At 39.0% G+C, this 72,089-nt stretch overlaps 2 non-coding genes across 2 annotated transcripts; one reads left to right on the top strand and one right to left on the bottom strand.

The window, feature by feature from the left end:
* The first annotated feature begins 42,607 nt into the window (after nt 1-42,607).
* LOC130942710 (small nucleolar RNA R71) lies at nt 42,608-42,711 on the top strand. The gene has a single exon (XR_009071270.1). It is a non-coding gene; the product is annotated as a small nucleolar RNA R71 (small nucleolar RNA).
* Nucleotides 42,712-58,099: 15,388 nt separating this feature from the next.
* On the bottom strand, nt 58,100-58,208 carry LOC130942786 (small nucleolar RNA R71). The gene has a single exon (XR_009071337.1). It is a non-coding gene; the product is annotated as a small nucleolar RNA R71 (small nucleolar RNA).
* Nucleotides 58,209-72,089: the final 13,881 nt, after the last annotated feature.

Raw genomic sequence — 72,089 nt, 5'->3', positions numbered from 1 at the left:
AGAGCAGCATGGTCAGTGTACACAATCACTTTGGATCCTACTAGGTAGGATCTAAACTTGTCAATGGCATAAACCACTGCAAGTAATTCTTTTTCTGTGGTTGTGTAATTCTTCTGTGCATCATTTAGAACACGGCTGGCATAATAAATAACATGCAGAAGTTTATTATGCCTCTGTCCCAACACTGCACCAATGGCATGATCACTGGCATCACACATTAATTCAAATGGTAATGCCCAATCTGGTGCAGAGATAACTGGTGCTGTGACCAGCTTAGCTTTCAGGGTCTCAAATGCCTGCAGACACTCATTATCAAAGATAAATGGAGTGCCAGCAGCTAGCAGATTACTCAGAGGTTTGGCAATTTTCGAAAAATCCTTGATAAACCTTCTGTAAAATCCTGCATGTCCCAGAAAGCTTCTGATTGCCTTAACATTGGCAGGTGGTGGTAATTTTTCAATCACCTCTACCTTTGCCTTATCCACCTCTATTCCCCTGCTTGAAATTTTGTGCCCAAGGACAATTCCTTCAGTCACCATAAAGTGACATTTCTCCCAGTTTAAAACCAGGTTAGTCTCTTGGCATCTTTTCAGGACAAGTGATAGGTGGTTAAGACAGGAGCTAAATGAGTCTCCATATACTGAGAAGTCATCCATGAAGACTTCCAGAAATTTCTCTACCATATCTGAGAAGATAGAGAGCATGCACCTTTGGAAGGTTGCAGGTGCATTGCACAGACCAAAAGGCATTCTCCTATAGGCAAACACGCCTGAAGGGCAGGTGAATGCTGTTTTCTCTTGGTCCTGAGGGTCTACTGCAATTTGGTTGTAGCCTGAATAGCCATCCAAAAAGCAGTAATAATCATGGCCAGCTAGTCTTTCTAGCATTTGGTCTATGAATGGTAAAGGAAAATGATCCTTTCTGGTGGCTGTATTGAGCCTTCTGTAGTCAATACACATGCGCCACCCTGTGACTGTCCTTGTGGGAACCAGTTCATTTTTTCATTATGAACCACTGTCATGCCTCCCTTTTTGGGAACAACTTGGACAGGGCTCACCCAGGGGCTATCAGAAATAGGATAAATGATCCCAGCCTCTAGTAATTTAGTGACCTCTTTCTGCACCACCTCCTTCATGGCTGGATTTAGCCTCCTCTGTGGTTGAACCACTGGTTTGGCATTATCCTCCAACAGGATCTTGTGCATGCATCTAGCTGGGCTAATGCCCTTAAGATCACTTATGGACCACCCAAGAGCTGTCTTGTGTGTCCTTAGCACTTGAATCAGTGCTTCCTCTTCCTGTGAATTTAAAGCAGAGCTTATAATCACTGGAAAAGTGTCACCCTCTCCCAGAAATGCATATTTCAAGGATGATGGTAATGGTTTGAGTTCAGGCTTGGGAGGCTTATCCTCCTCCTGAGGAATTTTCGAAAATTCCTTTACTTCCTCTAGTTCTTCTTGATCAGGTTGAGCATCTTTGAAGATGTCCTCAAGCTCTGATTCTAGGCTTTCAGCCATATTGATCTCTTCTACCAGAGAATCAATAATGTCAACGTCCATGCAGTCTTCTGGTGTGTCTGGATGCTGCATAGCTTTCACAGCATTCAACTTGAACTCATCCTCATTGACTCTCAGGGTTACTTCCCCTTTATGTACATCAATGAGAGTTCGTCCAGTTGCTAGGAAAGGTCTTCCTAGAATGAGAGTTGCACTTTTGTGCTCCTCCATTTCCAGCACCACAAAGTCAGTTGGAAAGGCAAATGGCCCAACCTTGACAATCATGTCCTCTATTATGCCTGATGGGTGTTTAATGGAACCATCAGCAAGTTGGAGGCATATCCTGGTTGGTTTGACTTCTCCAGTCAACCCAAGCTTTCTGATAGTGGATGCAGGTATTAGATTGATGCTTGCTCCAAGATCACATAGGGCTATCTTGGTGCAGGCGCCTTCTAATGTGCAGGGTATCATAAAGCTTCCAGGATCTTGAAGCTTTTCTGGTAAGCTTTTCAAAATGACTGCACTGCATTCTTCAGTGAGAAACACTTTTTCAGTTTCTCTCCAATTCTTCTTATGGCTTAAGATCTCTTTCATGAACTTAGCATAAGAGGGTATTTGCTCAAGTGCCTCTGCAAATGGAATCTTTATTTCAAGAGTCCTTAGATAGTCTGCAAAGCGGGCAAATTGCTTATCCTGTTCCGCTTTGCGGAGTTTCTGAGGATAAGGCATCTTGGCTTGATATTCTTCAACCTTAGATGCTGCAGGTTTATTCCTTACAGAAATGGTTGAAGAGGCCTTGTTAGGGGGATAATCATCAGAACTCTCAGGTGCCTGATTCTCCTTGGGCGTTTGAACGCCAGGAGTGGATGAAGTTTGGGCGTTAAACGCCAACTTCTCCCCCTTTTCTGGCGTTTGAACGCCAGAACTGGGCAGGGAATGGGCGTTTAACGCCAGCTTTCCTCCCTGTTCTGGCGTTTGAACGCCAGTATTGGGCAAGGAATGGGCGTTTAACGCCAACTTTCCTTCCCTTTCTGGCGTTTGAACGCCAATAATATTCCTCTCTGAGCTCTTACTGTCCTCAGAGGGATTTTGAACAGTGGCTTGGTTATCCTCTGTCAACTGTTCCTTAATTGACTTCTTGCTCTTTTGAGCAGTGGCATTCAGTGTTTTCCCACTCCTCAGTTGAACTGCTTGACATTCTTCTGTTATTTGTTTAGATATTTGCTGTTTTGCTTGATTCAACTGCAGTTCTATGTTCTTGTTAGCAACCTTAGTATCATGGAGCATTTCTTTAAATTCTGCTAACTGTTCTGTCATCAGGAGCAATTGTTGATTAAGCTTATTCATCTGTTCTTGAGGATCAGGATCATTGACTGCTGCCATGACCTCTTCTTGTGGAACGAATTCCTTGCTAGAATATAAGTATTGGTTTCTAGCAACAATGTCTATAAGCTCTTGAGCTTCTTCAATTGTCTTTCTCATGTGTATAGATCCACCAGCTGAGTGGTCTAAAGACATCTGAGCTTTTTCTGTAAGCCCATAGTAGAAGATGTCTAACTGTACCCACTCTGAAAACATTTCAGAGGGGCATTTTCTGAGCATACCTCTATACCTCTCCCAGGCATCATAAAGGGATTCATTATCCTCTTGTTTAAAGCCTTGGATGTCCAGCCTTAGCTGTGTCATCCTTTTTGGAGGGTAAAAATGATTCAGGAATTTTTCTGATAACTGTTTCCATGTCTTTATGCTTGCTGTAGGTTGGTTATTCAACCACCTTTTTGCTTGATCTTTTACAGCAAATGGAAACAGTAACAGTCTGTAGACATCCTGATCTACCTCTTTATCATGTATTGTGTCAGCAATTTGTAAGAACTGTGCCAGAAACTCAGTAGGTTCTTCCTCTGGAAGACCGGAATACTGGCAATTTTGCTGCACTATGATAATGAGTTGAGGGTTTAGCTCAAAGCTGCTTGCTTTGATGGGAGGTACACAAATGCTACTTCCATATGCAGCTGTACTGGGGTTGGCATAGGACCCCAGAGTCCTTCTGGACTGATTAATTCCACTTAAGTCCATAATGGACAAAAGGGAAATGATAATAATTGCAAAGAGATAAATTTTGTTTGTTTTTTTTTTTTTTGAAATAACCGAAAAATAAAAATAAAAACAAAAAGGAAATTTAAAATAAAAATTCGAAAATCAAAAGGAAAATAAAATAAGATTTCGAAAATTAGAAAGAAAATAAGATCAAAGCAAATTGAGAACTGAATCAATTAGCTAATTAGAAAGATTTTGAAAACAGCAATTAAGAAGATGTGATTGAAAAGTTTTTATGAAAAAGATTTGATTTTTAAAAAGAGGAAAGAGAAAAACACAAAATGACACCAAACTTAAAATTTTAGAAAATCAAACACTATTTTTTTTCGAAAATTTTAAAGGAAGAACACAAAGAGGACACTGACATGCGAAATTGTGAACTATACTTTTTCACAACTCTCATAATCCCTGGTAATGGCTCCAAAAACTTGGTGCGCCTAATACCATGGCATTACACAACTTCGCACGACTAACCAGCAAGTGCACTGGGTCGTCCAAGTAATAAACCTTACGTGAGTAAGGGTCGATCCCACGGAGATTGTTAGTATTGAAGCAAGCTATGGTCATCTTGTAAATCTTAGTCAGGCAAGCTCAAATGTATATGATGATGAACGAAAATAACATAAAGATAAGGATAGTGATACTTATGTATATCATTGGTGTAAGAGCTTCAGACAAGTGTATGAAGATGCCTTCCCTTCCGTCTCTCTGCTTTCCTACTGTCTTCATCCAACCCTTCTTACTCCTTTCCATGGCAAGCTCGTATAGGGTCTCACTGTTGTCAGCAGCTACCTCCCATCCTCGCAGTGAAAGCTAATGCTCAATACTCTGTCACAGTATGGCCAATCACCGGTTCGGTTCCCTCCCCTACCGGAATAGAATAACTCTTTTGCGTCTGTCACTAACGCCCAGTAGGTTACAGGTTTGAAGCACGTCACAGTCATTCAGTCATTGAATCCTACTCAGAATACCACAGACAAGGTTAGACCTTCCGGATTCTCTTGAATGCTGCCATCAGTTCTTGCCTATACCACGAAGACTCTGATCTCACGGAATGGCTGGCTCGTTTGTCAGGCGAGCACTCGGTTGTCAGGCGATCAACCATGCATCATGCAATCAGAAATCCAAGAGATATTCACTAAGCTTCAGATGCTTGTAGAACAAGAATGGTTGTCAGTCACCTTGTTCATGGGTGAGAATGGTGATGGGCGTCAATCATCACCTTCATCATGTTGAAGAACAAGTGATATCTTGGTAAAAGAACAAGCGGAATTTGAATGAAAGAACAATAGTAATTGCATTAATACTCGAGGTACAGCAGAGCTCCACACCTTAATCTATGGTGTGTAGAAACTCCACCGTTGAAAATACATAAGAACAAGGTCTAGGCATGGCCGAATGGCCAGCCTCCCAAAGAGGGTTCAATCATAAAAACATGATCCAAAAGCTCTCTATACAATAGTAAAAGGTCCTACTTATAAGAAACTAGTAGCCTAGGGTGTACAGAAATGAGTAAATGACATAAAAATCCTTTTCCGGGCCCACTTGGTGTGTGCTTGGGCTGAGCATTGAAGCAATTTCGTGTAGAGACTCTTCTTGGAGTTAAACGCCAGCTTTGGTGCCAGTTTGGGCGTTTAACTCCCATTTGGGTGCCAGTTCCAGCGTTTAACGCTGGGATTTCTTGAGGTGACTTTGAACGCCGGTTTGGGCCATCAAATCTTGGGCAAAGTATGGACTATTATATATTGCTGGAAAGCCCAGGATGTCTACTTTCCAACGCCGTTGAGAGCGCGCCAATTGGGCTTCTGTAGCTCCAGAAAATCCACTTCGAGTGCAGGGAGGTCAGAATCCAACAGCATCTGCAGTCCTTTTGAGTCTCTGGATCAGATTTTTGCTCAGGTCCCTCAATTTCAGCCAGAAAATACCTGAAATCACAGAAAAACACACAAACTCATAGTAAAGTCCAGAAAAGTGAATTTTAATTAAAAACTAATAAAAATATACTAAAAACTAACTATATCATATCAAAAACATACTAAAAATAATGCCAAAAAGTATACAAATTATCCGCTCATCAGACACCAAACTTAGAACTTTTATGAATCAAAAAGGGACTAAGAACATGCAAAAATTGAAAATCAAAAAGAAAAACAAAAGCATGCAAATGACACCAAACTTAAAATATGAAACTAGACTCAACTAAAAGACTCTAAACCAACAAAAATAAAACAGTCCTAATCTAAGCAACAAGACAAACCGTCAGTTGTCCAAACTCGAACAATCCCCGGCAACGGCGCCAAAAACTTGGTGCACAAAATTGCAATAACACTTTTGCAATCCCGCACAACTAACCAGCAAGTGCACTGGGTCGTCCAAGTAATACCTTGCGTGAGCAAGGGTCGATCCCACGGAGATTGTCGGCTTGAATCAAGCTATGGTTATCTTGTAAATCTTAGTCAGGATATCAGAAATTATCAGGATTGATTGTGAAAAGCAAAATAACATGAAATGGTTACTTGTTTTGCAGTAATGGAGAATAGGTTGAGGTTTGGAGATGCTCCATCTTCTGAATCTCTGCTTTCCTACTGTCTTCTTCATCAAACACGCAAGTCTCCTTCCATGGCAAGCTGTGTGTAGGGTTTCACCGTTGTCAGTGGCTACCTCCCATCCTCTCATTGGAACGATTCCTAATGCCCTGTCACGGCACGGCATTCCATATGTCGGTTCTCAATCAGACCGGAGTAGAATCCAGTGATTCTTTTGGCGTCTGTCACTAACGCCCCGCCTTCAGGAGATTGAAGCACGTCACAGTCATTCAGTCATTGAATCCTACTCAGAATACCACAGACAAGGTTTAGACCTTCCGGATTCTCTTGAATGCCGCCATCAGTCTAGCTTATACCACGAAGATTCCGATTAAAGAATCCAAGAGATAACTACTTAATCTAAGGTAGAACAGAGGTGGTTGTCAAGCACATGTTCATAGTTGAGAATGATGATGATTGTCACTGATCATCACATTCATCCGGATTAAGAACAAGTATTATCTTAGAATGGAAGCAAGCATGATTGAATGAGAAACAGTAGTAATTGTATTAATCCATCATGACACAGCAGAGCTCCTCACCCCCAACCATGGGGTTTAGAGACTCATACTGTAGAAGAAAACGTGTACAATGTCATAAGGTCGCATTCGGTAGCATTCGGTACTGATTACAAAGTCAAAAGGTCCTATAAGTAGTAAACTAGTATCCTAAGGTTTACAGAAATGAGTAAATGACAGAAAAATCCACTTCCTGGCCCACTTGGTGTGTGCTTGGGCTGAGCATTGAAGCTTTTAAGTGTAGAGACGTTTTCTGGAGTTAAACGCCAGCTTTCATGCCAGTTTGGGCGTTTAACTCCAACTTTTATTCCAGTTCCGGCGTTTAACGCTGGAATTTCTGAGGCCGGATTGCTACGCGGGTTTGGGCCATCAAATCTTGGACAAAGTATGGACTATTATATATTGCTGGAAAGCCCTGGATGTCTACTTTCCAATGCCGTTGAGAGCGTGCCAATTGGGCTTCTGTAGCTCCAGAAAATCCACTTCGAGTGCAGGGAGGTCAGAATCCAACAGCATCTGCAGTCCTTTTCAGTCTCTGGATCAGATTTTTGCTCAGAACCTTCAATTTCAGTCAGAAAATACCTGAAATCACAAAAAAACACACAAACTCATAGTAAAGTCCAGAAAAGTGAATTTTAAATAAAAACTAATAAAAATATACTAAAAACTAACTAAAAGATACTAAAAACATACTAAAAACAATGCCAAAAAGTGTACAAATTATCCGCTCATCAGTTTCTTTGGGGTTTCCTACTTTATTTACATGTATATATTGCTATGCTCGGACCAGTTATCTTCGCAACCGGATGTTGAGTTTTGATATTCCTGTTTTTGACACTCCTTGTATATATACAATCTTGCGATAGTTCTTTCCTTCATTTGTTACGTTTTCGATCGGAGTGTTGCGCTTTCGAGTTACGATTTTGTTTTACCCCTTTTTCTTCAAAGGCTCCTAGTTATAATCATTTTTCACACTACTACATGTACTAAATTTTTATTTTTAGAGATCGTAATACCTTGCCATCTCTGAATTATGACTTAAGCATAAGACTCTGTATGGTAGGGTGTTACATATATGCTTATGACGGTCCACTTATTTTCCGTCCATCTATGATTGGGGCCTGGTACACAAGTTTTCCATGAAATGTCTATCGTAGAACTGCTCCAATCCACCCATGTAGCCACTAATTGGATCTCCATCAACATTAAAACTCAGTTGATAAGGCACTTCATGTAGGGTAATGGTCACCTCCCTATAGGGTAGGCAAAAAATGTGAGACTTTGGTCACCATCTCTCGACTAATGCGGAGACTAATGTCCAATGATGTCCCATTTAATCATGTAGGCCACATGTCAAAACTAAGACGTCTGCGATATGTCCTGATACGCTCGTTGGGACTCGTCAGTAAATTCTGTCGCCTCCATAAGACCCTATCAGGCTAAAAAAACTTATGTAAAACTGATGCTCAAAATAATACAAATTTTATATTCATTAAAGACATAACTTAAACGTTATACCAGTTGTCCAAGTCTTCCAACAATATGCTCTCCCTAGTCTAATCTATAAAAGGTGTTCTCATAGCCTAATAAATTTTGCTCCTTCAAAATAACTAAAATAAAATCTTTAAAAATTATTTTTAATAACTTTTAACTAAAATAAATATTTTAAAAATAACAATAATTAAAGTAAGGATTTTTTTTCAAAAAAATAATTTAAATATTTTATTTACAGATATAGGTAATTTGTAGCATATTTACTGATTTTCATTTCTATACATATCTCATTTACAGTGTAAACGAATTAAGATTGCTTATATCTTGTTTACGCTGTAAATAAGATAAGACATGTCACGGAGTCCATGTATCATGTTTGCACAGTGTTATGACACGTAGCTTATCTCGTTTATCATGTTTGCACGTGTTATGACACTGTAAATGATATAAGCAATCTTATTTCATTTACACTGTAAACAAGATAAAGCTTAGACGCCCCTATATAAGAAACTCGTTCACAACGCCTCAAGTGTCACTCTCATTGCCACTTAACCTTCATTTCTCCCTTTGTCAAACGTTTTCCTTGATATTCTTGAGATACACGGACATTATAGCGCGCGCAGATGCATGAGATGATGACATCAACCGCCTGAATGTGACTTGCCACATTGTGGGAGTGATCGACTTCCAGGTTAATGTTGCTGTTTTCCTCTTTTAAATAAATAAGCATATAATTATAGATATGATACTTTTATAGATTTAGTGTTGTTATACATTACTTGAATAGATTATGTTTTCGTAACATAAAATAGGTTAGTTAGCAGTTATTAGCATTTGTTAGGTGGTGGAATGTATTCTTAGTAAATGTTAATTAATTAATTTAATTTAACTTATTAGTTAATTTACTTTATTTATTAAATATTTATTACATTTTTTAATTTGAATTTTATATTTTCAATTTTAATTTTAAATATGCTAGATAACTTGTTTTACTGAATATTTATTGCAATGATGTTGGATAAATTTTTAAAATGCTTAATTTTTAAAGTTAATTATTCTGAAATGTGAAATAATAGTTTATTATAATTTTTATCTTTTTATTTTGAAATATAAATTTTTACGTTTGGAATAGATTTGCTATTGAAAGGTTTTATTTTTTAACAGAGGCCTCACCTACTACTCCTTAGGCGAGTGAGTCTACACTCTTGTACCACCAGACGCCATTCTCCCTTACTTGAGGGAGGTTGAGTTTGGCGACACGGTGCAATTCTAGGACTTTGTCTTTGACAACCCCTGTTTACTACATTCGTGGGACGTTAGCGTCCAGAAACCCACACTTTCCCCTATCTTGAGTGAGTGCACCATCACCCTGCAGGATGTTGCATATCACCTTAGGTTACTCACGCACGGAGAGCTAGTGGGTGGGTGGTTGCGTAACTTCTGGACATGGTACCAGCTCCCAACCTGAGAGTAGGTAGAGGAGCTCCTCGGTGCCAGGCATCCTCATACTTAGCAACAAGGGACGCAGAGAAAGGAGTCATTTTCCATCATGTTGACATGGCTGAGGGAACAAGTACGGCATATGCTAGCTATTGCAGATGCAGCCACCCTCTGACAGTACACAAGGTGTTACATCATGTTACTGATCAGGGGTTACCTGATGGCAGATAAGTCAAACAATCAGGTCTATATCATGTGGTTGCCATTATTAGAGGACTTCGAGAGGTGTCGCGACCTATCTTGGAGATGTACTGTGCTTGCATGGACGTACTACTCATTATGCTCTGCAGCACATTGAACTACCACTGATATTGCTGGATACACTCCCCTACTAGTCTCGTGGATATACCATAGATTTTGTAAATGGTGTCCACATAATAGATAGATTCTAACATGCCCCCTAGTCGTGAGGTAACTATTTTTGTATACGGTTTTTATCCTTTCTATTTATGTAATTCAACTATTTCTTGCATAAATTGAGACATTGTTATTGTTGTATATGTCCACAGGTTAGGTATGAGCAAGCAGAGTAGGGACCGGTTTGACTAGAGTCCTCCAATGGCGTCTTGCATTGGATTGGTTGCAATTATATAAGCTACGCGACGTTGTTTTATTTAGTTGTTTCTAAATAATTTGTTGTTCTTTGTAATGAGGTATATTACACTTTATTTTGCAATTCCTGTGGATGCTGTACGACGACCTAGTCTTGCAATCCATCAGCATGGACATGGATGACTATAGTTCCCCTTGTCTGTTTCAACATTGTTGAGTTTCACCATGTTGATCAGGTGAAATGCCAATTCGGTGGCCAACAGCCAGTGCCTGGAGACCTGGTCAATGTCGACCAGTTCCTCACCACCATAAGACAGGGAGAGGAAGTATGGTAGCCCACTTGTCATCAGGAGTGGTACAGATGGAGGGCTCGATTTGAGAGAGGTCATAGGATCTCCATCCAGCCATTCACATATTACCGGCCTACATAGGAGGATTGGGCTTGGTACTAGCATGCTTGTAGCTTAGACATCTGTCTGGCCAGGACGTGTTTGATGATCCTAGGTTGTTGACTCTTCCAGATGATGTGCAGTGCATCGCCAGTCAGCCTAGAGACATGCTTGACCTTCCCCAGGATGTCCCTGATCGTCGTAGGCTTGCCAAGTTGGTTCGACCAGACACGCGGAGGCTGACTAGGAGGGAGAGGGGTGCGAGGGACCGTGGAGGAGCTGCGAGGCCTTGGAGGGAGTGGGTCGGACCTCGTAAGGAGCGGTTAGATGTCGAGTCTGGGGAGGAGGCCAAGTATGGTTGGCAAGAGGAACACGGTGACATACCAGCCGATTGGGAGGACTCACCACCACTATCGCCACCTCCACTGCAACTGCCACCCCCCATTACTAGTCTCATAGACATAGTATATTCGGGGCGATCCTTTTACGGCCTCACCCGGCTGGGTGGATCTTGGTGCATCAACCAGTGGTCATGAGAGATCCATGTTAGATGAGATCCAATTTGAAGATGCATTTTATATTCATACCACTGACAAAAAGACCATGCATTGTCTTCTAGACTAATTATGCACGGGCAGAGAGCACAGTGTTGGACAGGGTCTTCATCATTCATCCGTTCTTGCATCTACCTCAGTGTGGGTTCCTTACTTGTCACCAAGGCCCAACACCTCGTACAGCATAGATGTCTGCCCTGGTTCTCAGTATGCGACACCCCTGTCAGTCGACTATGGGCAATTGATGGCTGCATCATAGCCGCTGCCTGCATGATGAGCGGATAATTTGTACGCTTTTTGGCATTGTTTTTAGTATGTTTTTAGTAGTTTTAGTTAGTTTTTAGTATATTTTTATTAGTTTTTAGTTAAAATTTACTTTTCAGGACTTTACTAGGAGTTTGTGTGTTTTTCTGTGATTTCAGGTATTTTCTGGCTGAAATTGAGGGACCTGAGCAAAAATCTGATTCAGAGACTGAAAAGGACTGCAGATGCTGTTGGATTCTGACCTTCCTGTACTCGAAGTGGATTTTCTGGAGCTACAGAAGCCCAATTGGCGCGCTCTCAACGGCGTTGGAAAGTAGACATCCTGGGCTTTCCAGCAATATATGATAGTCCATACTTTGCCCAAGATTAAAGAAGCGCTTGTTGGGAGGCAACCCAATGTTATATTTTATCTATTTTCCTTTGTTATTTTATGTTTTCTGTAGGTTGATGATCATGAGAAGTCACAAAATCAATTGAAAAAGCAAAAACAGAATGAAAAACAGGAAGAAAAATAGCACACCCTGGAGGAAGAACCTACTGGCGTTTAAACGCCAGTAAGGCTAGCAGATGGGCGTTTAACGCCAGAAAGGGGCACCAGACTGGCGTTAAACGCCAGGAAAGGGCAAGAACCTGGCGTTAAACGCCAGAAATGGGCACCAGCCCGGCGTTTAACGCCAGAATTGGCTAAAAACGCAATTTTGCATGCCATGTGGTGCAGGGATGACTTTTCCTTGACACCTCAGGATCTGTGGACCCCACAGGATCCCTACCAACCCTACCACCCTCTTTCTTCTTCACCCATTCACCAATCACCTCAATACCTCTTCCCCAAAAAACCCTTCACCTATCAAATCCCATCTTTCGCTTCACCACTCACATCCATCCTTCATAAAACCCCACCTACCTCACCCTTCAAATTCAAACCACTCTCCCTCCCAAACCCACCCATACATGACCGAACCATGAGCCCCTCTCTCCTATATAAACCCTTCTTCACTCCTTCATTTTCACACAACCTTAACACCACTTCTCCCCCTCTTTGGCCGAACACAAAGCCATTCCCTTTTTCCTCATTTCTTCTTCTTCTACTCTCTTCTTTCTTCTTTTGCTCGAGGACGAGCAAACCTTTTAAGTTTGGTGTGGTAAAAGCATTGCTTTTTGTTTTTCCATAACCATTTATGGCATCCAAGGCCGGAGAAACCTCTAGAAAGAGGAAAGGGAAGGCAAAAGCTTCCACCTCCGAGTCATGAAAGATAGAGAGATTCATCTCAAGGGTGCATCAAAACCACTTCTATGAAGTTGTGGCCTTGAAGAAGGTGATCCCCGAGGTCCCTTTTTCACTCAAAAAGAGTGAATATTCGGAGATCCGATATGAGATCCGAAGAAGAGGTTGGGAAGTTCTTACCAACCCAATTCAACAAGTCGGAATCTTAATGGTTCAAGAGTTCTATGCCAATGCATGGATCACCAAGAACCATGATCAAAGTGTGAACCCGGATCCAAAGAATTGGCTTACTATGGTTCGGGGGAAATACTTGGATTTTAGTCCGGAAAATGCGAGGTTGGCATTCAACTTGCCCATGATGCAAGGAGATGAACATCCTTACATTAGAAGGGTCAACTTTGATCAAAAGGTTGGACCAAGTCCTCACAGTCATATGTGAAGAGGGCGCCCAATGGAAGAGAGATTCAAGAGGGAAGCCGGTTCAATTGAGAAGGCATGACCTCAAGCCCGTGGCTAGAGGATGGTTGGAGTTTATCCAACGCTCAATCATTCCCACTAGCAACCGGTCCGAAGTTACTCTAGACCGGGCCATCATGATTCATAGCATCATGATTGGAGAAGAAGTAGAAGTTCATGAGGTTATAGCCCAAGAACTCTATAAGGTGGCGGACAAGTCCTCTACCTTGGCAAGGTTAGCCTTTCCTCATCTCATTTGTCACCTCTGTTATTCAGTAGAAGTTGACATAGAAGGAGACATCCTCATTGATGAGGACAAGCCCATCACTAAGAAAAGGATGGAGCAAACAAGAGACCCCTCTCATCATGAGATCCCTGAGATACCTTAAGGGATGCACTTTCCTCCACAAGACTATTGGGAGCAAATTAACACCTCCCTAGGAGAATTGAGTTCCAATATGGGACAACTTAGGGTGGAGCACCAAGAACATTCCATCCTCCTCCATGAAATTAGAGAAGATCAAAGAATCATGAGAGAGGAGCAACAAAGACAAGGAAGAGACATTGAGGAGCTCAAACACTCCATAAAACCTTCAAGAGGAAGAACAAGCCGCCATCACTGAGGTGGACCCGTTCTTTAATCTCCTTGTTCTTTATTTTACTGTTTTTCGAAATTTTCATGCTTATGTTTGTTTATGTTTGTGTCTTATGATCATTAGTGTCTTAGTGTCTATGCCTTAAAGTTATGAATGTCCTATGAATCCATCACCTTCCTTAAATGAAAACTGTTTTTATCACAAAAGAACAAGAAGTACAGGATTTCGAATTCATCTCTAAAACTAGCTTAATTAGTTTGATGTGGTGACAATACTTTTTGTTCTCTGAATGTATGCTTAAACAGTGCATATGTCTTTTGAATTTGTTGTTCATGAATGTTAAAATTGTTGGCTCTTGAAAGAATGATGAAAAAGGAGACATGTTACTGAGGATCTGAAAAATCATAAAAATGATTCTTGAAGCAAGAAAAAGCAGTGAATACAAAAAAAAAAGAAGGAGAAAAACGAAAAAAAAGGGGAGAAAGAGAAAAAGAAAGAAAAAGAAAGAATTAAAGTTGTGATCCAAGGCAAAAAGAGTGTGCTTAAGAACCCTGGACACCTCTAATTGGGGACTCTAGCAAAGCTGAGTCACAATCTGAAAAGGTTCACCCAATTATGTGTCTGTGGCATGTATGTATCCGGTGGTAATACTGGAAAACAGAGTGCTTTGGGCCACGGCCAAGACTCAATAAGTAGCTGTGTTCAAGAATCATCATACTTAACTAGGAGAATCAATAACACTATCTGGATTCTGAGTTCCTAAAGAAGCCAATCATTCTGAATTTCAAAGGATAAAGTGAGATGCCAAAACTGTTCGGAGGCAAAAAGCTACTAGTCCCGCTCATCTAATTTGGAGCTAAGTTTCATTGATAATTTAGAGTCTATAGTATATTCTCTTCTTTTTATCTTATTTGATTTTCAGTTGCTTGAGGACAAGCAACAATTTAAGTTTGGTGTTGTGATGAGCGGATAATTTGTACGCTTTTTGGCATTGTTTTTAGTATGTTTTTAGTAGTTTTAGTTAGTTTTTAGTATATTTTTATTATTTTTTAGTTAAAATTCACTTTTCTGGACTTTACTAGGAGTTTGTGTGTTTTTCTATGATTTCAGGTATTTTCTGGCTGAAATTGAGGGACCTGAGCAAAAATATGATTCAGAGACTGAAAAGGACTGCAGATGCTGTTGGATTCTGACCTCCCTGCACTCGAAGTGGATTTTATGGAGCTACAGAAGCCCAATTGGCGCGCTCTCAACGGCGTTGGAAAGTAGACATCCTGGGCTTTCCAGCAATATATGATAATCCATACTTTGCCCAAGATTTGATGGCCCAAACCGGCGTTCAAAGTCACCTTCAGAATTCCCAGCGTTAAACGCCGGAACTGGCATCAAAGTGGGAGTTAAACGCCCAAACTGGCACAAAAGCTGGCGTTTAACTCCAAGAAGAGTCTCTACACGAAAATGCTTCAATGCTCAGCCCAAGCACACACCAAGTGGGCCCGGAAGTGGATTTTTATGTCATTTACTCATCTTTGTACACCTTAGGCTACTAGTTCTCTATATATATGACCTTTTACTATTGTATTTTCATCTTCTGATCTTTGGAATCTTTTGATCTTTAGATCTTTTGATCACTTTGGGAGGCTGGCCATTCGGCCATGCCTAGACCTTGTTCTTATGTATTTTCAACGGTGGAGTTTCTACACACCATAGATTAAGGTGTGGGGCTCTGCTGTACCTCGAGTATTAATGCAATTACTATTGTTCTTCTATTCAATTCCGCTTGTTCTTGTTCCAAGATATCACTTGTTCTTCAACTTGATGAATGTGATGATCCGTGACACTCATCATCATTCTCACCTATGAATGTGTGACTGACAACCACCTCCGTTCTACCTTAGATTGGGTGAATATCTCTTGGATTCCTGATACACGATGCATGGTTGATCGCCTGACAACCGAGTGCTCGCCTGACAAACGAGCCAGCCATTCCGTGAGATCAGAGTCTTCGTGGTATAGGCAAGAACTGATGGCGGCATTCAAGAGAATCCGGAAGGTCTAACCTTGTCTGTGGTATTCTGAGTAGGATTCAATGATTGAATGACTGTGACGTGCTTCAAACTCCTGAGGGCGGGGCGTTAGTGACAGACGCAAAAGAATCACTGGATTCTATTCCGGCTTGATCGAGAACCGACAGATGGATAGCCGTGCCGTGACAGGGTGCGTTGAACATTTCCACTGAGAGGATGGGAGGTAGCCACTGACAACGGTGAAACCCTTGCATAAGCTTGCCATGGAAAGGAGTAAGAATGATTGGATGAAGACAGTAGGAAAGCAGAGAGACGGAAGGGACCAAGCATCTCCATTCGCTTATCTGAAATTCCTACCAATGAATTACATAAGTATCTCTATCTTTATCTTTATGTTTCATTCATCATCTATACCCATTTGAGTCTGCCTGACTAAGATTTACAAGGTGACCATAGCTTGCTTCATACCAACAATCTCCGTGGGATCGACCCTTACTCGCGTAAGGTTTATTACTTGGACGACCCAGTGCACTTGCTGGTTAGTTGTGCGAAGTTGTAGTGAACACAATTTCGTGCACCACTGCACTACCACATTATTCATCTGTACAGCCTTATTACCAGGCACAGCCATATAGTCATGTGTAGTACCATGAGACTTAGATGTACCTACATCCTCCACGCCTTCACTGCCTCCACTATCGCACGTACAGGTTTCTCTAGCTCCATGACCAAGCAGATCATCTCGGCAGACACAGCCTCAATTTTGTGGCATTGGGCATCGCTTGCATTATGCACCTGACCAGCATCGATGATGTATTTTACATGCTTTTTGTATTATTTATATTATATTCTGTACTTTATTTAGTTTGTGTTTTGTACTTTATTTAGTTTATGTATGGACACTTGAATTAGCTTATTGGAAGTTGAATTTATCTATCATCATCTATTATCCATCCTATGTTAGTTTAGTAACTATTTTCAAGTATACTTGAATAAAGAACATCAATTTTTAATTCAAATTTTGCATTCGATTTGTAATAAACAAGTCACAACTAGAACGGGTTAATACTCAAAATGGCCCCTCAAATTTGTCCTCGACCTCAATTTGGCCCCCAAAATTTCAATTGACTCAAATTGAACCCCCAAATTTCAAAAGTATATTCACGTTAGCCCTTTTGCTTATCTCCATTAATGGCATGCCTAGCTGGAACGTTAAGTGACACGTTGGATGACAGATGGCTTGCTAACACTTATCTGACATGGCCAAAATTGTGATAGGCTTAATTTAGCCCCCTTTTAATGAACTTAAAACCCTAACAATGAGAGCCAAATTCTCAAATTGAGATAATTGTTTGGGTGCTAGTGAAGATGCTCGCGAGTACTAACCAAGGTTCTTGGAAGTTGCAGCAGGTCTCGTTTACATGGAAGTGTGGCAAGGAACCCAAGTCGAGCTAGAACTGAAAAGGTTCTACACTAGTGCAGTTGTGGGATGCATCCCAATCTTCCCTGGTAAAGAACAGAAGTAAATCTAGAGACCCTTTTTTGGATGCCCAAACTATAATGTAAGCTCTTGAACTGCTTCCTTCTGGAATTTACCTCTTTCTTTTTATAATGCATGCTCAATTTATTTTTGTGGTTCTTGCAATGATAGACCTTTGGAAAGATATGGAGTAGTTTTGTGTGGACAAATGGTGAGGATGGAGAAGTCATTAGTGGGAGAAATGAAGATGAAAATAGTGTTGAGCATTGGAAGAAGAATGTGGGTTGGAGGATTAGTACAATATGGGTTGGAGGATTAGTACAATAAAAGTATGGAATAGTACTTTGAGTTTTTCTGTTGTTTTGTTTGTGGTTATAGTTGGTGCACGAAATTGTGTATGCCAATATTAATGGACTATTTAACACAGCTTCGCACAACTAACCAGCAAGTGCACTGGGTCGTCCAAGTAATACCTTACGTGAGTAAGGGTCGAATCCCACGGAGATTGTTGGCTTGAAGCAAGCTATGGTTATTTTATTATTCTTAGTCAGGATACCAATAGGGTTCTTTAGTTTTGTATTAAGTAAAAAGGGCATAAAATAAATACTTATTGTGCAATAATGGAGAATATGTTGGAGTTTTAGAGATGCTTTGTCTGCTGAATTCCTGTAACATAATGCTTCCTCACTTTCAAAAGTGCAAAGTCCCTTCCATGGCAAGCTGTATGTAGGATGTCACCGTTGTCAATGGCTACTTCCCATCCTCTCAGTGAAAACGGTCCAAATGCTCTGTCACAGCACGGCTAATCATCTGTTGGTTCTCGATCATGTCGGAATAAGATTCATTGATCCTTTTGCGTCTGTCACTACGCCCAACACTCGCGAGTTTGAAGCCCATCAGAGCCATTCAATCCTTGAATCCTACTCGGAATACCACAGACAAGGTTTAGACTTTCCGGATTCTGATGAATGCCACCATCAATTCTAGCTTATACCACGAAGATTCTGATTAGGAAATCTAAGAGATACTCATTCAATCTGATGTAGAACGGAGGTGGTTGTCAGGCACACGTTCATGGATTGTGGAAGGTGATGAGTGTCACGGATCATTACCTTCTTCATATTGAAGCGCGAATGAACATCTTAGATAGGAACAAGCATGTTTGAATAGGAAATAGAAATAATTGCATTAATTCATCGAGACGCTGCAGAGCTCCTCACCCCAACAATGGAGTTTAGAGACTCATGCCGTCAAAGAGTATAAAATTCAGATCTGAAAAATGTCATGAGATACAAAATAAATCTCTAAAAGTTGTTTAAATACTAAACTAGTAACCTAGGTTTACAGAGAATGAGTAAACTAAGATAATTGGTGCAGAAATCCACTTCTGGGGCCCACTTGGTGTGTGCTGGGGCTGAGAATAAAGCTTCTCACGTGCCTGGGCTATTTCTGGAGTTGAACGCCAGGTTGTAACGTGTTTTTGGCGTTGAACTCCAACTTGTAACCTGTTTCTGGCGCTGGATGCCATACTGCAACATGGAACTGGCGTTGAATGCTAGTTTACGTCAATAATCTTCGCGCAAAGTATGGACTATTATATATTGCTGGAAATCCCTAGATGTCTACTTTCCAACCCAGTTGAGAGCGCGCCAATTGGACTTCTGTAGCTCCAAAAAATCCTTTCCGAGTGCAGGGAGGTCAGAATCCAACAACATCAGCAGTCCTTTTTTTCAGCCTAAATCAGATTTTTGCTCAGCTCCCTTAATTTCAGCCAGAAAATACCTGAAATCACAGAAAAATACACAAACTCATAGTAAAGTTCAGAAATGTGATTTTTGCTTAAAAACTAATAAAATTCTATTAAAAACTAATTAAAACATACTAAAATCTACATGAAATTACCCCCAAAAAGCGTATAAAATATCCGCTCATCACAACACCAAACTTAAACTGTTGCTTGTCCCCAAGCAACTAGATAAATAAAAGAGGATAAAAAGAAATCAAGAAGCAATAATATCTCAGAGTTTTAAGTGAAGCTCATATTCTAATTAGATGAGCGGGGCTAGTAGCTTTTTGCTTCCAAACAGTTTTGGCATCTCACTTTATCCTTTGAAATTCAGAATGATTGGCATCCATAGGAACTCATAATTTAGATAGTATTATTGATTGTCTTAGTTTAGTATGTTGATTCTTGAACACAGCTACTTTATGAGTCTTGGCCGTGGCCCTAAGCACTTTGTTTTCCAGTATTACTACCGGATACATAAATGCCACAGACACATAACTGGGTGAACCTTTTCAGATTGTGACTCAGCTTTACTAAAGTCCCCAGTTAGAGGTGTCCAGAGCTCTTAAGCACACTCTTTTTGCTTTGGATCACGACTTTAACCACTCAGTCTCAAGCTTTTCACTTGGACCTGCATGCCACAAGCACATGGTTAGGGACAGCTTGATTTAGCCGCTTAGGCCTGGATTTATTTCCTTGGGCCCTCCTATCCATTGATGCTCAAAGCCCTCATATAAAAAATATGCACTGTTCAAGCATTCATTCAGAAGACAAAAAGTATTGCCACCACATATAAATAATTAGAATTTTCCTTATTAAGAACTCGAAAAAAATATTGCCTCTTTATTCTAAAAATATACTATTTTATTCATGTTTGATGATGATGAGAAAAATAAATTATAACTTAATTGGAATTAAAATCAAAGTAGAGATACTAATTACTACTACTAATATATAACTTCTAAGGTAAATTCCTAATAAGAACAGTTATCACAGAGTTAAGGCAAAGATTAGAACTCAACGACCTTTATTTTAGGAAGTGGATGTTCCTTTAGTCTGTGGGGTGCTTGGTCCTTCAAGAGATAATTTCTGATGCTTCAGTTCCTTTAAGTCACATCCTTGCTCTTCCTGTTCCCTTAGGTGCCATGATCTTGATGAGTTTTTGCTCAGTGATCATGGCGAATCACACCAAACTTAGAGGTTTGCTTGTCCTCAAGCAAAAGAAAGGAAATGAGAGGAATAGTAGGAGAGGCAAATTCGAAATTCAAAAGATATGATGAGTAGATAAAGATATGAGAAGAAATTAAAAAAAATTGAAAAGAATTCAAAAAGATAGATGAGTTTTGAAAAAGATTTGAAAAGAAAAGAAAAATCAAGAAATATGTTTAGGATTAAATTTTTTTTTTTTGAAATTGAAGTTGAAAGATGAGAGTTTGTAACATGTTTATGCAAGAAATCATGATTGAAACGTGAAAATTGGAAAAAATTTGAATTGAAAACGAAATTACCTCCTCCCCACAATCCTGGCGTTAAACGCCCAAACGTTGCATGTTTTGGGCGTTTAACGCCCATCTGTAGCTTCTCCTGGGCGTTCAACGCCCAGCTGTTGCTTCTTTCTGGCGTTGAATGCCAGGAACTCCTTTGTCACTGGCCGTTTTTCTGAACGCCTAAGATGCTGTAAATCTGGCGTTAAACGCCCAGAATGTGCTTCTTTCTGGCGTTCAACGCCCAGAAGATGCTCCTTTCTGGCGTTTAACGCCCATATGTCTATCTTTACTGGCGTTGAACGCCCAGTGGATGCTTCTTTTGGCCGTTCAACGCCCAAAACATCTCTTACTGGCTTTTTCGCACCAGTGAGCTTCTTTTTGCTGTTTTATCCTCTGAATCCTTTTGTACTCTGTGAACTCATGCAATTGCCATTTTACCTTGAAGAAAATTGACATAAACCTGTAAAAATCAATTAATTAAACTTTGTAAATGGCTGGGTTGCCTCCCAGCAAGCGCTTCTTTATTGTCTTTAGCTGGACTATTACTGAGCTTTAATCAAGCCTCAGTTTTGAGCATTCTTGCTCAAAATTGCCTTCAAGATAATGTTTGACCCTCTGTCCATTAACAATGAACTTTTTATTAGAATCATTATCTTGAAGCTCTACATATCCATATGGTGACACACTTGTAATCACATATGGACCTCTCCACCGGGATTTTAATTTCCCGGGAAATAATCTGAGCCTAGAATTAAACAGCAGAACTTTCTGCCCTGGCTCAAAGACTCTGGATGACAGCTTCTTATCATCCCATCTTTTTGCTTTCTCTTTGTATATTTTTGCATTTTTGAAAGCATTGAGTCTAAATTCCTCTAGCTCATTTAACTAGAGCAATCGTTTTTCTCCAGCTAACTTGGCATCAAGGTTTAGGAATCTGGTTGCCCAGTAGGCCTTATGTTTCAGTTCCACTGGCAAGTGACAGGCTTTTCCATACACAAGCTGGTATGGAGAAGTTCCTATAGGAGTCTTGAATGCTGTTCTGTATGCCCATAGAGCATCATCCAAGCTTCTTGCCCAATCCCTTCTACAGTTAATGACAGTCCGTTCCAGGATTCTTTTAAGTTCTCTATTAGAGACTTCAGCTTGCCCATTTGTCTGTGGATGATATGGAGTGGCCACCCTGTGGCTAACTCCATATCGAACCAAAGCAGAGTAAAGCTGTTTATTGCAAAAATGAGTGCTCCCATCACTGATTAATACTCTAGGGGTACCAAATCTGCTGAAGATGTGCTTCTAGAGGAATTTTAGCACTATTTTAGTGTCATTAGTGGGTGTTACAATAGCTTCCACCCATTTGGATACGTAATCCACTGCCACCAGAATATAAGTGTTTGAGTATGATGGTGGGAAAGGCCCCATGAAGTCAATACCCCATACATCAAATAACTCAATCTCTAAGATCCCTTGTTGAAACATGGCATAACTGTGAGGCAGATTGCCAGATCTTTGGCAACTGTCACAATTAAGTACAAACACTCGGGAATCCTTATAGAGAGTAGGCTAGTAGAAGCCACATTGGAGAACTCTTGTGGCTGTTCGCTCACTTCCAAAATGTCCTCCATACAGTGATCCATGGCAGTGCCAGAGGATCTTCTGTGCTTCTTCTTTAGGCACACATCTACGGATTACTCCGTCTGCGCATCTCTTGAAGAGATATGGTTCATCCCAAAGGTAGTACTTTGCATCCGTGATCAATTTCTTTGTTTGCTGCCTACTGTACTCTTTGGGTATGAATCTCACTGCCTTGTAGTTTGCAATATCTGCAAACCATGGCACTTCCTGGATGGCAAAGAGTTGCTCATCTGGAAAGGTTTCAGAGATCACAATAAGAGGGAGGGACGGCCCTTCTACTGGTTCTATTCGGGACAGGTGATCTGCTACTTGGTTCACTGTCCCTTTTCTGTCTCTTATTTCTATATCAAACTCTTACAGAAGCAACACCCATCTGATGTGTCTGGGTTTTGAATCCTGCTTTATGAGTAGATATTTAAGAGAAGCATGGTCAGTGTACACAATTACTTTTGATCCTACTAAATAGGATCTGAACTTGTCAATGGCATAAACCACTGCAAGTAATTCTTTTTCTGTGGTTGTGTAGTTCTTCTGTGCGTCATTTAAAACACGGCTAGCATAATAAATGACGTGCAGAAGCTTGTCATGCCTTTGTCCCAACACTGCACCAATGGCATGATCACTGGCATCACACATCAATTCAAATGGTAATGTCCAGTCTGGTGCAGAGATGATTGGTGCTGTGACCAGCTTAGCTTTCAAGGTCTCAAATGCCTGCAGACACTCCTTATCAAAGATAAATGGCGTGTCAGCAGCTAGCAGATTACTCAGAGGTTTGGCAATTTTTGAAAAATCTTTTATAAACCTCCTATAGAATCCTACATGCCCCAGAAAGCTTCTGATTGCCTTAACGTTGGCAGGTGGTGGTAATTTTTCAATTACCTCTACCTTATCTTGATCTACCTCTATACCCTTGTTCGAAATTTTGTGCCCAAGGACAATTCCTTTAGTCACCATAAAGTGAGATTTTTCCCAGTTTAAAACCAAGTTGGTCTCTTGGCACCTCTTTAGAACAAGTGCCAGATGGTCAAGACAGGAGCTGAATGAGTCTCCAAATACTGAAAAGTCATCCATGAAGACTTCCAGAAATTTTTCCACCATATCAGAGAAAATAGAGAGCATGCACCTTTGAAAGGTTGCAGGTGCATTGTATAGACCAAATGGCATCCTTCTGTATGCAAATACTCCGGATGAACATGTGAATGCTGTTTTCTTTTGATCCTGGGGATCTACTGTAATTTGATTATAACCTGAGTATCCATCCAGGAAGCAGTAGTATTCATGACCTGCTAGTCTTTCTAGCATCTGGTCTATGAATGGTAAAGAAAAATGATCCTTTCTGGTGGCTGTATTGAGCCTTCTGTAATCAATACAAATACGCCACCCTGTAACTGTTCTTGTAGGAACCAGTTTATTTTTTTCATTATGGACCACTGTCATGCCACCTTTCTTAGGGATGACTTGGACAGGACTTACCCAGGGGCTATCAGAAATAGGATAAATAATCCCAACCTTTAGTAATTTAGTGACCTCTTTCTGCACCACCTCCTTCATGGCCGGATTCAGCCACCTTTGTGGTTGAACCACTGGCTTAGCGTCACCCTCCAATAGAATCTTGTGCATGCATCTGGCTGGGCTAATGCCCTTAAGATCACTGATGAACCACCCAAGAGCTGTCTTGTGTGTCCTTAGCACCTGAATTAGTGCTTCCTCTTCCTGTGGCTCTAAGGTAGAGCTTATAATTACAAGAAAGGTATCACCTTCTCTCAAAAATGCATATTTCAGGGATGGTGGTAATGGTTTGAGCTCGGGTTTGGGAGGTTTCTCCTCTTTCTGAGGGATTTTCAGAGGTTCTATTATTCTCTCTGGTTTCTCCAGATCAGGCTGAACATCTTTAAAGATACCCTCTAGCTCTGATTTGAGACTCTCAGCCATATTAACCTCTTTTACCAGAGAGTCAATAATATCAACACTCATGCAGTCATTTTGGGTGTCTAGATGCTGCATGGCTTTGACAACATTCAACTTGAACTCGTCCTCATTGACTCTCAGGGTTACTTCCCCTTTTTGAACATCAATGAGGGTTCGGCCAGTTGCTAGGAAAGGTCTTCCCAGAATGAGAGTTGCACTCTTGTGCTCCTCCATTTCCAGCACCACATAGTCAGTCGAAAAGGCAAATGGCCCAACCTTGACAATCATGTCTTCAATCACGCCTGATGGGTATTTAATGGAGCCATCAGCAAGTTGAAGACATATCTGGGTTGGTTTAACTTCATCAGTCAACCCAAGCTTTTTGATAGTAGCTGCAGGTATTAGATTAATACTTGCCCCATGATCACATAGAGCTTGCTTGGTACAAGTACCTTCTAATGTGCATGGTATCATAAAGCTTCCCGGATCTTTAAGCTTCTCAGGTAAGCTTTTCAGAATAACTGTACTGCATTCTTCAGTGAGGTAAACTTTCTCAGTTTCCCTCCAATCCTTCTTATGACTTAAGATCTCTTTCATGAACTTAGCATAAGAGGGTATTTTCTCAAGTGCCTCTGCAAATGGAATCTTTATTTCAAGAGTCCTGAGATAGTCTGTAAAGCGGGCAAATTGCTTATCCTGTTCCGCTTGGTGGAGTTTCTGAGGATAAGGCATTTTGGCTTTATATTCCTCAACCTTAGTTGATGTAGGTTTATTGCCTACAGATGTGGGTTGAGAAGCCTTTTTAGAGGGGTTGCTATCAACACTTGTATGTGTCTGATCTCCCACTGGTGTTTGAATGCCAGGGTGGAAGCTGGAGTGGCGTTAGACGCCAGCTCCTTGCCTGTTTCTGGCATCTGAACGCCAGAACTGTGCTTCCTTTGGGCGTTCAACGCCAATTCACTGCTTGTTTCTGGCGTTGAACGCCATGACTGAGCATGGTCTGGGCGTTCAACGCCAGCTTTCCACCCATTTTTTGGCGTTTGAGCGCCAGAGTTATTCCTCTCTGGGCTCTGACTATCCTCAGATGGATTTTGGGTGGTTTGCTTATTTCTTGGCTTCCTGCTACCTTGAAGTGAGGTATTTAATGTTTTTCCACTTCTTAATTGAACTGCTTGGCATTCTTCTGTTATTTGTTTTGATAACTGCTGTTCTGTTTGCTTCAACTATGCTTCCATATTCATATTAGCCATTCTTGTTTCTTGTAGTATCTCCTTGAATTCGGCTAACTATTTTGTTAGAAAATCTAATTGCTGATTGAATTCAGCAGCTTGATCTGTAGGACTGAGTTCAGTAGTTACTGTTTTAGCCTCTTTGTTGATGGAAGATTCACTGCTTAGGTACAGATGCTGATTTCTGGCAACTGTATCAATAAGCTCTTGAGTTTCTTCTATTGTCTTTCTCATGTGTATAGATCCACCAGCTGAGTGGTCTAGAGAAATCTAAGCTCTTTTTGTAAGCCCATAGTAGAAGATGTCTAACTGCACCCACTCTGAAAACATTTCAGAGGGGCATTTTCTTAGCATCTCTCTGTATCTCTCCCACGCATCATAAAAGGATTTATTATCTCCTTGTTTGAAGCCTTGGATGCTTAGCCTTAGCTGTGTCATCCATTTTGGAGGAAAATAGTGATTTAGAAATTTTTCTGACAGCTGTTTCCATGTCTTTATGCTGTCCTTAGGTTGGTTATTTAACCACCTCTTAGCTTGGTCTTTTACAGCAAATAGAAATAGTAATAATCTGTAGACATCTTGATCTACTTCCTTATCATGTACTGTGTCAGCAATTTGTAAAAATTGTGCCAGAAACTCTGTAGGTTCTTCCTGTGGAAGACCAGAATACTGGCAACTTTGCTGCACCATAATGATGAGCTGAGGATTCAACTCAAAACTACTGACTCCGATGGAGGGTATACAGATACTACTCCCATATGAAGCAGTAGTGGGGTTAGCATATGACCCCAGAGTCCTTCTGGACTGTTCATTTCCACTTAGTTCTATGATGGAGCAAGGGAGATGATATGGATGTTGATATTATTTATTTTATTAAATATAAAAATTTATTTTCAAAATAATAAAATAAGATAAGATAAAATAAAATGAAATAAAATAAATAATAAAAAAACGAAATAGAAATAAAAATAAAAATAAAAATAAAATTTGAAAATATTTTATGAAGATTTTCGAAAAAGATGAGGAGAGAGAAATTGGTTAGGATATTTTCGAAAATTTTGAGAAAAGATAAGATAGAAGATATGATTTGTAAAAGATAAATATGATAGGAAAAAGATGTAATTGAAAATTGAAAAGATATTTGAAAAAGATAAATTTGTTTTGAAAAAGATATTGTGAAGATTTGAAAAAGATATTTATGAGTTGAAAATATTTTAAGAAGGAAAAGATATAGATTTGTTTTGAAAAAGATAATTTTTTTTTAAATCTTAAAAGGATAAGATTTGAAAAATTTTGAAATTGAAATATGAATTTTTATAAAAAAAAATTTCGAAAAAGTAGCTTAAAAATAGTTAGAAAAGATATTTTTTTGAATTTTGAATTTTATGATGAAAGAGAAAAACACATAAAAGACACAAGACTTAAAATTTTTAGATCTAATGCTCCTTGTTTTCAAAAATTTTGGAGGAAAAATACCAAGGAACACCAAACTTAAAAATTTTAAGATCAAAACATAAAGAAGACTCAAGAACACTTTGAAGATTCACAAGAACACCAAGAACAAAAGAAAGAACACCAAACTTAAAATTTTTAGAAAACCAAAATAAATTTTCGAAAATTAAAGAAAAATTAACAAGAAAACACCAAACTTAAAGTTTGGCACAAGATTTAATCAAAGAAAAAAAATTATTTTTGAAAAAGTTTTAAAAAGAAAATACCCAATTGCCAAGAACATAAGCCAACGCTCTAGCCAACTGATTTATAAATGTAACGTGTTTTAAAGATGTATTATTTTTATAGATAAAAATAAATTTTTGAAAACTAATGTTTTGAAAAAGCACAAGAAAAACAAGAAAAGACACAGAACAAGACAAACCAAAGATCAAACAAAAAAAATTGACAAGAACAATTTGAAGATCAAGGAAAAACAAAGAACACTAATTCGAAAATTTAAAGGAAAATACAAGATGTGCAATTGACACCAAACTTAGAACAAGACACTAAACTCACGAAAAAAAATTAAAATTTGATAAAGAAAAATAATATTTTTGAAAAATTTTTGAAAAGGGAATAAAGGACTCAGAATTTAATGACTCTATAGCAACAAAAATAAATTATTCCTAATCTAAGCAACAAAATAAACCTTTAGTTGTTCAAACTCGAACAATCCCCGGCAACGGCGCCAAAAACTTGGTGCACGAAATTGTGTATGCCAATATTAATGGACTATTTAACACAGCTTCGCACAACTAACCAGCAAGTGCACTCGGTCGTCCAAGTAATACCTTACGTGAGTAAGGGTCGAATCCCACGGAGATTGTTGGCTTGAAGCAAGCTATGGTTATTTTATTATTCTTAGTTAGGATACCAATAGAGTTCTTTAGTTTCGTATTAAGTAAAAAGGGCATAAAATAAATACTTATTGTGCAATAATGGAGAATATGTTAGAGTTTTGGAGATGCTTTGTCTGCTGAATTCCTGTAACATAATGCTTCCTCACTTTCAAAAGTGCAAAGTCCCTTCCATGGCAAGCTGTATGTAGGGTGTCACTGTTGTCAATGGCTACTTCCCATCCTCTCAGTGAAAACGGTCCAAATGCTCTGTCACAGTACGACTAATCATCTGTTGGTTCTCGATCATGTCGGAATAAGATCCATTGATCCTTTTGCGTCTGTAAATACGCCCAACACTCGCGAGTTTAAAGCTCATCACAGCCATTCAATCCTTGAATTCTACTCGGAATACCACAGACAAGGTTTAGACTTTCCAGATTCTCATGAATGCCGCCATCAATTCTAGCTTATACCACGAAGATTCTGATTAGGAAATCTAAGAGATACTTATTCAATCTGATGTAGAACGGAGGTGGTTGTCAGGCACACGTTCATGGATTGAGGAAGGTGATGAGTGTCACGGATCATCACCTTCTTCATATTGAAGTGCGAATGAACATCTTAGATAGGAACAAGCATGTTTGAATGGGAAATAGAAATAATTGCATTAATTCATCGAGACGCTGCAGAGCTCCTCACCCCCAACAATGGAGTTTAGAGACTCATGCCGTCAAAGAGTATAAAATTCAGATCTGAAAAATGTCATGAGATATAAAATAAATCTCTAAAAGTTGTTTAAATACTAAACTAGTAACCTAGGTTTACGGAGAATGAGTAAACTAAGATAATTGGTGCAGAAATCTACTTCTGGGGCCCACTTGGTGTGTGCTGGGGCTGAGACTAAAGCTTCTCACGTGCCTGGGCTATTTCTGGAGTTGAACGCCAGGTTGTAACGTATTTTTGGCGTTGAACTCCAACTTGTAACTTGTTTCTGGCGCTGGATGCCAGACTGCAACATGGAACTGGCGTTGAACGCTAGTTTACGTCAATAATCTTCGCGCAAAGTATGAACTATTATATATTGCTAGAAAGCTCTGGATGTCTACTTTCCAACCCAGTTGAGAGCGCGCCAATTGGACTCCTGTAGCTCCAAAAAATCTATTCCGAGTGCAGGGAGGTCAGAATCCAACAGCATCAGCAGTTCTTTTTTTTCAGCCTAAATCAGATTTTTGCTCAGCTCCCTTAATTTCAGCCAGAAAATACCTGAAATCACAGAAAAATACAAAAACTCATAGTAAAGTCCAGAAATGTAATTTTTGCTTAAAAACTAATAAAATTCTATTAAAAACTAATTAAAACATACTAAAATCTACATGAAATTATCCCCAAAAAGCGTATAAAATATCCGCTCATCAATAGTCATTGGCTATGTCTTAGGTGTAGAAAAGTGATGAATAAAATTTAATTAATTATGTTACAAATCTATTTTTTCAATTATGTAATTTACAAATTAGAAATTCCAAATATGTTTTTTAACTATGATGTTTATGACAATGGAAGATATACGATAAACCACAATTTTATGGTTTATCTTGTATTGAATTTTGTGGATTTTATCAACTTTTTCCACATTTATTCAACGAAATAGCATAGTTTTGTGAATTCTTCCTAATTTGTGCTTAAGAATGAAAACATACTTTTTAGGTCTTTAATTTGCTAAATTTAATTCACTTTAATTCCACTCGATGCCTTGATGTGTTTGATGAAGTTATTTCAGGTTTAGAAGGTAAAGATTGGATTGAAGGAATGAAGAAAAAGCATGTAAAAGTGGAAAATTCATGAAGAAATGAAAGAATTGCTAAGTTGTCAATCCTGACCTATTAGTACTAAATCAATCATAACTTGAGCTACAAAGATTCAAATGAGGTGTTTTTAGTTGCGTTGGAAACCTAACATCCGAGGCTTCAAAATGATATGCAATTTTCTATAGTTGACACCATTTAGGCGATGCGTATGCGTGCCCCATGCGTACGCATGACAGGATCAGCGTGCTTCACTTAAGGTAACACGTGACTAGCGATTTCTGAAGCATTTTGGGCCCAATCCAACCCATTTCTGATGTTATTGAACCAGGGATTGAAGGGAGAATGAACCAAGTAGTCATAATGAAGTTTTAGCCATGTTTTAGGTTAGGTTTCTAGAAAGAAAAGCTCACTCTTCTCTCTAGAATATATGGTTTTGTTATTAATTTTCTCTTAGATTTAGGTTTAAATTCTTGTTTTGATTTAGTTTTCCTTACAATCTCTTGTTATTACTTCTTTGTTATCTTAGTTTTATTTGTTATTTCTTTTATTTTGTTGCTTTGATGCTTATGAACTCTTGTTAATTTTCATTTTCATTAATGCAATTTGATGTTTATTTGTTTATTGTTGCTTAATTTAGTTGTTATTATTGTTTTCTTGCATTTGGTAGCCATAGATTTTATATTCTTGTACTTTTACTATGCTTTTCTTTTATGCTTTCCAAGCATTTGATAAAATGCTTGGTTGGATTTTAGAGTAGAATTTTGTACTCTTGGCTTGAGATGAGTAATTGGAAACTCTTGAATTGTAAAATTCTTTTGTTGATTGGTGATTGAGGATTGCTAGTTGGCTTGAATTCCACTAAAGCTAATCTTTGATTAGGACTTGTGGACTAGAGTCAATTTTACTCAGTTGACTTTCCTTCAATTGTTAGAGGATAACTAAGTGAGAGCAAAAGACAATTACCATCACAATTGAGGATGATAATGATAGGAATTTCAATTCTCACTCCTTACCAAGACGTTTCTTAGTTGTTAGATTATCTTTTTGTTATTTACATTGCTTGTCTATCATTCATAAACCCCAAAAATACCTTCATAACCAATAACATGCACACTTCCCTTCAATTCATTGAGAGACGACCCGAGATTTAAATACTCTCAGTTTTTATTGGTTTGACTTAAGTGACAAACAAAAATTAAACTTTGATTGAGGGTTGTCTATCGGTTTGGATCTATACTTCGACGGAATTATTTTGTGGAAATTCCTAACTGATGATTTCCCTCTATCAAGATATTGTAAAATGGAGTGGTGAACCTCAAACATAAACATGACATAGGCTCACTATTTTACAAATCTGCAAATAAGATTAATGAACCAACCTGTCATATATATCAATTCTCCAAATTACAAAATAAATTATAGTAATAAACCTATCATATAGTAATAAACATTCAATTTGAATTCATAAAGTAACCATAGTCATGACAATGAGCATTCTAATATATAAAATAAACCTAGAGTGATGTCTAGAGTATCATCAAACACCATATATTACAAAAATAATAAACAACCATTAGCACAGTCATAAACAGCCACAAAACAACCTCAAAATACATAACTTCAGATTAGATTTATCAACTTCATCCATACAAAACAATATAAATTGATCTCTATTTCTTCCTAGGTGGTTTGAAGTCTGGATTGGGGACAAATTTCATAATCCCTACTAACCTTGATGTTGTCCTAGAATTAGCTCCTTGCATTAGGTTCACACCAAGAGTTGCTCTTCTTTTAGGCAGCAACTTATCAGGCTTTGTAACTAGAGGTGGAGGTGGGTTCAGGGATGGATCTGATGGAGGCACCTACGTGTAATTGGAAGTATTTAATTGATTAGGGATAAGCATATGAAATTTTAAAAATATAATTAATGATAATGTTTCCTGTTCTATTATTTCTGGCTGTGAATAAGTGGGTTGGGTGAGATCCATCTTTGAAACCTATGGAGTATCAACAGTTTGTGTATCAGCAGTATCAACAGCTGCTGCAGCATCATTTTGGTGCATTTAAGTTAACTCCATCTTGGGATTTAGATTTAGCTACAATAGCAGCAGTATCAGTAAGAGCATAGGCAATACTGTCAGCTTTCCCACGAGAGTAGCTTCTTTTAGTGTGTCCTTTAGTACCACAGTAAGTACAAGTGAATTTTTTGTAAATCCTTTTTAACTTGGTTGCAGTTTTGGATGTCTTATTGCCCAAAGGCTCCTCATCAACGTCCTTTCTCTTCTTTTTCTTAAGATTTTTGGGCCTTCTCCTAGTCCTAGGTGCTTGAGGCTTGCTATATTGAGAAATCTCCCATAGCTCCTCACCTGGTATTGAATTTAAGGAATGCATGTATGTAGCCCTATATGCCTCCATAGTAAACTAATGATGACAAAAGTCTTCGAAATTTTTGTTTATCCTTGAAATTGCTGCACATGCATGAACACATGGCATTCCTACAAAGTCGTATTTTAATTAGTCATAATCTAAAATCCTTAATAACACAAGTTAATAATGTTAACTAAAAAAATTGGACCTATTATCTGCCAAAATCTACAAGTGCAGATGCTTTTGCTTAGATTAACCGCCATGTTAGTAGGCCAGCCGTGAACCTCAAACCTTTGATAGCCTTCATCTCCACACCATATAGGTGTTCACTTCTGCGATTTTTTCCTGATCTTCGCCAGTTGGCTATGTTGGATTGGGAGTAGCTTACCAATATGATGAGATAGTTTCACTTTGTTTTTGGTAATTGACCTCATTGCAAACATCCAAACCTCCACTATTACTGTTATAATTGGCTTTGTTCTAAACTCTTTGACTCTTAAGTTAAATACCTCACAAGAATTATTACAGATGTTGCCTATTTTTGGTCCATAGCTAAAAAATGCTCTTGTCCATGGCTCTTTCAGCCACTTGTCCAAGTATGCCCATGCCTCTTCATTTCTCTTCTTTAGCCTATCCATCTTCTGTTGAAACTCGTGCTGAGTAGTTTTCCTAGCACAATCCCACAACATGCCTCTTAGGTCCTGCCCCTTCCACTACTTATTGAAATTCCACCATAGATGCCATACACAAAACCTGTGGTAGACCTAAGGCATCAATTCGTTCATTGCTGGTATCAATCCCTAAAACAAACAATATGCGAAAATTCAGTATCGTGCCTCAAGTTGGCCCCTAAAATACAATTAATGAACTCAAACTGACCCCTTAAATTATTTAAATATTTCAAAATTGAACCCCATATCAGAAATGTATATTATATAAAACATTCAATTTATGTACCTTTTGCATGTTGGACATGAAGCACCATCCATTTTGAGTATAGACACCAAGGTCTTCAAGGAGCGATTCGAGAAACCACATCTAATTGTCCTTATTCTTGATATCTACAATCGCCTAAGCAATCAAATATATGCGATTGTTAGTATCCTACCCCACAGCTGAAAGTATTTGCCCCCCGAAATGAGTTTTTAAGAAATCTCCATCTGGCCCAATCAATGGTCGCAGCCAGCCTTGAACCCCTTTTTGTAGCCATCCAGAAAAATATACATTCTTTTAAAGATTGGTTTACCTTCAACATGTGGAGTCACTCAAATCTTGATTGTCGACTGATGAGCGGATAATTTATACGCTTTTTGCAATTGTTTTCATATAGTTTTTAGTATGTTTCTTTAAGTTTTACTAAGTTTTCATAGGTTTTAGTGCAAAATTCACATTTTTAGATTCTACTTTGAGTTTGTATTTTTTATGCAATTTCAGGTATTTTCTGGCTGAAATTGAGGAGCTGGAGCAAAAGTCTGATTCAGGGACAGAGAAAGCACTGCAGATACTGTTCGGATCTGACCTCCTTGCATTCAAAAGAGCTTTTCTGGAGCTACAGAAATCCAAATGGAGCGTTCTCAACGGCTAGGGAAAGCTAACATCCAGAGATTTCTAGAAATGTATAATAGTTCATATTTTGCTTCAGAATCAAAGGCCCAAAACTGGCGTTCAAAGCCAGCTTCCTACCCTATTCTGGCATCTAGCGTCTAAAGGGAAAGAGACCAGCATCCAACGCCCATAAAGGACCCCCTAGCCAGCGTTCAACACTCTAGATGACTCCTAGCACGTGGATATCAATCAAGCTCAGCCCAAACACTCACTAAGTGGGCCACGGAAGTGGATTTTAGCACTAAAAGACTGTTTTACCCTTCTTATGTAATATTTAGTCATTAGCCTAGTTTTATTTGAAAACTTTTACAATCTTCAGAAATTTTGACACTTTACACATTTATCATTGTATTTTCTATCAGTATGAGTTTCTAAACCACCTAGGTTGAGGGGAAGAGCTCTGTTGAGTTTTATGGATTAATAAAGTACTACTGTTCTATCTTAATACATGTTTGATTCTCTATTCTAAGATGTATATCCATTCTTCATCATTATGAATGCATTGAACCAGCACAAGGTTATCTCATTCTACAGGAGTTCAGAGTGAGTCTTTCATCAGACAATGATGAACCACTAGCTTGATCATACATCTCTTAGACAGTTAATCCATGACTTCGTTGGGGACTTCTCGAGACACCAGTCCAGCCGAGGTACATGGAGATTAGAGTCTTTATGGTAGAGGCTAGAACAAAAGGCGCAACATCCTCTGATCCGAAAGATTCGACCTTGTCTGTGGCATTTTGAGTAGGATCCCAAAAGAGAATAAACTGTAGGAACTTCACCCTCTGTCAGACTGGATCCGCACTAACCCTGTGGTTCAGATCTGGAGGAGCATTGGCGATCTTGTAATAAAGGCGTTGATCGCATACAGCCTGCCATAGAAGAAATCATTCACAGTTGGAATAGACAGTAAGACCGGATTAATCCAGAAGAACAAAGTATCTCCAAGCCTTAATGGTGGACGAAATTGTGATCACATCAATGTAGTACTCTTTGTTATTGTATGGAATCATTATTATGGCTCTTGGCTATGTTTGGACACAACTCCGTTCAACTTAACCAGCAAATGTACTGGGTCATCCAAGTAATACCTTACGTGAGTAAGGGTCAATCCCACAGAGATTGTTGGTATGAAGCAAGCTATGGTCACCTTGTAAATCTCAGTTAGGCAGATTAAATGGTTATGGGTTTCGAAAATTAATAATAAATAGAAAATAAAAAGGGATAGAAATACTTATGTAAATCAATAGTGGGAATTTCAGATAGGCGTGTGGAGATGCTAGAATCCTTTCGAATCTCTACTTTCTTACTACTTTCATCCAATCCTTCTTACTCCTTTCCATGGCAAGCTGTATGTAGGGCATCACCATCATCAATGGCTACTTTTAATCCTCTCGGGAAAATGGTCCTATGCGCTGTCACTGCACGGCTAATCGTCTGGAGGCGTCACCCTTGTTGATGGCTACATCCCATCCTCTCAGTGAAAATCGTCCAAATAGTTAGTTGATTTTGAAAAGATAAGAAACAAACAAAAGGTCAAATAGTTAGTTGAAAAAGATATTAAAATCAAATTTGAAAAAGATAAGAAGATAAGAAGTTAGATAAGATATTTTAAAATCAAATTTTGAAAAAGATAAAATTTTTTGAAAAAGATATGATAAAAGATAAAATAAAAAAGATAAGATAAAAGATAAAAAGATATGTTTGAAAAAGATTTAATTTTTAAAATTACTTAACTAACAAGAAACTAAAAGATATGATTTTAGAACTTAAAGATTGAACCTTTCTTAACAAGAAAGTAACAAACTTCAAATTTTTGAATCAATCATATTACTTGTTAGTGTAATTTCGAAAATTAGATATAAAGATAAGAAAAAGATTTTGAAAAATAATTTTTAAAATTTTCGAAAATAAGAAAAAAAATGGAAAAGATATGATTTTTGAAAAAGATTTTGAAAAGATAAGATTTTTAAAATTGAAATTTTGACTTGACTTTGTAAGAAACAACTAATTTTGAAAATTTTTGACTAAGCCAACCCAACATTTTGAAAATTTAGAGAGAAATAAGGAAAATATATGTTTTTGATTTTTGAATTTTTTAATTATGAGAGAGAAAAACACAAACATGACCCAAAACATGAAAATTTTGGATCAAACACTTAATGCATGCAAGAACACTATGAATGTCAAGATGAACACCAAGAACACTTTGAAGATCATGATGAACATCAAGAACATAATTTTGAAAAATTTTTGATGCAAAGAAAACATGCAAGACACCAAACTTAGAAATCTTTAATGCATGGACTCTAACAAACAAAAAATGCATATGAAAAACAACAAACAACACAAAACAAGAAAACATCAAGATCAAACAAGAGGACTTATCAAGAACAACTTGAAGATCATGAAGAACACTATGAATGCATGGAATTTTCGAAAAATGCAAGAAAAATTTTTAAAGCATGCAATTGACACCAAACTTAAAACATGATACAAGACTCAAACAAGAAACACAAAATATTTTTTATTTTTATGATTTTATGATTTTTTTGGATTTTTATTAATTTTTTTTTCGAAAATAAAGTTAGAAAAAATGAAGAAGAAAAGAAAAATTTTGAAAAAGATTTTTGAAAAGAAAATTACCTAATCTGAGCAACAAGATGAACCGTCAGTTGTCCATACTCGAACAATCTCCGGCAACGGCGCCAAAAACTTGGTGGACGAAATTGTGATCACATCAATGTAGTACTCTTTGTTATTGTATGCAATCATTATTATGGCTCTTGGCTATGTATGGACACAACTCCGTTCAACTTAACCAGCAAGGGTATTGGGTTATCCAAGTAATACCTTACGTGAGTAAGGGTCGATCCCACAGAGATTGTTGGTATGAAGCAAGCTATGGTCACCTTGTAAATCTCAGTTAGGCAGATTAAATGGTTATAGGTTTCGAAAATTAATAATAAATAGAAAATAAAAAGGGATAAAAATACTTATGTAAATCAATAGTGGGAATTTTAGATAGGCGTGTGGAGATGCTTGAATCCTTTCGAATCTCTACTTTCTTACTACTTTCATCCAATCCTTCTTACTCCTTTCCATGGCAAGCTATATGTAGGGCATCACCATCATCAATGGCTACTTTTAATCCTTTCGGGAAAATGGTCCTATGCGCTGTCACTGCACGGCTAATCGTCTGGAGGCATCACCCTTGTTGATGGCTACATCCCATCCTCTCAGTGAAAATGGTCCAAATGCTCTGCCACAGCACGGCTAATCATCTGTCGGTTCTCAATCAGGTTGGAGTAGAATCCCTTGATTCTTTTGCGTTTGTCATCACGCCCAGCCTTCAAGAGTTTGAAGCTCGTCACAGTCATTCAATACCGGAATCCTACTTGGAATACCACAGACAAGGTTAGACTTTCCGTATTCCCGGGATCCTACTCGGAATACCACAGACAAGGTTAGATTTTCCGGATCCCCATGAATGCCGCCATCTATCTAGCTTATACCACGAAGATTCTGTTGGGGAATCTAAGAGATATGCGCCCGGCCTAGTGTAGAACGGAAGTGGTTGTTAATCACGCGCGTTCATAGGTGAGAATGATGATGAGTGTCACGGATCATCACATTCATCAAAGTGTTGTGCAACGTATATCTTGGAATAAGAATAAAAGAGAATTGAATAGAAAGTAATAATAATTGTATTGAAACTTGAGGTACAGCAGAGCTCCACACCCTTAATCTATGGTGTGCAGAAACTCCACCGTTGAAAATACATAAGTGAAAGGTTCAGGCATGGCCGAATGGCCAGCCCCCACGAAGGTGATCAAAAGACCGAATGGTCAAGAGATAAAACCGCTAATACAATAGTAACTTATCCTATTTATACTAGACTAGCTACTAGGGTTTACATGAGTAAGTAATTGATGCATAAATCCACTTCCGGGGCCCGCTTGGTGTATGCTTGGGCTGAGCTTGATCTATCCACGAGCTGAGGCTTTTCTTGGAGTTGAACGCCAAGTTATAACGTGTTTTGGGCGTTCAACTCCGGATCATGACGTGTTTCTGGCGTTTAACTCCAGACAGCAGCATGTACTTGGCGTTCAACGCCAAGTTACGTCGTCAATTTCCGAATAAAGTATGAACTATTATATATTGCTGGAAAGCTCTGGATGTCTACTTTCCAACGCCGTTGAGAGCGCGCCATGTGAAGTTCTGTAGCTCCAGAAAATCCATTTTGAGTGCAGGGAGGTCAGATTCCAACAGCATCAGTAGTCCTTTTGTCAGCCTTTTTCAGAGTTTTGCTCAGGTCCCTCAATTTCAGCCAGAAATTACCTGAAATTACAGAAAAACACACAAACTCATAGTAAAGTCCAGAAATGTGAATTTAACATAAAAACTAATGAAAACATCCCTAAAAGTAGCTTGAACTTACTAAAAACTAACTAAAAATAATGCCAAAAAGCGTATAAATTATCCACTCATCACAACACCAAACTTAAATTGTTGCTTGTCCCCAAGCAATTGAAAATGAAATATGATAAAAAGAAGAGAATATACTATAAATTCCAAAATATCAATGAATATTAATTCTAATTAGATGAGCGGGACTTTTAGCTTTTTGCTTCTGAACAGTTTTGGCATCTCACTTTTTCCTTTGAAGTTTTAGAATGATTGGCTTCTCTAGGAACTTAGAATTTTGGATAGTGTTATTGACTTTCCTAGTTAAGCATGTTGATTATTGAACACAGCTACTTATGAGTCTTGGCCGTGGCCCTAAGCACTTTGTTTTCCAGTATTACCACCGGATACATAAATGCCACAGACACATGACTGGGTGAACCTTTCAGATTGTGACTCAGCTTTGCTAGAGTCCCCAGTTAGAGGTGTCCAGAGCTCTTAAGCACACTCCTTTGCTTTGGATCCTTTTTACCCTTGCCTTTTGGTTTTAAGGGCTATTGGCTTTTTCTGCTTGCTTTTTCTTTTTCTTTTTTTTTTCGCAAGCTTCTTCTTTTTCACTGCTTTTTCTTGCTTCAAGAATCAATTTGATGATTTTTTAGATCATCAATAACATTTCTCTTTGTTCATCATTCTTTCAAGAGCCAATAATTTTAACATTCATAAACAGCAAGATCAAAAATATGCTCTGTTCAAGCATTCATTCAGAAAACAAAAAGTATTGTCACCACATCAATATAATTAAACTAAATTCAAGGATAAATTCGAAATTCATGTACTTCTTGTTCTTTTGAATTAAAACATTTTTCATTTAAGAGAGATAAAGAATTAATGGATTTTATTCATAGCTTTAAGACATGGTTACTACATACTAATGATCATGAAGTAGAGACACAAAATATAGATAAACATAACATAGAAACCGAAAAACAAAAAGAAATAAGAATAAGGAATGAGTCCACCTTAGTGGCGTCTTCTTCTTGAAGGACCAATGATGTTCTTAAGCTCTTCTATGTCCCTTCCTTGCCTTTGTTGCTCCTCCCTAATTGCTCTTTGGTCTTCTCTTATTTCATGGAGAATGATGGAGTGCTCATGATGTTCCACCCTTAATTGTTCCACATTGTGGCTCAAATCTTCTAAGAAAGTGTTGAGTTGTTCCCAATAGTTGTTGGGAGGAAAGTGTATCCCTTGAGGCATCTCAGGGATTTCTTGATGACGAGCTTCCTCATGCATCTCTTGAGAACCGTGGAGGGTCTCTCTTGCTTGCTCCATCCTCTTCTTGGTGATGGGCTTATCCTCTTCAATGGAGATGTCTCCTTCTATGATAACTCCAGCTGAGTAACATAGATGGTAAATAAGGTGAGGAAAAGCTAGCCTTGCCATGGTGGAGGGCTTTTCGGCTATTTTGTAGAATTCATTGGAGATGACTTCATGAACTTCAACTTCCTCTCCAATCATGATGCTATGAATCATGATGGCCCAATCCACAGTAACTTCAGATTGGTTGCTAGTGGGAATGATGGAGCGTTGAATGAACTCCAACCATCCTCTAGCCACAGGCTTGAGGTCCAGTCTTCTTAGTTGGACTGGCTTGCCTTTGGAGTCTCTCTTCCATTGAGCTCCTTCCACACATATGTCCATAAGAACTTGGTCCAATCTTTGATTAAAGTTGACCCTTCTAGTGTAGGGGCGTACATCTTCTTGCATCATGGGCAAGTGGAACGCCAATCTCACATTCTCCGGGCTAAAATCTAAGTATTTCCCCCGAACCATTGTGAGATAATTCTTTGGACTCGGGTTCATACTTTGATCATGGTTCCTAGTGATCCATGCATTGGCATAGAACTCTTGAACCATTAAGATTCTGACTTGTTGCATGGGGTTGGTTAGGACTTTCCAACCTCTTCTTCGGATTTCATGTCGGATCTCCGGATACTCATTTTTCTTGAGCTTGAAAGGGACCTCAGGGATCACCTTCTTCTTTGCCACAACATCATAGAAGTGGTCTTGATGGCTCTTGGAGATGAATCTTTCCATCTCCCATGACTCGGAGGTGGAAGCTTTTGTCTTCCCTTTTCCTTTTCTAGAGGATTCTCCGGCCTTAGGTGCCATTGATGGTAATGGAAAAACAAAAAGCTTATGCTTTTACCACACCAAACTTAAAATATTGCTCGCCCTCGAGCAAGAGAAGAAAGAAGAGAAGAAGAAGAAGAAGAAAATGGAGGAGAGTGAGGGGAGAAAGATTCGGCCAAGGTATAGTAGAGGGGGTAGTGTTGTGTGAAAATGAAGTAGAATGGAAGGGTATATATAGGGAGAGGGGAGAGGGTATGTTCGGCCATTTAGGGTGGGATTGGATGGGAAAATGTTTTTGAATTTTGAAGGTAGGTGGGGTTTATGGGGAAGAGTGGATGGATGCGAGTGGTGAATAGGTGAGTGGGAAGAGAGATTGAGGTGATTGGTGAAGGGTTTTTGGGAAGTGTGACATGGGGAAGAGTAAAATATGATTAGGAGGTAAGGTGGGAATATAGTAGGTGGGGATCCTGTGGGGTCCACAGATCCTGTGGTGTCAAGGAATTCCATCCTTGCACCAAATAGGCATGTAAAATGCCTTTGCACACCATTCTGGCGTTTAAACGCCGAGTGGTGCACATTCTGGGCGTTCAACGCCCATATGTAACATTTTCTGGCGTTGAACGCCAGTTTCATGCTTGTTACTGGCGTTCAGCGCCAGCTTTTCCTCTAGGCACATTCCTGGCGTTCAAACGCCAGGATATTGCTTGTTTCTGGCATTCAACGCCAGATTCATGCTCTGTTCTGGCGTTGAATGCCAGCCAGATGCTCCTTACTGGCGTTGAACGCCAGTCTGTGCTTCCTCCAGGGTGTGATTTTTCTTCTGCCGTTTTTGATTCTGTTTTTAATTTTTATATTTTTTTCGTGACTCCACATGATCATGTACCTAATAAAACACGAAATAACAATAAAATAAAAATTAGATAAAATTGGGTTGCCTCCCAACAAGCGCTTCTTTAATGTCAATAGCTTGACAGTGGCTCTCATGTAGCCACAAAGGTGATTAGGTCAATGTTGTATAGTCCCAACACCAAACTTAGAGTTTGGATATGGGGTCTTAACACCAAACTTAGAGTTTGGTTGTGGCCTCCCAACACCAAACTTAGAGTTTGACTGTGGGGGCTCTTCTTGACTCTGAACTGAGAGAAGCTCTTCATGCTTACTCTCTTTTGTCACAGAGGGATGGCCATGTGCCTTAAACACAAGGTAGTCCCCATTCAATTGAAGGACTAATTCACCTCTGTTGACATCTATCACAGCTCCTGCTGTGGCTAGGAAAGGTCTTCCAAGGATAATGCATTCATCCTTTTCCTTCCTAGTGTCTAAGATTATGAAATCAGCAGGGATGTAAAGGCCTTCAACCTTTACTAACACGTCCTCCACTATTCCATAAGCTTGTCTCAATGACTTGTCTGCCAATTGTAATGAGAACAAGGCAGGTTGTACCTCAATGATCCCCAGCTTCTCCATTACAGAGAGTGGCATAAGATTTATCCCTGACCCCAGATCACACAGAGCTTTTGCAAAGGTCATGGTGCCTATGGTACAAGGTATCAAAAACTTGCCAGGATCTTGTTTCTTTTGAGGTAGAGTTTGCTGAATCCAGGTATCTAGTTCATTAATGAGCAAGGGAGGTTCACTTTCCCAAGTCTCATTACCAAACAACTTGGCATTCAGCTTCATGATAGCTCCTAAATATTGAGCAACTTGCTCTCCAGTCACATCTTCATCCTCTTCAGAGGAAGAATAGTCTTCAGAGCTCATGAATGGTAGAAGGAGATTTAATGGAATCTCTATAGTCTCTATATGAGCCTCAGATTCCTGTGGATCCTTAATAGGAAACTCCTTCTTGCTTGAGGGACGTCCCAGGAGGTCTTTCTCACTAGGATATTCATCCTCCTCCTCCCTTGTGCATTCGGCCATATTGATTATATCAATGGCCTTGCACTCTCCTTTTGGATTCTCTTTTGTATTGCTTGGGAGAATACTGGGAGGAGTTTCAATGACTTTCTTACTCAGCTGGCCCACTTGTGCCTCCAGATTTCTGATGGAGGATCTTGTTTCACTCATGAAACTGAAAGTGGCCTTTGACAGATCAGAGACTAGATTGGCTAAATTAGAGGTGTTTTGTTCAAAATTCTCTGTCTGTTGCTGAGAAGATGATGGAAAAGGCTTGCCATTGCTCAGCCTATTGCGTCCACCATTGTTAAAGCCTTGTTGAGGCTTTTGTTGATCCTTCCATGAGAAATTTGGATGATTTCTCCATGATGAGTTATAGGTGTTTCCATAAGGTTCACCCATGTAATTAACCTCTGCCATGGCAGGGTTCTCAGGATCATAAGCTTCTTCAGAAGTTACCTCTTTAGTACTGTTGGATGCATGTTGCCATCCATTCAGATTTTGAGAGATCATGTTGACCTGTTGAGTCAACACTTTGTTCTGAGCCAATATGGCATTCAGAGCATCAATTTCAAGAACTCCTTTCTTCTGAGGTATCCCATTATTCACGGAATTCCTCTCAGAAGTGTACATAAATTGGTTGTTTGCAACCATATCAATGAGTTCTTGAGCCTCTTCAGGCGTTTTCTTTAGGTGAATAGATCCACCTGCAGAATGGTCCAATGACATTTTCGAAAATTCAGAGAGACCATAATAGAATATATCTAATATGGTCCATTCTGAAAACATGTCAGATGGACATCTTTTGGTCAGCCGCTTGTATCTTTCCCAAGCTTCATAGAGGGATTCACCATCTTTTTGTTTGAAGGTTTGAACATCCACTCTCAGCTTGCTCAGCTTTTGAGGAGGAAAGAATTTATCCATGAAGGCTGTGACCAGCTTATCCCAGGAGTCCAGGCTATCCTTGGGTTGTGAATCCAACCATATTCTAGCTCTATCTCTTACAGCAAAAGGGAAAAGCATGAGTCTGTAGACTTTAGGATCAACTCCATTCGTCTTTACAGTCTCACAGATCTGCAAGAACTCAGTTAAAAACTGATAAGGATCTTCAGATGGAAGTCCATAAAACTTGCAGTTTTGTTGCATTAAGGCAACTAGCTGAGGTTTCAGCTCAAAGTTGTTGGCTAAAATGGCAGGAATGGAGATGCTTCTTCCATCAAATTTGGACGTTGGCTTTGTGAAGTCACCAAGCATTCTCTTTGCATTATTATTATTTTCGGCTGCCATCTCCTTCTCTTGTTTGAAAATTTCTGAAAGGTTGTTTCTGGACTGTTGTAATTTAGTTTCTCTTAGTTTCCTTTTTAGAGTCCCTTCAGGTTCAGGATCAATTTCAACAAGAGTGCCTTTTTCCCTGTTCCTGCTCATATGAAAGAGAAGAAAACAAGAAAAGAAGAGGAACCCTCTATGTCACAGTATAGAGATTCCTTTGTGTTAGTAGATGATGAAAAGAGGGGAAGAATGTAGAAGAGTGGGTTCGGATATTTGGATGGAGAGAGGTGAAGAGAAGTGTTAGTAATTAAATAATTAAATAGAATAAGAAAAGAGAGGGAGAATTTCGAAAATAATTTTAAAAAGGGGTTAGTAATTTTCGAAAATTAGAGATAAGATGTAATTGAAATTAAAATTTAAAACAATTAAAAAGAATTTTTGAAAAGGAGATGAGATATTTTCGAAAATTAAAGAGGGAAAAGTAGTTAGTTGATTTTGAAAAGATAAGAAACAAACAAAAGGTCAAATAGTTAGTTGAAAAAGATATTAAAATCAAATTTGAAAAAGATAAGAAGATAAGAAGTTAGATAAGATATTTTTAAAATCAAATTTTGAAAAAGATAAATTTTTTTGAAAAAGATATGATAAAAGATAAAATAAAAAAGATAAGATAAAAAATAAAAAGATATGTTTGAAAAAGATTTAATTTTTAAAATTACTTAACTAACAAGAAACTAAAAGATATGATTTTAGAACTTAAAGATTGAACCTTTCTTAACAAGAAAGTAACAAACTTCAAATTTTTGAATCAATCATATTACTTGTTAGTGTAATTTCGAAAATTAGATATAAAGATAAGAAAAAGATTTTGAAAAATAATTTTTAAAATTTTCGAAAATAAGAAAAAAATGGAAAAGATATGATTTTTGAAAAAGATTTTGAAAAGATAAGATTTTTAAAATTGAAATTTTGACTTGACTTTGTAAGAAACAACTAATTTTGAAAATTTTTGACTAAGCCAACCCAAAATTTCGAAAATTTAGAGAGAAATAAGGAAAATATATGTTTTTGATTTTTGAATTTTTTAATTATGAGAGAGAAAAACACAAACATGACCCAAAACATGAAAATTTTGGATCAAACACTTAATGCATGCAAGAACACTATGAATGTCAAGATGAACACCAAGAACACTTTGAAGATCATGATGAACATCAAGAACATAATTTTGAAAAATTTTTGATGCAAAGAAAACATGCAAGACACCAAACTTAGAAATCTTTAATGCATGGACTCTAACAAACAAAAAATGCATATGAAAAACAACAAACAACACAAAACAAGAAAACATCAAGATCAAACAAGAGGACTTATCAAGAACAACTTGAAGATCATGAAGAACACTATGAATGCATGGAATTTTCGAAAAATGCAAGAAAAATTTTTAAAGCATGCAATTGACACCAAACTTAAAACATGATACAAGACTCAAACAATAAACACAAAATATTTTTGATTTTTATGATTTTATGATTTTTTTGGATTTTTATTAATTTTTTTTCGAAAATAAAGTTACAAAAAACGAAGAAGAAAAGAAAAATTTTGAAAAAGATTTTTGAAAAGAAAATTACCTAATCTGAGCAACAAGATGAACCGTCAGTTGTCCATACTCGAACAATCTCCGGCAACGGCGCCAAAAACTTGGTGGACGAAATTGTGATCACATCAATGTAGTACTCTTTGTTATTGTATGGAATCATTATTATGGCTCTTGGCTATGTATGGACACAACTCCGTTCAACTTAACCAGCAAGGGTATTGGGTTATCCAAGTAATACCTTACGTGAGTAAGGGTCGATCCCACAGAGATTGTTGGTATGAAGCAAGCTATGGTCACCTTGTAAATCTCAGTTAGGCAGATTAAATGGTTATGGGTTTCGAAAATTAATAATAAATAGAAAATAAAAAGGGATAGAAATACTTATGTAAATCAATAGTGAGAATTTCAGATAGGCGTGTGGAGATGCTAGAATCCTTTCGAATCTCTACTTTCTTACTACTTTCATCCAATCCTTCTTACTCCTTTCCATGGCAAGCTATATGTAGGGCATCACCATCATGAATGGCTACTTTTAATCCTATCGGGAAAATGGTCCTATGCGCTGTCACTGCACGGCTAATCGTTTGGAGGCATCACCCTTGTTGATGGCTACATCCCATCCTCTCAGTGAAAATGGTCCAAATGCTCTGCCACAGCACGGCTAATCATCTGTCGGTTCTCAATCAGGTTGGAGTAGAATCCCTTGATTCTTTTGCGTTTGTCATCACGCCCAGCCTTCAAGAGTTTGAAGCTCGTCACAGTCATTCAATACCGGAATCCTACTTGGAATACCACAGACAAGGTTAGACTTTCCGTATTCCCGGGATCGTACTCGGAATACCACAGACAAGGTTAGACTTTCTGGATCCCCATGAATGCCGCCATCTATCTAGCTTATACCACGAAGATTCTGTTGGGGAAGCTAAGAGATATGCGCCCGGCCTAGTGTAGAACGGAAGTGGTTGTCAATCACGCGCGTTCATAGGTGAGAATGATGATGAGTGTCACGGATCATCACATTCATCAAAGTGTTGTGCAACGTATATCTTGGAATAAGAATAAAAGAGAATTGAATAGAAAGTAATAATAATTGTATTGAAACTTGAGGTACAGCAGAGCTCCACACCCTTAATCTATGGTGTGCAGAAACTCCACCGTTGAAAATACATAAGTGAAAGATTCAGGCATGGCCGAATGGCTAGCCCCCATGAAGGTGATCAAAAGACCGAATGGTCAAGAGATAAAACCGCTAATACAATAGTAACTTATCCTATTTATACTAGACTAGCTACTAGGGTTTACATGAGTAAGTAATTGATGCATAAATCCACTTCCGGGGCCCACTTGGTGTATGCTTGGGCTGAGCTTGATCTATCCACGAGCTGATGCTTTTCTTGGAGTTGAACGCCAAGTTATAACGTGTTTTGGGCGTTCAACTCCAGATCATGACGTGTTTCTGGCGTTTAACTCTAGACAGCAGCATGTACTTGGCGTTCAACGCCAAGTTACGTCGTCAATTTCCGAATAAAGTATGAACTATTATATATTGCTGGAAAGCTCTGGATGTCTAATTTCCAACGCCATTGAGAGCGCGCCATTTGAAGTTCTGTAGCTCCAGAAAATCCATTTTGAGTGCAGGGAGGTCAGATTCCAACAGCATCAATAGTCCTTTTGTCAGCCTTTTTCAGAGTTTTGCTCAGGTCCCTCAATTTCAGCCAGAAATTACCTAAAATTATAGAAAAACACACAAACTCATAGTAAAGTCTAGAAATGTAAATTTAACATAAAAACTAATGAAAACATCCCTAAAAATAGCTTGAACTTTCTAAAAACTACCTAAAAACAATGCCAAAAAGCGTATAAATTATCCGCTCATCACTTAACCATCTTCATATCATTGCAAACACATCAACCTAATAACATTTTATTTATTTTCTTTTCATGCGAATTAAACAAACAAACAACTCTTCTATCCGCCTGACTAAGATCTACAAGAAAACCATAGCTTGCTTCAAATTACAATCCTCGTGGGATCGATCCTGACTCACTCAGGTATTACTTAGACGACCCAGTGGACTTGCTGGTTCAGTTGTACGAAGTGTGGGAATTCGTGCACTAAGTTTTTGGTGCCGTTACCGGGGATTGTTCGAATTTGGGCAAACTAACGGATTATCTTGTTGCTTAGATTAGTGGTGCATGAAATTGTGATCACTACAACTTCGCACAACTAACCAGCAAGTGCACTGGGTCGTCCAAGTAATACCTTACGCGAGTAAGGGTCGATCCCACGGAGATTGTTGGTATGAAGCAAGCTATGGTCACCTTGTAAATCTCAGTCAGGCAGACTCAAATGGGTATAGTGATAAACGAATAAAGCATAAAGATAAAGATAGAGATACTTATGTATATCATTGGTGAGAGCTTCAGATAAGCGAATGAAGATGCCTTCCCTTCCGTCTCTCTGCTTTCCTACTGTCCTCATCCAATCCTTCTTACTCCTTTCCATGGCAAGCTCATGTAGGGTTTCACCGTTGTCAGTGGCTACCTCCCATCCTCTCAGTGAAAACGTCGCCTATGCTCTGTCACAGCATGGGTAATCAGCTGTCGGTTCTCGGTCAGGCCGGAATAAAATCCATCGATCCTTTTGCGTCTGTCACTAACGCCCCGCCTGCTAGGAGTTTGAAGCACGTCACAGTCATTCAATCATGGAATCCTACTCAGAATACCACAGACAAGGTTAGACCTTCCGGATTCTCTTGAATGCCGCCATCAGTTCTCGCCTATACCACGAAGACTCTGATCTCACGGAATGGTTGGCTCGTTTGTCAGGCGAGCACTCGGTTGTCAGGTGATCAACCATGCATCGTGTTATCAGGAATCCAAGAGATATTCACTAAGCCTCGTATGCTTGTAGAACAAGAGTGGTTGTCAGTCACCTTGTTCATGAGTGAGAATGATGATGAGTGTCACGGATCATCACATTCATCAAGTTAAAGAACAAGTGATATCTTGGACAAAGAACAAGCGGAATTGAATAGAAGAACAATAGTAATTGCATTAATACTCGAGGTACAGCAGAGCTCCACACCTTAATCTATGGTGTGTAGAAACTCCACCGTTGAAAATACATAAGAACAAGGTCTAGGCATGGCCGTGAGGCCAGCCTCCCAAATGATCTAAGAACTAGATGTCCGAAGATGAAAATACAATAGCAAAAGGTCCTACTTATAGAAAACTAGTAGCCTAAGGTGTACAGAGATGAGTAAATGACATAAAAATCCACTTCCGGGCCCACTTGGTGTGTGCTTGGGCTGAGCAATGAAGCATTTTCGTGTAGAGACTCTCCTTGGAGTTAAACGCCAGCTTTTATGCCAGTTTGGGCGTTTAACTGCCATTTAGGTGCCAGTTCCGGCGTTTAACGCTGGAATTTCTGTAGGTGACTTTGAACACCGGTTTGGGCCATCAAATCTTGGGCAAAGTATGGACTATCATATATTGCTGGAAAGCCCAGGATGTCTACTTTCCAACGCCGTTGAGAGCGCGCCAATTGGGCTTCTGTAGCTCCATAAAATCCACTTCGAGTGCAGGGAGGTCAGAATCCAACAGCATCTGCAGTCCTTTTGAGTCTCTGGATCAGATTTTTGCTCAGATCCCTCAATTTCAGCCAGAAAATACCTGAAATCACAGAAAAACACACAAACTCATAGTAAAGTCCAGAAAAGTGAATTTTAACTAAAAACTAATAAAAATATAATAAAAACTAACTAAAAGATACTAAAAACATACTAAAAACAATGCCAAAAAGCATACAAATTATCCGCTCATCACAACACCAAACTTAACTTGTTGCTTGTCCCCAAGCAACTGAAAATCAAATAAGATAAAAAGAAGAGAATATACTATAGACTCCAAATTATCAATGAAACTTAGCTCCAAATTAGATGAGCGGGACTAGTAGCTTTTTGCCTCCAAACAGTTTTGGCATCTCACTTTATCCTTTGAAATTCAGAATGATTGGCTTCTTTAGGAACTCAGAATCCAGATAGTGTTATTAGTTCTCCTAGTTAAGTATGATGATTCTTGAACACAGCTACTTATTGAGTCTTGGCTGTGGCCCAAAGCACTCTGTTTTCCAGTATTACCACCGGATACATACATGCCACAGACACATAATTGGGTGAACCTTTTCAGATTGTGACTCAGCTTTGCTAGAGTCCCCAATTAGAGGTGTCCAGGGTTCTTAAGCACACTCTTTTTGCCTTGGATCACAACTTTATTTCTTTCTTTTTCTTTCTTTTTCTCTTTCTCTTTTTTTTCGTTTTTTTTTTCCGTTTTCTCCTTCTTTTTTTTTCGGTTTTTCTCTTTTTTTTTGTATTCACTGCTTTTTCTTGCTTCAAGAATCATTTTTATGATTTTTCAGATCCTCAGTAACATGTCTCCTTTTTCATCATTCTTTCAAGAGCCAACAATTTTAACATTCATGAACAACAAATTCAAAAGACATATGCACTGTTCAAGCATACATTCAGAAAACAAAAAGTATTGTCACCACATCAAACTAATTAAGCTAGTTTTAAAGATGAATTCGAAATCCTGTACTTCTTGTTCTTTTGTAATAAAAACAGTTTTCTTTTAAGAAAGGTGATGGATTCATAGGACATTCATAACTTTAAGGCATAGACACTAAGATACTAATGATCACAAGACACAAACATAGATAACATAAGCACTAAAATTCGAAAAACAGGAAAGTAAAGAACAAGGAGATTAAAGAACGGGTCCACCTTAGTGATGGCGGCTTGTTCTTCCTCTTGAAGATCTTATGGAGTGCTTGAGCTCCTCAATGTCTCTTCCTTGTCTTTGTTGCTCCTCTCTCATGATTCTTTGAGGAGGAGGATCTCTTGTTTGCTCCATTCTTTTCTTAGTGATGGGCTTGAGGTCATGCCTTCTCAGTTGAACCGGCTTCCCTCTTGAATTTCTCTTCCATTGGGCGTCCTCTTCACAGATGTCTATGAGGACTTGGTCCAACCTTTGATCAGAGTTGACCCTTCTTCATGGCCACAACTTCATAGAAGTGGTCTTGATGCACCCTTGAGATGAATCTCTCCATCTCCCATGACTCGGAGGAGAAAGCTTTTGCCTTCCCTTTCCTCTTTCTAGAGGTTTCTCCGGCCTTGGATGCCATAAATGGTTATGGAAAAACAAAAAGCAATGCTTTTACCACACCAAACTTAAAAGGTTTGCTCGTCCTCGAGCAAAAGAAGAAAGAAGAGAGTAGAAGAAGAAGAAATGGGGAGAGGGAGATGGCTTTGTGTTCGGCCAAAGAGGGGGAGAAGTGGTGTTTAGTTTGTGTGAAAATGAAGGAGTGAAGAAGGGTTTATGGGGAAGAGGTATTGAGGTGATTGGTGAATGGGTGAAGAAGAGAGAGGGTGGTGGGGTTGGTGGGGATCCTGTGGGATCCACAGATCCTTAGGTGTCAAGGAAAAGTCATCCCTACACCAAATGGCATTCAAAATCACGTTTTGAGCCATTTCTGGCGTTAAACGCCGGGCTGGTGCCCATTCCTGGCGTTTAACGCCAGGTTCTTGCCCTTTTCTGGCGTTTAACGCCAGTCTGGTGCCCCTTTCTGGCGTTAAACGCCCAGAATGGTGCCAGACTGGGCGTTAAACGCCCAACTGCTAGCCTCACTGGCGTTTAAACGCCAGTGGGTTCTTCCTCCAGGGTGTGCTATTTTTCTTCCTGTTTTTCATTCTGTTTTTGCTTTTTCAATGGATTTTGTGACTTCTTATGATCATCAACCTACAAAAAACATAAAATAACAAAAGAAAATATATAAAATATAATCATTGGGTTGCCTCCCAACAAGCGCTTCTTTAATGTCAGTAGCTTGACAGAGGGCTCTCATGGAGCCTCACAGATACTCAGAGCAATGTTGGAACCTCCCAACACCAAACTTAGAGTTTGAATGTGGGGGTTCAACACCAAACTTAGAGTTTGGTTGTGGCCTCCCAACACCAAACTTAGAGTTTGACTGTGGGGGCTCTGTTTGTCTCTGAATTGAGAGAAGCTCTTCATGCTTCCTCTCCATGGTGATAGAGGGATATCCTTGAGCCTTAAACACAAAGGATTCTTCATTCACTTGAATGATCAGTTCACCTCCATCAACATCAATCACAGCCTTAGCTGTGGCTAGGAAGGGTCTGCCAAGGATGATGGTTTCATCCATGCATTTCCCAGTCTCTAGGACTATGAAATCAGTAGGGATGTAATGGTCTTCAATCTTCACCAACACATTCTCTACAAGTCCATGAGCTTGTTTCTTTGAATTGTCTGCCATCTCTAGTGAGATTCTTGCAGCTTGTACCTCAAAGATCCCTAGCTTCTCCATTACAGAGAGAGGCATGAGGTTTACACTTGACCCTAAGTCACACAGAGCCTTTTTGAAGGTCATGGTGCCTATGGTACAAGGTACTGAAAACTTCCCAGGATCTTGTCTCTTTTGAGGTAATTTCTGCCTAGACAAGTCATCCAGTTCTTTGGTGAGCAAAGGAGGTTCATCCTCCCAAGTCTCATTTCTAAACAACTTGTCATTTAGCTTCATGATTGCTCCAAGGTATTTAGCAACTTGCTCTTCAGTGACATACTCATCCTCTTCAGAGGAGGAATACTCATCAGAGCTCATGAATGGCAGAAGTAAATCCAGTGGAATCTCTATGGTCTCATTTTGAGCCTCAGATTCCCATGGTTCCTCATTAGGGAACTCTGTGGAGGCTAGTGCACGCCCATTGAGGTCTTCCTCAGTGGCGTCCACTTCCTCTCTTTCCTCTCCAGATTCGGCCATGGTTATGGCCTTGCACTCTCCTTTTGGATTTTCTTCTGTATTACTTGGGAGAGTACTAGGAGGGAGTTCAGTAACTTTCTTGCTCAGCTGTCCCACTTGTGCCTCCAAATTCCTAGTGGAGGACCTTGTTTCAGTCATGAAACTTTGAGTGGTTTTGATTAGATCAGAGACCATGTTTGCTAAGTCAGAGGGGTTCTGCTTAGAATTCTCTGTCTGTTGCTGAGAAGATAATGGAAAAGGCTTGCTCTTGCTAAACCTGTTTCTTCCACCACTATTGTTGTTGAAACCTTGTTGAGGTCTCTCTTGATTCTTCCATGAGAAATTTGGGTGATTTCTCCATGAAGAGTTATAGGTGTTTCCATAGGGTTCTCCTAGGTAATTCACCTCTTCCATTGAAGGGTTCTCAGGATCATAGGCTTCTTCCTCAGATGAAGCATCCTTAGTACTGCTTGGTGCATTTTGCATTCCAGACAGACTTTGAGAAATCAAATTGACTTGTTGGGTCAATATCTTGTTCTGAGCCAAAATGGCATTCAGAGTGTCAATCTCAAGAACTCCTTTCTTCTGGCTTGTCCCATTGTTCACAGGATTCCTTTCAGAAGTGTACATGAATTGGTTATTTGCAACCATTTCAATGAGCTCTTGAGCTTCTGTAGGTGTCTTCTTCAGATGAAGAGATCCTCCAGCAGAGCTATCCAAAGACATCTTGGATAGTTCAGAGAGACCATCATAGAAAATACCTATGATGCTCCATTCAGAAAGCATGTCTGAGGGACATTTTCTGATCAATTGTTTGTATCTTTTCCAAGCTTCATAGAGGGATTCTCTATCCTTCTGTCTGAAGGTTTGAACTTCCACTCTAAGTTTACTCAATTTTTGAGGTGGAAAGAACTTTGCCAAGAAGGCATTGACTAGCTTTTCCCAAGAGTCCAGGCTTTCTTTAGGTTGAGAGTCCAACCATATTCTAGCTCTGTCTCTTACAGCAAAAGGGAATAGCATCAGTCTGTAGACCTCAGGGTCAACCCCATTAGTCTTGACTGTGTCACAGATTTGCAAGAATTCAGCTAAAAACTGATGAGGATCTTCCAATGGAAGTCCATGGAACTTGCAATTCTGTTGCATTAGAGAAACTAATTGAGCCTTAAGCTCAAAGTTGTTTGCTCCAATGGCAGGGATAGAGATGCTTCTCCCATGGAAGTCGGGAGTAGGTGCAGTAAAGTCACCCAGCACCTTCCTTGCATTGTTTGCATTGTTGTTGTTTTCGGCTGCCATGTCTTCTTCTTCTTTGAAGAATTCGGTTAGGTCCTCTACAGAGAGTTGTGCCTTAGCTTCTCTTAGCTTTCGCTTCAAGGTCCTTTCAGGTTCAGGGTCAGCTTCAACAAGAATGCCTTTGTCTTTGTTCCTGCTCATATGAAAGAGAAGAGAACAAGAAAATATGGAATCCTCTATGTCACAGTATAGAGATTCCTTGAGGTGTCAGAGGAAGAAGAAAAATAGAAGACAGAAGTAGAAAATTCGAACTTATCAAAGAGGATGGAGTTCGAATTTTGCATTAAGGGATAGTGTTAGTCCATAAACAGAAGGATGTGAGAAGAAGGGAAGTAATTTTCGAAAATTAAGTAAAAGATTTTGAAAATATTTTTGAAAAACACTAATTGATTTTCGAAAATAAAAGTGGGAAAGAAATCAAGTGATTTTTGAAAAAGATTTTGAAATTAGAAGTTAAAAAGATTTGATTGAAAACTATTTTGAAAAAGATGTGATTAAAAAGATATGATTGGTTTTAAAAAGATGTGATTGAGAAGATATGATTTGAAGAACATTTTAAAAAGATATGATTTGAAAACAATTTTAAAAGATATGATTTTAAAATTAATGACTTGCCTAACAAGAAAAGATATGATTCAAACATTAAACCTTTCTCAATAGAAAAGGCAATATACTTGAGATGTTCAATCAAATCATTAATTGTTAGTAAGTATCTTTGAAAAAGGAAAGAAATTGATTTTGAAAACATTTGATTGAAAAGATATGATTTGAAAAAGATTTGATTTTGAAAAACTTTGAAAACTTGAAAAAAAAATTTGATTTGAAAACAAAATCTTCCCCCTTGTGCCATCCTGGCGTTAAACGCCCAGAATGATGCACATTCTGGCGTTTAACGCCCAAAACTATACCCTTTTGGGCGTTAAACGCCCAACCAGGTACCCTGGCTGGCGTTTAAACGCCAGTCTGTCTTCTTCACTGGGCATTTTTGAATGCCCAGCTTTTTCTGTATAATTCCTCTGCAGTATGTTCTGAATCTTCAATTCTCTGTATTATTGACTTGAAAAGACACAAATTAAAAATATTTTTGGATTTTTAATAATGAGGAATAATCAAAATGCAACTAAAATCAAATAACAATGCATGCAAGACACCAAACTTAGCAGTTTGTATACTACTGACACTTAATAAAATGTAAATGCATATGAGACACATAAACACTCAAGTCAAGAGAATTAAAAGATCAGAGCAATGAATTCATCAAGAACAACTTGAAGATCAATGAAGACACATGCATGAATGCAATAAGAACAGAAACATGCAATTGACACTAAAGTTAAGATGAGACTCTAGACTCAAACAAGAAATATTTTTGGATTTTATGATTTTGTAATAAAATTTTTTTGGATTTTTCGAAAATTAAGTGGAATAAGAAATAAAGGTATCAAAATTCTTAATGAGAATTCCAGGAATCATGCAATGTTAGTCTAAAGCTTTAGTCTAAAGGAATTAGACATAGCTAGCCAAGCTTCAGCAGGACATTGCATTCAAGAGCTAAATTGATGAAGATCAATCAGCTTTGGTGATGATAAGAACATCACCTTGAAACACTAGAATTCATTCTTAAGAACTCTGAAAAAAATACCTAATCTAAGCAACAAGATGAACCGTCAGTTGTCCATACACAAAACAATCCCCGGCAACGGCGCCAAAAACTTGGTGCTGTTGCCGGATCTTGGCACTGATGTTACCAGACCAAAAGCTTGCTCAAAACTTGAACAATCCCCGGCAACGGCGCCAAAAACTTGGTGCACGAAATTGTGATCACTACAACTTCGCACAACTAACCAGCAAGTGCACTGGGTCGTCCAAGTAATACCTTACGCGAGTAAGGGTCGATCCCACGGAGATTGTTGGTATGAAGCAAGCTATGGTCACCTTGTAAATCTCAGTCAGGCAGACTCAAATGGGTATAGTGATAAACGAATAAAGCATAAAGATAAAGATAGAGATACTTATGTATATCATTGGTGAGAGCTTCAGATAAGCGAATGAAGATGCCTTCCCTTCCGTCTCTCTGCTTTCCTACTGTCCTCATCCAATCCTTCTTACTCCTTTCCATGGCAAGCTCATGTAGGGTTTCACCGTTGTCAGTGGATACCTCCCATCCTCTCAGTGAAAACGTCGCCTATGCTCTGTCACAGCATGGGTAATCAGCTGTCGGTTCTCGGTCAGGCCGGAATAAAATCCATCGATCCTTTTGCGTCTGTCACTAACACCCCGCCTGCTAGGAGTTTGAAGCACGTCACAGTCATTCAATCATGGAATCCTACTCAGAATACCACAGACAAGGTTAGACCTTCCGGATTCTCTTGAATGCCGCCATCAGTTCTCGCCTATACCACGAAGACTCTGATCTCACGGAATGGTTGGCTCGTTTGTCAGGCGAGCACTCGGTTGTCAGGTGATCAACCATGCATCGTGTTATCAGGAATCCAAGAGATATTCACTAAGCCTCGTATGCTTGTAGAACAAGAGTGGTTGTCAGTCACCTTGTTCATGAGTGAGAATGATGATGAGTGTCACGGATCATCACATTCATCAAGTTAAAGAACAAGTGATATCTTGGACAAAGAACAAGCGGAATTGAATAGAAGAACAATAGTAATTGCATTAATACTCGAGGTACAGCAGAGCTCCACACCTTAATCTATGGTGTGTAGAAACTCCACCGTTGAAAATACATAAGAACAAGGTCTAGGCATGGCCGTGAGGCCAGCCTCCCAAATGATCTAAGAACTAGATGTCCGAAGATGAAAATACAATAGCAAAAGGTCCTACTTATAGAAAACTAGTAGCCTAAGGTGTACAGAGATGAATAAATGACATAAAAATCCACTTCCGAGCCCACTTGGTGTGTGCTTGGGCTGAGCAATGAAGCATTTTCGTGTAGAGACTCTCCTTGGAGTTAAACGCCAGCTTTTATGCCAGTTTGGGCGTTTAACTCCCATTTAGGTGCCAGTTCCGGCGTTTAACGCTGGAATTTCTGTAGGTGACTTTGAACGCCGGTTTGGGCCATCAAATCTTGGGCAAAGTATGGACTATCATATATTGCTGGAAAGCCCAGGATGTCTACTTTCCAACGCCGTTGAGAGCGCGCCAATTGGGCTTCTGTAGCTCCAGAAAATCCACTTCGAGTGCAGGGAGATCAGAATCCAACAGCATCTGCAGTCCTTTTGAGTCTCTGGATCAGATTTTTGCTCAGATCCCTCAATTTCAGCCAGAAAATACCTGAAATCACAGAAAAACACACAAACTCATAGTAAAGTCCAGAAAAGTGAATTTTAACTAAAAGCTAATAAAAATATAATAAAAACTAACTAAAAGATACTAAAAACATACTAAAAACAATGCCAAAAAGCGTACAAATTATCCGCTCATCAATTAGGTATTATCTTTAATTTTTAAGTCTTTATTTTCTTCTTCATTTTCGAAAAATAGAAAAAATTTCAAAAACCTTTACTTTTCTTTATTTGATCTTTGTTTTTGGTTTGAGTCTTTTGTTTGTGTTCTTGTTGAATTTTTGAATTTCTTGAGTCTTTTTCTAAAAATTTTCAAAAATAGTGTCTTTTGTTTGAGCCTTGTGTCAATCTTTAAGTTTGGTGTCTTCTTGTGTTTTTCTTTTAAAGTTTTCGAATTTTGAGTCTTTGGTTATTTTTAAGTTTGGTGTCCTTTGCATGTTCTTGTTTTCTTTGAATTCCTTAAATTTTGTTCTTGGTGTTCTTATGGATCTTCAAAGTGTTCTTGTTTTAATCTTAAAATTTTTAGGTTTGATGTGTTTTGGTGTTTGTTCTCTTGATCTTCAAATATTAGTACTTCTTTGATCTAAAAATTTTAAGTTTTGTGTCTTTTGGTTGTTTTTCTCTTTCTTCATTAAATTCAAAAATAAAAAAATAAAATATCTTTTCTTATCTTTATCTCAATTTTCGAAAATTACAACCAATTTTTCAAAATTTAATTTCAAAATTAGTATCTTATCTTAGTTTTAAATTTCAAATTCAAATCTTTTCAAAAATCATATCTTTTTCAAATTACTATCTTATCTTTCTATCTTTCTTTAAAATTCAAAAATATTATCTTATCTTATTTCAAATTCAAATTTTAAAATTCAATTTTCAAAATTTAAAAATTTAAATTTTCACAATTCAAATTTCAAAATCAAATCTTTTTCAAATCTTTTTCAAATCTTTTCAAATTCTTATCTTATCTTTTCTAATTTTAAATTTTAAATTCAAATCTTTTCAAATTCTATCTTATCTTTTCTAATTTTAAATTTTAAATTCAAATCTTCTATCTTATCTTGTTTTCAAATATTTCTTAATTAGTTAGTTGTTTTCTCTTTCTTTTTTTTTTCAAAACTTCCTAACTAATTCTTCTCTCTCCTATTTTCGAAAATTCTCTTCTATATCTCTCTCTTATATTTTCAAAAATTCATCAATTAATTTTCAAATCTTTTTAATTAATTAGCTTCTATTTTTGAATTTTATTAATAAATAAAATAAAAACAAAAATACTTTAATTATTATTTATCTTGTTACTTTTAATTTTTGAATTCTTCTTCTTCTCTCTTATTCGAATTCTTCTTCTCTCATCTCTATCTTCATTCTTCTTTCCTTTCTTCTTCACATCTCAGAGGGAATCCTCTGTTCTTGAACATAGAACTCTCATTCTCTTTCTCTCTTGGTTTCTTTTTCTTGTTTATGACTAGGAACAGTGATAAAGAACATATTTTAAATCTTGATCATGAACCTGAGAGGACTTTAAGGAAGAGCTTACAACAAGTCAAAGCACAATACTCTGAAAGAAACCTCTTAGAAAATTTCGAACAAGAAGATGAAGACATGGCAGCAGAGCCTAATCATGAAGGAGAGGCAAGAAAAGTTCTTGGTAACTACACCATACCTACCTCTGATTTCTATGGAAGAAGTATCTCCATACCTTTCATTAGAGCTAACAACTTTGAGCTTAAGCCTCAGTTAGTCTCTCTTCTGTAACAGAATTGCAAGTTCCATGGACTTTCACAGGAAGATCTACACCAATTCCTGTCAGAACTCTTGCAAATCTGTGACACTGTCAAGACCAATGAAGTAGATCCTGAGGTCTACAGACTTATGCTCTATTCCTTTGCTGTTAGAGACAGAGTTAAAATATGGTTGGATTCTCAACCAAAAGAGAGCCTAGACTCTTGGGAGAAGCTGGTCAATGCTTTCTTGGCAAAATTCTTTCCTCCTCAAAGGATGAGCAAAATCAGAGTGGAAGTTCAAACCTTCAGACAAAAAGAAGGTGAATCCCTTTATGAAGCTTGGGAAAGATACAAGCAACTGATCAGGAGATGTCCTCCTGACATGCTCTCAGAATGGTCTATCCTAGGTATCTTCTATGATGGTCTGTATGAGATGTCCAAAATATCATTGGACAGCTCTGCAAGTGGATCACTCCACTTGAAGAAAATGCCTGCAGAAGTAAGAGAAATCATTGAGATGGTTGCAAACAACCAATTCATGTACACCTTTGAGAGAATCCTATGAACAATAGGATTCCTCAGAAGAAAAGAGTTCTTGAAGTGGACATTCTGAATACCATATTAGCTCAGAACAAGATCTTGACCCAGCAGGTCAATATGATCTCTTAGCATTTGACTAGAATGCAAGCTGCAGCTGGCAGCACTCAAGAAGCTTCCTCTGAAGAAGAAGCGTATGATTCTGATCAACCCACCATGGAAGAGGTGAATTACATGGGAGAACCCTATGGAAACACCTACAACCCTTCATGGAGGAACCATCCTAACCTTTTATGGAAGGATCAACAAAAGCCTCAACAAGGCTTCAATAATAATCAAGGTGGAAGAACCCAGAATAGGTTCAACAACAGACCATCATTCCCATCTTCTTAGGGAATATGGAGTCTCCTAAGCAGAGCCTTTCTGACTTAGTCATTCTAGTCTCCAGCATCTCTAAGACCACTCATAGTTTCATAACTGAAACAAGATCTTCCATTAGAAATTTGGAGATACAAGTTGGTCAACTGAGCAAGAGAATCACTGAGACTCCTCCTAACACTCTTCCTAGTATCACTGAAGTGATCCCAAGAGAAGAGTGCAAGGCCTTCACCACTGAGGTTGAGGCCAAATCTAGAGAGACTGGGATGACGTTGAACGCCAGTGAAGAGCATCTCATTGAGTGTTCAATGCCCAAAATGGCCAAGAGCCTGGCGTTGAACGCCAGTGAAGAGCATATCACTGGGCGTTTAACGCCCAACATGGCACCAAAGCTGGCGCTAAACGCCAGTGAGGAAGTCCTCACTGGGCGTTCAACGCGCCAAACAGGTAGGGACTCTGGCGTTGAACGCCAGTAAGGACAGCCTTGCTGGGCGTTCAATGCCCAACATAGTAAGGGAACTAGCGTTGAATGCCAGTAATGGCACACCCTCTGAGTACTCAATACCCATTCAAGAAATTCCTATCCAGGAACTAAAGGAAGCCAAGGCTCATATAGAGACCATAGAGGTTTTCTTGCATGCACTCCTACAATGCATGAGTTCTAATGAATACTCATCCTCTGATGAGAATGAGGACACTAGGGAAGAGCAAGTTGCTCAGTACCTAGGAGCTCTCATGAAACTGAATGCCAAGCTGTTTAGTATAAAGCATTTCGAAGGTTGTAGTAGACTTAGAGAAAGGGGTTGAATCTATGCCTTTCTTTTAAGTTATTGTTATATCCCTTTAAAGCAAACTTTTAATTCTAATTCTGTTTGAACTTAACAGCAGAAAATTTATGAGACATATTTATTTTTATCTCATGAATAGCAAAAAACAGAACAGAGCAGAGATGAGAGAAGCTGACACCATCATATATCTTGGTTCAGTTGCCTTGTGCAATGTAACTTACATCCAGTCTCCACCACAACAATGGTGAAATTTCCACTAAAGTTAAAGTATTACATACACTAATTCCTCAGGATTGACACAATCCTTTCACTCTTAGTGCTAACCCAACTAAGAAAAGAATACCTTACTGGTACAAGATACAAGACACAAACATACCTAAAGAAATCTAAAATAACTCTAGGCTTTTCTCTCAAGTGTATCACTCAGCCTTTTTCACTCATTGGCTTTTACTTGAGCTCTCTCATTATGCCTTTTCACTCAAGAAATTACAGAAAGATAAACATTAAAAAGAAAGTTACAATCTATAAAACATGAAGGAGATTGACTCTTCAACAGCCTCTATGCTATGTGATAAGCCAGATTTACATGTATTTGATTCAGTTCTTCATTTTTGGCAGAATGCTTCTTTGAAAGAAAGTGCTGTCCAAGGAGATGAACTTCTTCAGGGAACTCTTCTCAGAACATACACCTCAAGAACACTGGTTATCTCTCCTTAGCTTCTGAATGGTGAAAAATATTCTTTTATCTCCTTGCATATTGCTAAGTTGCTCTCCCTAGGTCAACTTCTTGAGCTTCGTGCTTCACCAACCCAGCCTTCACTTTCTTCCATTAATCCTCAAAATGAGAACTTTGGTTCTGACCCTCTTTTGCTGACCGAAAGCCACAAATCAGCAGAAACATATATCTTCAATAGTATACCCAGATCTTGGCCATTGAAAAACTACTTGGTTCCCAAGACATAATTTTAACCGTAGATACATAGCACTGTAGAATAGACCATGTATCCCATTTTCAGACTGGCAGAGAGTTAGAAAGAAGAGAAGAACGTAATATGCATGTAATAGGAAATGGGTTACCTTTGACCTTTGCCTTAGATTGATGTAGTTTGAAATGGTTGATTAGACCTCTGCCTTTCAAGCTTAATCTTTCTCTTTCTTTCTTCTTTAGTGAACAGCTTAGGGAAGAAGCTTTCTTTCTCTTTCTTTGAGTTCTGACTGAGACAGAAAAAAGTGTACATTGCTTTGGAAGGAACTATGGAGGGATTAACTTGCTGAACTCAAGTCGGGCTTGGGTTGGTTCTACTCAAGTTCAACCCGTTTGGATTCTTTTTCTTATTTTTGGGCTTCTATTGATTTGTGGCCCACTAAGATAGATTTGACTTGCTTTGTATTGGGCTGCTGCAACAAATAATCAACATTAGTTAGATAATTGCTCAAACATAATGTTTGTCATCATTAATTAATTTAGTTAATTTCTTAACTCAGTAATCTCCCCCTTGATGACAAATATAATTAAAACAATGATCCAAAGGAAAATAATTTTATTTAAGTTAAGAAGCTTCCCTTTGAATGATGTTACTTACTTTTATGTTGCTTCCCTTTTCTTTTTCAAATATAGTTCCTCCTGGATTTATGCTCTTCTCTTTTTTCCTGTTTGCATTTACTTATAGAGAGCACCATAAAGAGCTACACAAAGTTATTTTGATTAAGGGAGTTTTAATAATCAACACTATAAATCCAGCCCAATACTGAACATATTATGTCAGCAACAAAATCAGATCATCAAGATTAATCAAGGGTAAACAAACAACATATGAAAGCAAATTCCTATTGGAATTTCAATACACTCCCTACAGCAGCACAGTTGCAAATTAAAATTTATATGCTCAAAACTATTAGCAGCAGCAATCAATCAAAATTCACAATTAAAATCACAAAAAAAATCAGTAGCAGCAATAAAGTTCAGCATTCAGTTAGCAGCATTCTGTCAGCAGCTATTACTCCCCCTTTTGTCATCAAGGGTGGAGCATAAGCAAGAAAAACAACACCTTAAATCCTGCAGGAAGGTGTTAGAGCACAATCCAAAATATCAAATAAATTAAAATTAAGTGCAGCAGTAGTTAGAGTATTACAGTCATCCAAGACAACAAAAACTAGTTCAAAAGTAACAAAAAAAAGTTTTCATGAGACAAAAAGAGAGCAGACAGCAGTAGTTTCATGAGATAAATCTAGGCATCTGAACCAGTCCCCTCCGAATCAACTTCGTCATCAGCATCAGTGGCAGGATCTTCATCTTGTTGAAGATTATCAATGAACTTCATAAATACAGCCACTCTATCCCTTGATTTTCAGAGAAAATTCTCATGCTTGCTTGCTAGCTTTCTTTGTTCCTTACTCATGGCAATTATGTGATTAGATTGGGAGACAAACTCCTAGACTACATCTTTGACAACATTCAACAGGACAGATTTTTGTCCAATGGAGATGGAAGTGCCCTCGGTAGAAGGAATGGGGGATTCCTCAGGAATGAACTCATCATCTTCATAATCTAGAACCACTCTCTCACATCGAGTAAGTCCTTTTCGCTGTTTCACTGCACCACCTCCCTTTAGATATGAATGTCTATTTTCATAATCCTTATTGGACAAATCAACACCAAAATGCTAAAAAATACAAGTTAGAAACATGCCATAAGAAAGTGCTTTGTCTTTCTCACTTCTAACAGAGTCAAACATGTACCTAACCATCAAATAAGCAAATGAAATTTCTATTTTGGTGAGTAGGGCATATAAAATAAGAGTGTCAGTGTAAGAAACCCTTTGATATGAACCACTTTGAGGAAGTATGATGTGGTTGACAATTCGGTGTAACTGAGCACATTCATATCCTAGGGTTTTGTGAGTGGGAGTAATGCCATCAATCAAGGAGACATGTTCACAAATATGAGCCAAAGCATCATTGAAAAAAATTTCAACTCCTTCATCCCACTTAACAGAAGTATAAGCACAAGGCCAAACATCAGTATACTTCAATGAATTACTGATTGTTTCATTATTTAAAACTATGTCTCTGCACTTAACATAAGAGTGAACAGTACCCTCATGATATGTCATGTTTGCATAAAACTCTTTTACCAACAGAGGATAAACAGGTTTTTTGATATAAAAAGGTGATTCCAATCTAAAAATTCCAAATTTTCAACATATGGAAAACCTTTCTTTTTCAGGTTAGGCAAATCAGCAAGAAAAGAGGGACACAGGGTACGTTATTTGATAACTCCATCATAAAAGTCATTGTTCATGGTAGACCTAAATCTATAAGGATTATAGTTGGAGTGAGATGTCATGAAGTGGGATTTATGTGCAAAGGGATCAATGTCTGGTTCTTTAACTAATTTAAGGGGGTATATGAGGATTACCTCTCTGTGAACGCAAGGGAACAGACCTTGTCCTAGGTTGTGTGGGCTCAGAGGCAGGTTCAGGCGCTACTGGTCATTTCCCTTTTGCCAAGCTCGGCTTTGATGACCCAGGCTTTGATTGAGGTTCCTTTGTGCGAGCCATAGTATCCGGACGAGGAGGTGAGGTTGGATGAGAAGGAGAAGGAGTGAAGGCTCGGTCTTGGGAGTGAGTTGAGGGTTTTATAGGAAGCTTGTAAACCTTTTCACACGGAGGCCTTTTAGCTATGGTTTTCTTCCTCATTTGGTTGGTTTCAGATTTTTGAGGGAAGAGAAGCAGTAAAGATAGTGGGGAGAAACCGAAGGGTTTGAGGAGGAGTTATGGAGGGAAGAGAAGGAGTGTTGGTAACTGTTCCGGGGGTTACCTGAAACTGTAGGTCGATCTCGAACGAGATCTTCTGTGTGGGTCGGAGCTGTTGTGTCTAACTTGTTGGACTTAATAATGATGCTGATCCTTCATCCCTGGAGGGTGGGAGTACCTGCAACGGACTCCGATGCTCAAGTTAGCAAAGGTATTAAGCAGGTATTGAGTAGAATCAGAGTATGAGTTATACCTAGGTGCTCCAGCTGATGAGCGGATAATTTATACGCTTTTTGGCATTGTTTTTTAGGTAGTTTTTAGTATGATCTAGTTACTTTTAGGGATGTTTTCATTAGTTTTTATGCTAAATTCACATTTCTGGACTTTACTATGAGTTTTTGTATTTTTCTGTGATTTCAGGTATTTTCTGGCTGAAATTGAGGGATCTGAGCAAAACTCTGATAGGAGACTGACAAAGGACTGCTGATGCTGTTGGAATCTGACCTCCCTACACTCAAATGGATTTTCTAGAGCTACAGAACTCCAATTGGTGCACTCTCAACGGCGTTCGAAAGTAGACATCCAGAGCTTTTCAGCAATATATAATAGTCCATACTTTATTCGTAATCAAACGACGTAAACTGGCGCTCAACGCCAGTTCCATGCTGCATTCTGGAGACAAACGCCAGAAACACGTCACGAACTAGAGTTTAACGCCCAAAACACGTTACAACTTGGCGTTCAACTCCAAGAGAAGTCTCAGCTCGTGGATAGATCAAGCTCAGCCCAAGCACACACCAAGTGGGCCCCGGAAGTGAATTTATGCATCAATTACTTACTTCTGTAAACCCTAGTAGCTAGTTTAGTATAAATAGAACTTTTTACTAGTTTATTAGATGTCTTTGACTATCTAGTCTTTTGACCACGTTTGGGGGCTGGCTATTCGGCCATGCCTGGACCTTCATCACTTATGTATTTTCAACGGTGGAGTTTCTACACACCATAGATTAAGGGTGTGGAGCTCTGCTGTACCTCGAGTTTTAATGCAATTACTACTATTTTCTATTCAATTCGACTTATTCTTATTCTAAGATATTCGTTGCACTTCAACATGATGAATGTAATGATCTGTGACACTCATCATCATTCTCACCTATGAACGCGTGACTGGCAACCACTTCCGTTCTACCTTAGACCGGGCGCATATCTCTTAGATTCCTTAATCAGAATCTTCGTGGTATAAGCTAGAATTGATGGCGGCATTCATGGGAATCCGAAAATTCTAACCTTGTCTGTGGTATTCCGAGTAGGATTCCGGGATTGAATGACTGTGACGAGCTTCAAACTCGTGATTGCTGGGCGTGATGACAAACGCAAAAGAATCAAAGGATTCTATTCCAACATGATCGAGAACCGACAGATGATTAGTCGTGCTGTGACAGAGCATTTGGACCATTTTCACTGAGAGGATGGAATGTAGCCATTGACAACGGTGATGCCCTACATACAGCTTGCCATAGAAAGGAGTGACAAAGATGAGATAAAAATAGTAGGAAAGCAGAGATTCGGAAGGAACACAGCACCTCCATACACTTATCTGAAATTTCCATCATTGAATTACATGAGTAACTCTATCTTTATTTTCTGTCTAAATTTATTATTATTCGAAAATCCAATAATATCTTAATATAGTTGAATCCGCCTGACTGGGATTTACAAGATGACCATAGCTTGCTTCATACCAACAATCTCTGTGGGATCGACCCTTACTCACGTAAGGTATTACCTGGACGACCCAGTACACTTGCTGGTTAGTTGTGCGGAGTTGTGACAAAGTGTGATTTATGTTTGAGAGCACCAAGTCTTTGGAGCCATTATTGATGATCACAATTTCGTCCACCACCAGCGTATTTATAATGGTGTAGAGTGACCTCTTTTGATGAGATAAGTTAGTTATCTTATCTTTTATCTTTATCTTATCTTTGACTGGGGTCCTCGTATATTCAAGAGAACCACCTTTATCTCTACGGGCTTGGGATGCCCTTGGATTTGGGACGTGTTCCTCTATTTGGGCCCTTTGTTGGGCTTTCCTGTGACTTGGCCGAGCTCTTTGAAAAGAGGTCGGGTCATCCTGACCTGAAAAGGTCGGTCGCTTTGTCTGTAAAACATCCCGGGTCAGACAGCTCGACCCAGGGTATGAACAGTGCCCCTGCTCGAGCTCAGTCTTCCTTTTTGAGGTCGAGTCTTTAGTTTTATGACTTCGATCCTTCTTTGGTGAAGCCGAACTCGAGCATTTTGTTGATTTCTTTTTTGTAGAGTTCTCCTTTTTTGAATGCGGAACGTTTCTATTCTGTTTCCTCTGAAAGCGCGCGCTTTTGCGTTAGTGCCCTGGCCTTAGGAATGCGCGAGGGTTTTTAATGCCCCCATTAATTGGTTTTCAATGCCCCGTTTCTCTTGCTTTCTTTTATTTTGAACTTCACACACGAAGACGGTTTTTTCTCCTTTTTGTAACTTCCCCTTTTTCTTTCTCACTTTTGTTGTTTTTGTCTGTCGTCTGCCCTTTTGCGTTTTACTTTGTGACATTGTTTGGCGATTGTGGGTGCTCTTTTTGCTTTCGACGGCAACTCCTGATCTCTTGTCTTCGCTCTCTGCGTGCTTCTTCTTTTTCAGGTTGGTTCATCTTCTCTTTTTTGCTTGCATTGTTCTACTTCCTGGTACAGTAGGGTTTTTGTTTGAGTGTATATTTGGGAAAGTTTGAACCTTTTCGCTTTTCTGCATTTTTTGTTGCTGCGATTTCTGGCTTTTTCTTCCCTGATGTTCCCTTGGCAGTTGAAGCTTCCTAAGGCTTTGGTGCACGAAATTGTGATTCATTCTTTTCACAACTCAAACAGTCCCCGGTAATGGCTCCAAAAACTTGGTGCTCAATACCATGGTCTAAACATAATTTCACAACTTCGCACAACTAACCAGCAAGTGCACTGGGTCGTCCAAGTAATAAACCTTACGCGAGTAAGGGTCGATCCCACAGAGATTGTTGGTATGAAGCAAGCTATGGTCATCTTGTAAATCTTAGTCAGGCAGATTCAAATGGTCAGGAATGATTTATGAATAAAACATAAAACAAGATAGAAATACTTATGTAATTCATTGGTGAGAATTTCAGATAAGCGTATGGAGATGCTTTGTCCCTTCCGTCTCTCTGCTTTCCTACTGTCTTCTTCCAATCCTTCTTACTCCATTCCATGGCAAGCTGTATGTTGGGCATCACCGTTGTCAGTGGCTACAATCCCGTCCTCTCAGTGAAAATGTTCAACGCACCCTGTCACGGCACAGCTAATCATCTGTCGGTTCTCAATCAGGTTGGAATAGAATCCATTGATTCTTTTGCGTCTGTCACTAACGCCCAGCCTTCAGGAGTTTGAAGCTTGTCACAGTCATTCAATCATTGAATCCTACTCAGAATACCACAGACAAGGTTTAGACCTTCCGGATTCTCTTGAATGCCGCCATCAATTCTAGCTTATACCACGAAGATTCCGATTAAGGAGTCCAAGAGATAAACATTCAGGCCTTGTTTGCTTGTAGAACGGGAGTGGTTGTCAGGCACGTGTTCATAAGTGAGAATGATGATGAATGTCACATAATCATCACATTCATCATGTTCTTGGGTACGAATGAATATCTTAGAACAAGAACAAGCTGAATTGAATAGAAGAACAATAGTAATTGCATTAATACTCGAGGTACAGCAGAGCTCCACACCTTAATCTATGGTGTGTAGAAACTCCACCGTTGAAAATACATAAGAACAAGGTCTAGGCATGGCCATGAGGCCAGCCCCATGATCTAAGATAGCATAAAACTACTCAAAGATAGCTACCCAGATGAGAATACAATAGTAAAAGGTCCTATATGTAGAGAACTAGTAGCCTAAGGTTTACAGAAATGAGTAAATGACATAAAAATCCACTTCCGGGCCCACTTGGTGTGTGCCTGAGCTGAGCATTGAAGCATTTTCGTGTAGAGACTTCTCTTGGAGTTAAACGCCAGCTTTTGTGCCAGTTTGGGCATTTAACTCCCATTCTTGTGCCAGTTCCGGCGTTTAACACCGGGCATTCTTGAGCTGATTTGGAATGCCAGTTTGGGCCATCAAATCTCGGGCAAAGTATAAACTATTATACATTTCTGGAAAGCCCAAGATGTCTTCTTTCCAACGCCGTTGAGAACGCGCCAATTGGGCTTTTGTAGCTCCAGAAAATCCACTTCGAGTGCAGGGAGGTCAGAATCCAACAGCATCTGCAGTCCTTTTCAGTCTCTGAATTAGATTTTTGCTCAGGTCCCTCAATTTCAGCCAGAAAATACCTGAAATCACAGAAAAACACACAAACTCATAGTAAAGTCCAGAAAAGTGAATTTTAACTAAAAAATAATAAAAATATACTAAAAACTAACTAAAACATACTAAAAACACACTAAAAATAATGCCAAAAAGCGTATAAATTATCCGCTCATCACAACACCAAACTTAAATTGTTGCTTGTCCCCAAGCAACTGAAAATCAAATAAGATAAAAAGAAGAGAATATGCAATGAATTCCAAAAACATCTATGAAGATCAGTATTAATTAGATGAGCGGGGCTTTTAGCTTTTTGCCTCTGAACAGTTTTGGCATCTCACTCTATCCTTTGAAATTCAGAATGATTGGCTTCTATAGGAACTCAGAATCCAGATAGTGTCATTGATTCTCCTAGTTAAGTATGATAATTCTTGAACACAGCTACTTTATGAGTCTTGGCCGTGGCCCGAAGCACTTTGTCTTCCAGTATTACCACCAGATACATACATGCCACAGACACATAATTGGGTGAACCTTTTCAGATTGTGAGTCAGCTTTGCTAGAGTCCCCAATTAGAGGTGTCCAGGGTTCTTAAGCACACTCTTTTTGCCTTGGATCACAACTTTATCTTTTCTTTTTCTTTTTCTTTTTCTTTTTCTTCTTTTTTCTTTTTTTTTTCGTTTTTCTCTCTCTCTTTTTTTTTGTATTCACTGCTTTTTCTTGCTTCAAGAATCATTTTTATGATTTTTTAGATCCTCAGTAACATGTCTCCTTTTTCATCATTCTTTCAAGAGCCAACATTCATGAACAACAAATTCAAAAGACATATGCCTTGTTCAAGCATACATTCAGAAAACAAAAGTATTGCCACCACATGAAGATAATTAATCTGTTATAAAATTCAAAATTCATGCAATTCTTCTCTTTTTCAATTTAGAACATTTTTCATTTAAGAAAGGTGATGGATTCATAGGACATTCATAACTTTAAGGCATAGACACTAAGACACTAATGATCATGTAATAAGACACAAACATAGGTAAACATCAGCATAAAATTCGAAAAACAAGAAAATAAGGAACAAGGAGATTAAAGAACAGGTCCACCTTAGTGATGGCGGCTTGTTCTTCCTCTTGAAGATCTTATGGAGTGCTTGAGCTCCTCAATGTCTCTTCCTTGCCTTTGTTGCTCCTCTCTTATGATTCTTTGATCTTCTCTAATTTCATGGAGGAGGATGGAATGTTCTTGGTGCTCCTCCCTTAGTTTTCCCATGTTGGAACTCAGTTCTCCTAGGGAGGTGTTGATTTGCTCCCAATAGTTTTGTGGAGGAAAGTGCATCCCTTGAGGTATCTCAGGGATTTCATGATGAGTGGGATCTCTTGTTTGCTCCATCCTTTTCTTAGTGATGGGCTTGTCCTCATCAATGCGGATGTCTCCCTCTATGTCAATTCCAACTGAATAACAGAGGTGACAAATGAGATGAGGAAAGGCTAACCTTGCCAAGGTAGAGGACTTGTCCGCCACCTTATAAAGTTCTTGGGCTATAACCTCATGAACTTCTACTTCTTCTCCAATCATGATGCTATGAATCATGATGGCCCGGTCTATAGTAACTTCGGACCGGTTGCTAGTGGGAATGATTGAGCGTTGGATAAACTCCAACCATCCCCTAGCCACGGGCTTGAGGTCATGCCTTCTCAGTTGAACCGGCTTCCCTCTTGAATCTCTCTTCCATTGAGCGCCCTCCTCACAGATGTCTATGAGGACTTGGTCCAACCTTTGATCAAAGTTGACCCTTCTAGTGTAAGGGTGTTCATCTTCTTGCATCATGGGCAAGTTGAATGCCAACCTTACATTTTCCGGACTAAAATCTAAGCATTTCCCCCGAACCATTGTAAGCCAATTCTTTGGGTCCGGGTTCACACTTTGATCATGGTTCTTGGTAATCCATGCATTGGCATAGAACTCTTGAACCATTAAGATTCTGACTTGTTGAATGGGGTTGGTAAGAACTTCCCAACCTCTTCTTCGGATCTCATGTCGGATCTCCGGATATTCACTCTTTTTGAGTTTGAAAGGGACCTCGGGGATCACCTTCTTCAAGGCCACAACTTTATAGAAGTGGTCTTGATGCACCCTTGAGATGAATCTCTCCATCTCCCATGACTCGGAGGTGAAAGCTTTTGCCTTTCCTTTCCTCTTTCTAGAGGTTTCTCCGGCCTTGGATGCCATAAATGGTTATGGAAAAACAAAAAGCAATGCTTTTACCACACCAAACTTAAAAGGTTTGCTCGTCCTTGAGCAAAAGAAGAAAGAAGAGAGTAGAAGAAGAAGAAATAGAGGAGATGGAGATGGCTTTTGTGGTTTGGCCAAAGGGGGAGAAGTAGTGTTTAGGGTGTGTGAAAATGAAGGAGTGAAGATGGGTTTATATAGGGGTGGAGAGAGGGGTAGGTTTCGGCTATGGGAGGGTGGGTTTAGGAGGGAAAGTAGTTTGAATTTGAATGGTGAGGTAGGTGGGGTTTTATGAAGGATGGATGTGAGTGGTGAAGAGAAAGATGGGATTTGATAGGTGAAGGGTTTTTGGGGAAGAGGTGTTGAGGTGGTTGGTGAATGGGTGAAGAAGAAGAGAGAGGGTGGTGGGGTAGTTGGGGATCCTGTGGGGTCCACAGATCTTGAGGTGTCAAGGAAAAGTCATCCCTGCACCAAGTGGCGAGCAAATATGCTCTCTATGCCAATTCTGGCGTTAAACGCTGGGCTGGTGCCCATTTCTGGCGTTTAACGCTAGCTTCTTGCCCTTTCCTGGCGTTTAACGCCAGTCTGGTGCCCCTTTCTGGCGTTAAACGCCCAGAATGGTGCCAGACTGGGCGTTAAACGCCCATTTGCTGCCCTTACTGGCGTTTAAACGCCAGCAAGGTCTTCCTCCAGGGTGTGCTGTTTTTCTTTCTATTTTTCATTCTGTTTTTGCTTTTTCAATTGATTTTGTGACTTCTCATGATCATCAACCTACAGAAAACATAAAATAACAAAGGAAAACTATATAAATATAACATTGGGTTGCCTCCCAACAAGCGCTTCTTTAATGTCAGTAGCTTGACAATGGACTCTCATGGAGCCTCACAAATTCTCAGAGCAATGTTGGAACCTTCCAACACCAAACTTAGAGTTTGAATGTGGGGTTTCAACACCAAACTTAGAATTTGGTTGTGGCCTTCCAACACCAAACTTAGAGTTTGACTGTGGGGGCTTTGTTTGACTCTGTTTTGAGAGAAGCTCTTCATGCTTCCTCTCCATGGTTACAGAGGGATGTCCTTGAGCCTTAAATACTAAGGATTCTTCATTCACTTGAATGATCAATTCTCCTCTGTCCACATCAATCACAGCCTTTGCTGTGGCTAGGAAGGGTCTTCCAAGGATGATGGATTCATCCATGCACTTCCCAGTCTCTAGGACTATGAAATCAGCAGGGATGTAATGGTCTTCAATCTTTACCAGAACATCCTCTACAAGTCCATAAGCTTGTTTTCTTGAACTGTCTGCCATCTCTAGTGAGATTCTTGCAACTTGTACCTCAAAGATCCCTAGCTTCTCCATTACAGAGAGAGGCATGAGGTTTACACTTGACCCTAAGTCACATAAAGCCTTCTTAAAGGTCATGGTGCCTATGGTACAAGGTATTGAAAACTTCCCAGGGTCCTGTCTCTTTTGAGGTAATTTCTGCCAAGACAAGTCATCCAGTTCTTTGGTGAGCAAAGGAGGTTCGTTCTCCCAAGTCTCATTACCAAATAACTTGTCATTTAGCTTCATGATTGCTCCAAGGTACTTAGCAACTTGCTCTTCAGTGACATACTCATCCTCTTCAGAGGAAGAATACTCATCAGAGCTCATGAATGGCAGAAGTAAATCTAATGGAATCTCTATGTTCTCAGTGTGAGCCTCAGATTCCCATGGTTCCTCATTGGGGAACTCATTGGAGGCCAGTGGACTTCCATTGAGGTCTTCCTCAGTGGCGTTCACTGCCTCTTCCTCCTCTCCTAGTTCGGCCATGTGGATCATGTTAATGGCCTTGCATTCTCCTTTTGGATTCTCTTCTGTATTGCTTAGAAGAGTACTAGGAGGGAGTTCAGTAATTTTCTTGCTCAGCTGACCCACTTGTCCCTCCAAGTTTCTAATGGAGGACCTTGTTTCAGTCATGAAACTTTGAGTGGTTTTGATTAGATCAGAGACCATGGTTGCTAAGTCAGAGTGGCTTTGCTTAGAATTCTCTGTCTGTTGCTGAGGAGATGATGGAAAAGGCTTGCCATTGCTAAACCTGTTTCTTCCACCATTATTGTTGTTGAAACCTTGTTAAGGTCTCTGTTGATCCTTCCATGAGAGATTTGGATGATTTCTCCATGAAGAATTATAGGTGTTTTCATAGGGTTCTCCCATGTAATTCACCTCTTCCATTGAAGGGTTCTCAGGATCATAAGCTTCTTC

This window comes from Arachis stenosperma, chromosome 7 (assembly GCF_014773155.1).
Source record: "Arachis stenosperma cultivar V10309 chromosome 7, arast.V10309.gnm1.PFL2, whole genome shotgun sequence".
Lineage (NCBI taxonomy): Eukaryota > Viridiplantae > Streptophyta > Magnoliopsida > Fabales > Fabaceae > Arachis > Arachis stenosperma.
The sequence above is the reverse complement of the archived record's forward strand: the minus strand, read 5'-3'. Positions and strand labels throughout refer to the sequence as shown.